Genomic DNA, 70,558 nt, shown 5'->3' with positions numbered 1-70,558 from the left:
GAGTGTTGGTGGTGCCATCTCATGTGTGGGGAGCCAGACGAAACAAAAAGAGAGAAGGAGAAAGCCACACGGACACCTACGTGCCCTTCTGTCTGCTTCCTGCTTTGCAGGTGTGTGAGGAAACAGCCTCCTACAGCCTCACATTCCTGCCTCCATGGAGCTTCCTGATGGGATCCTCCAAAACAAAAAGGCTTCAGTTGCCTCTGATGGGTATTCAGTCACAATGATGAGAAAAACAGCTAAAGCAGTTAAGTACTGAAGGATGCTATGAAGAGCAATTGCCAAACCACAGCAGCAACTGGAAAACAGGACAGAGTTTTAACTTGCTGATGGTGTTTACATCACTGTGAAGGCCAGATGGGCACTTCTCATGATTTTCCAGGTTCAGATACATATGGCTAATAAGAACAAAGAAAGACAGAGAGAGAGAGAGAGAGAGAGAGAGAGAAAGCCAGGTGCAGTGGCACACGCCTGAAATCCCAGAACTCTGGGAAGCAGAGACAGGCAGGTCTCTATGAGTTCAAGGCTATCCTGGTCTACAAAGTAGTCCAGGACAACCAAGGCTACACAGAGAAACCCTGTCTCAAAAAACAAAAAAACAAAATGAGAAAAAAAAGTATTTTTAAATGACTTTTGTAATTTTTTGTTGAGTTTCTTTGTGTAGTCTTGCTGTCCCGGACCTTGCTCTGTATGCCAGGCTGGCCTCACACTCAGAGATCCACCTGCCTCTGCCTCTGTTGAGATTAAAGCCGTGAACTACCCCGCCCAGCAACTTTTACACATTTAAATATGCCGCTACAACGTGATCATTTGCATCTTCGTCATCTGCAGATGATGAATGACACTGCAACACTAACTGTGGATTTTTAAATAGCACAACTTTTTAATTAAAAAAATAACACAATTGATGATAGAGATGATTATACAGAATTCATTCAGGGCTTATCCAACTCAGTTTCCTTAGGGATACACCATAATTTTTACATTTTACATTCCTGGATAGTCTTGGCATGTTTTTCTATAGATCTCTTCACGGAAGACAACGAACCAATGAGCAGATTTTACCTTTTTTTTTTTTTTTGGATCAAAGAGAAGTCACTTGGATTTTGTAGACTGAGATGAGATGTGAACTGGTGGAAATGCTTTGCCACATATGCAAATAATGGCAAATGTAAATGAGATTAACACTCCCATGTTCTGACTTGCTCCGTGGGAAAGCAACAAAAGACATTCCCTGATTTCTTCCAGTCTCCCAACCGTGGTTTTTCAATTGTGTTTTTCAATTGGACCATCCTTTCTAGTCTGAGTTGCCAGGAGGCTTGAGGAGTTTGTACATCTGGGAAAGGTTCAGAAATCACTAGGACGGACAACCTTGCATTCCTGGTTGGGAAATGAGACCCCAGGACAAGTCAGCTTCTGGCTAGCTGACTTTGGAATTGGGCTCTGCGAAGTTAGAACCTGGTGCTGGGGAAAACACTGGTGAGCACAGATACAGGTCTTTCTAGAGGTGTGTATGGTATCTGAATCCCATTGTATAGGTTTAAAAACATATAATTAAGGCCTGGGAATGGGGATTGAGATTTAGGAATCATGGCCAGAGTGACAGAATTGTGGGAATGCAGAACAGGATGCAAACAGCCCCAGGGCTTTGCTTTTCCATCAAATTGACCTGTGGCCCTTGGGGATAACTTCATGCCTGCCATCCCACACATCCTCCAATTATTATCAATAACAATGTTCGTCAAATGCCACTGAGGAAAGAAATCAAATAACATGTCTGCTGTTTAGGTAAGGACGTGTGGACGTTTTCCACTCTGTAAACTTGTTTTCCATCCAGCTAAATGTTAGGCCACCTGGTAATGGAGAAGTTGAAAGCCTGTCTGGGTCAGCCTGGAATGTTTGTTTTAGGTTGTCGACGACTAGAGCCAGGTGTCTGTAAGCAACTGAGGATGTGATCGCTTGGTACCGTGTCTTGTGAGCATAGTCAGCTGATGCCTATACTGTCTGCTATTCATGCATGATGAATGAAGTAGGCTAACTTTTTTTTTTAAGATTTATTTATTATGAATACAATGTTCTATCTGTATGTACACCTGCATGCCAGAAGAGGGCAGATCTCATTATAGATGGTTGTGAGCCACCATGTGGTTGCTGGGACTTGAACTCAGGACCTCTAGAAGAGCAGCCAGGGCTCTTAACCTCTGAGCCACCTCTCCAGCCCCTGAAATAGGCTTCTTAAATATGACCATAAGTTGACATCCAATAATCAGCGACAAATCGTTTATCAATGGACGTTTTCGTGTGTGTGTGTGGGGGGGTAGATATTCATGTTTGTGCTGGTATATATAAAAGCAAAACATTGACATTGGGTGTCTTCTTCAGTTATTCTTCACCTTACTTTCGAGCCATGTCGCGGCTTTCTCCTTGAACATGGAGCTCCTTTTGGTGAGGCTGGCTGGCCAGCCCAGCAAATTTCAAATATGTACAAATAAGAAAAACCGTGTCTCAAACAGGGCAGAAACTGAGGAGCGACAGCTAAGCCTATCCTATCATTATCTCCACATTTGCACCCCGTGGCCACACTCAAGCACATACACACAAGCCATCATAATACTAATGGAAAGAGGCTAAAGATAGAAAAATAAATAAATTTGAATGCAGAGGTTTCAAACATATTAACGACTAAAGTTAAGTATCAATAACAATCAGAAAGTCTTGATACGATGGTAAATATTTAATAACTTGTGTGCTCAAACCAAATGGTAATTAAGCCTTTATCACTAATCGCTACATGGAATCTGGGCAAAGTGTCACCCATTAGAACACCCAGGAGGCTGAAGCAGGAAGACTGCAAGGGGTTGAGCTAGCCTGGGCTACTTAATAAGACCCTATTGCAAAAAAACTATAATAATAATAATAATAATAATAATAATAATAATAATAATGATAATAATAATAACCACATAGAAGAAGATGGAAGTCAAAATAACCTCAATAACTGTACACTGGGGTAGGGGGTGCAGCTCAGTTGGTAAAATGCTTGTCTAGAATGCGTGAGACTGTGAATTTAATCCCTGGTGCCATGTGAACCCACGGGGTGGCAAGTGCTGGTCCAAACCAGGTGTGGTGTGGCATGCCTGTAATCCTAGCACTTAGAATGTGGAAACAGGAAGATGAGGAGTTCAAGGTCATCCTTGGCTTCACAGTAAGTCTCAGGCCTGCCTGGGACACAGGAGACTTTGCCTTGGTCTCTTTCCCTCCTCCAAAATTGCACATAACCTGATTTACGGCCCAGGCTGCATGTGCCTGGAGTATTTAGAAGCTGCCAAACTCTAAACCAATTAAACTTGAATCTTTGCAGACTGTTTCTGTCCTTAGTAATAAAAAAAGATTAATTTATTTTTTATAATTTATTTACTTTTATTTTACATACGTTGGTGTGTTGTCTGCTTGTATGTCTGTGTGAGACTGTCAGATCTTAGAGTTACAGACAGTTGTGAGCTGCCATGTGGGTGCTTAGAATTGAACCCAGGGCCTCCTGAAGAGTAGCCAGTGCTCTTAAGTGCTGTGCCATGTCTCCGGCCCCTTATCTTATTATTTTAATTACACAGATGGGGAGGGGAGTGGCCTACGTGCACCTGAATCCTAGTGTCAGCTAAGGCCAAAAACTCTGACTCCGCTGGAGCTGGACAGTTACAGGCTGCGGTGAGTCACTTGATGTGAGTGCTGGGATCCAAACTCTGGCCCTCTGGAAGAGCAGTGTGTGCTCTTAAGCAACGAGCTGTCGTCTTTCCCGGTCTAAGTATGTTTATGGATTTCCCAGAAGAATCTGAGTCTCTGTACATAGGGATATGGACCAGTAAGTATGTGAATCTTTTTTATTGTGTGGGAAGCAGGGGTGATGACAGCTCAGTAGTGAAAAGGGCTTATTGTCTAGCCCAGTCACCTGAGTTCAGTCTTTGGGACTCACATGGTAGGAAGAGAAAGAAAACAAATTCCACATGTGCCGAGGTGCAGCGAGCCACAGCTCCGGAGTATGGAGCCCCAAGGACAGCTTGCTGGAGTCTGTTCTCCTCATCTACCACATGGATCCCAGAAATCAAGGTCCAGGTACTAGGCTTGGTTGCAAGAGCCTTTATCCAAAGAACCATCTCACTTGCCCAAATGTGTGACTCTTAAGCCAAGATCCATCCCTTTGGGCGAAGGAGGATCCCATCTTCTTTTCAGACACTTGATTGCTTGATAATAAAACAGCTCTGGGAAGAATGGAGAGAGACAGCATCTTCCTGCTCCCCCGGCAGCCACAGAAGGCCAATTTCCATTTTGAAGTCACAGAGAGACAGAGCACAAAGGTTGGCCATTACAGACATGGATTCTTTCTAGTCAGAGCTATTCAGGGACTGAAGCAGGTTTGCCAAGATGACAGAGAGCCGAGGTCATGGATTCCGATGATGAAACAGGAAACTCATTCACAAGCTTTTGGCACACTGACCTCTGAGTTGATGGCTTGGCTAGAAATGGGTAACTGGGTTTTCCAAAAGTCTCTTTTTTGTTAACCTCCAGGAGAATGATTGAGTTTAAGAGCTAAAAAATGAGACCTCAGAGGAGATTTGCCTTTTCTTCCCACCAGTTGCTGCCGGTTTCAAGTTTAAAGAGTTTGGGACAGAGTGATTTAGCAATGACAGCATTATCACAAAAGTCTGTGGCAAAAGTCAGACCTTGCTAGCTCGTTTCCACATCCTTTGTCTGGTTGTTTTTTTCTGTCACCTATGGCTCCTTTGAAGGTTTCTTTGTGTTTATGGAGACCTAAACTGAGAACTGGTTCTCAGCAAAGTCCCCCACGACCAGGAATTAGCTTTAACCATCAGTTTTCTAAAGGGACACACGAGGGCAGCAAAGGTTTAGGAAAAAACATCTGGCTCCTCAGCCAACACAAGTGCAAGATGTTTGGGAGAGGATTATTGGGGGTTGGTCTTGGTTTGTTTATTTGATGGCCCTGTGATTGTTATTTGTATGCTTCAACAGGGATTGGGGCCTTCAGAAGAAGTATCTTTTGCCACGGTTCAATCTGTTTCTAAATGTGTATCTGCTAAGAAATGATGAAAAGCAACTCCTTAGAAATAGGAAGTATGGGGTGGCAGGACAGGGTGATTGCTACCAAGCCAGATGGCCTGAGTTCATTCCTTGGTAGAAGGAGAAAACAGGTTTCTGCAGGGTGTCCTCTGACCTTTACAAATGAGCACATGTACACAAATAAGTAAATAACTAAATTGTTAAATAAATAAGTAAGTAAATTGTTAAAATAGAAGCCAAAAGCCTGTCTGATTTTGAATACTAATTTTCAATCTCATCCTTACAGAAATTGTGAGGTTTGGTGTGGTGTGGAGATTAAGAATCATGAAAGTTGGTGAAGATTTCTTTTTTTGCTGCTAACCTAACACATTTTTATCGTATGGGTTTTCTCTCTCTCTTTTGGCAGATTTTTGTTAAGTTCTTGCTCATTTAATGATTTCATTGTTGTTTCTTATATATCCCTAACAAATCTCAATGAAATTGTAACGATTGAATTTTCAGCTATTTTTCTACCATGTCCTGTTGATTCCAATAGGCATAGCAATGGCATGTGTCTGTACCTCCAGTTACTCAGAAGGCTGAAACAGGAAGATTGCTTGCAAGAAAGAGAGTGGGAGTAGGGACCAGACAGCCTGGAAGGGCTAGCCCAGGACATACTGAGAATACTGAAAGTGAAATCCTTGTTCTGGGACTTTTCTGGCATAAACTGTTAGTTCTGTGTCTAGATTCCTTTAAAAAGTGTTTATTTTTATTCTTTGTGTTTATGAATCTTTTGCCTGGGTGTATGTCTCTGCCTGCACATACATCTGTGTACTCATGTGCGTGCCTGATGCCCTTGGAGGCCAGACCAGGGCATCTGATGCCCCAGAACTGGAGTTACAGGTGGTTGTGAGCTGACTTTTGAGTTCTGGGAATTGAACCTGGGTCCTCTGCAAGAGCATCAAGTGTTTCGCCTTTTTTCCTGGGGGAGGGGAGACAGGGTTTCTCTGTGTAGCCCTGACTGTCCTAGAACTCACTCTGTAGACCAGGCTGGCCTCAAGGTCATCTACCTCTGCCTTCTGAGTGTTGGGATTAAAGGGGTGCACCAGGACTCGTCAAGTGTTCTTAGCTTCTGAGACATTTCTCCAGTCCCACAGTGTCGACTCTTCAAGGTGCATTAAGATGTAGGCAGGCACAGGTCTGCGTTATCAGGTGACAATGGCATTCTGGTTTTCTTTTTAGTGTAGGTTGAGCTCATTGCTGGAAAAACACACAAACATGCATGTGCATGCACGCACGCGCGCACACACACACACACACACACACACAGAGGATCAACATTAGAGTGCAGAGCTTTTTCTCAACTCTGGAGTTCTGCACACTTCTCATACTATGGAGTGAGTGAGCAATAGATACATAGCATCAGGCCATTCCATCCTCTCAGCTTATAAACATTCATTAGTTTAAAAAAAAAATCACCCTGGGCAGTGGTGGCACATGCCTTTAATCCCAGCACTTAGGAGGCAGAGGCAGGTGGATCTCTGTGAGCCTAGTCTGCAGAGTGAGTTCCAGGTTAGCCAGGACTACACAGAGGAATCCTATCTGTCTCCAAAACCAAACAGAAAAAGCAAGCAAGCAAGCAAGCAAACAAACAAACATCTTATCGGGTCTTTAAGACACACATTGGGGCATTGACTCTTGGGAAATGTCTATGGAGAGGGCAGGTCTGGATATCTAGGTGTGACCACTTCTGCCACTAATAATCTCAGTAGCTCTGGGATCACTCTGCGTGGGTGAACTGGGACCAGCACATACATTTGTAGAGGGTTCGGTGTACACACACTTCAGGTTTTACAAGGGGCATTACGATAAATGTCCTAATGATCCTTAATTCCAGTGGCTTCTTCCTCAGGATAAAATGATGGAAAATGTACTGAATTCTGTCTCTTTGGGAGCCTTGAGCCAAGCCACTGTTTAACCTCAAACACCACAAGTCAAATTTTCCCTATTGCATGCTGGCATCTCAACACATGGGAAGTTGCCAAAGCCTTAGAATGCCCATTTGTTATCCCCTCTTTCTAGTAGCAAAGCTAAAAAGTATGCATATATGTTAAAATAATGCTGACATCATAGGGTTTTTTGTTGTTGTTGTTAAATATTTGAATAAAACAGAAATCCTTAAGCTGGGTACATATTTTTTTACAGCCTTGTATTTGTAAATAAAAGGAGACAGTTTTAAGTACATATGCTTTATTTAGTCCACATCCGAGTTTCATTCAAATTCAGTTTTTTTTTTTAAAAAAACAACCTAAAATAGAAGCTAAAAACAGCCAAATGTTGCCATAAAATCCTTGCTCAACTAAGTGTCGTACGCAACTTTGCCTTTAAAAGTTCCCAAGGCAAATGAAAACCAGTTTTTCATAATTAGAAATAAACTATTTAGGTTGAAGACCACAATTATCCTAGTATCCTATAATTTGCGTATTTTACATAGCAATTCTCAAAGTCAGAAAGTGTGTATAAATTGTCAGGTTTGTGTATTTGTTTTCAATCATTATGGGGTGGGGGAGGGGCAGCAGGCTTTTCCCTTCTTTTAAGCACCACTCTTCAAAGGAAAATGGTGAAATTCTCACATTCCCAGCCTCGTGGCTGAAATGATCTAATTAAAAAAGGTTACACAATTTACATTGGGAGCTTCAGAACCAGAGGGTTTAAGTTTGGGGACAGATGATGTCAGAGCGGTCTGTCAAAAATACCCCAGCCTCTCCCTCCCTAGTGGCATGTATTTGATCTGGCTTTGTTAAAGTGCCAGTTTAAAATCTGAATAAAACTTACCATGTTGAAGAGAAAAATACAACGCTATTTGAAGAAAGTCTCTTCAGGGTGCCGAAGCATTGTTAAATACTGTTTTATTGGGGGGTGGGGTGGAAGGACTTTTAAAAAATACACAAAATTAAAACTTCCCCAGACTCTGAAACCCAGAAAGATCTGGCTTGCTGTTTTGTGATTGTCCATACATAGTCTTACAAAGCCCCAGCAAACCTCCAGCACTGAAGCTCATCCTCTATGCCACACTTCGAAAATAAGCAAGGCTCTGATCGGGGGTGGGGGATGAATAGAAGAACCTGGAGGTGACAGCAGCTCCACAAGACCAGCGGAGCCAACTAACCAGGGTCCAGAGGGACTTGGGAGAGTGACGTGCCAACCAAGGGCCATGCATAGCCCGGGTCCCCTACGCAGATATAGTCCAAGGGCTGCTCAGGCTTCATGTGGGTTTCCTAGTAAGGGGAGCGGGTGGTGGTGGCGGCGGTGGTGCTGTATCTGACTTGGATTCAGTTGCTTTCTTTTGGATCACTCCCCACTGGCTATGCTGCCTCACCAGGCCACAGGCAAAGAGGATGTGCTCGGTTCTGATTTGACTTGAAGAGCTCGGGTGGGGGGGCTCCTGTGGGGAGAGGGCTGCCCTTTTCTGAGGAATAGGGGAGGAGGAAGAAGAGAAGAGGGAAGGAGGGTGGAACAGGGAGGAGAAGAGGGGGCAATGATTGGAATGTAAAGTGAATAAATAAATTCATAATTCATTAAAAAACAAATTACCCAGCAAGGTGTTGGGGCCCAGTTCTTAACCCCAGCACTTGGGAGGCAGAGGCAGGCAGATCTCTACAATTTGGAGACCAGCCTGTTCTACATATGGAGTTCCAGGACATCCAGAGCTACAGAGAGAGATCCTGCCTCCAAAAACAAAACAAAAGAAGAAGAGGAGGAGGAAGAGGAGGAGGAAAAATAGATAGATAGATAGATAGATAGATAGATAGATAGATAGATAGATAGCAATCCCAGCACTCAGGCAGAGGCAGGGCAGACTCTGAGTTTGAGGCCAGCCAGCCTGGTCTACAGAGCGAGTTTGGACAGCTGGGGCTACACAGAGAAATCCTATCTCAAAAAACAAAATACATACATACACACATACACACACACACACACACACACACACACACACACACACACACACACTGGTTTTGAGTCTGGGACTAAGGCAGGAGGACTGCAGGATTTAAGGCCAGCCTGGATGACATAGTGAGACTCTGTCTAGGAAAGAGAAAGAGAATACAACAGGAAGTGAGAAAGGAAGGAGGGGGAGGAAGGCAGCGGGAGGGAGGAAATCAGAGACTAAAATATAGAGCTTTGGTTTTAAGGGCACCTGAGGTTTGTGATGGGAGAACTGTGGGGTCCAGGTAACCCTGATCTAGAGCCACCCCCTGACCAGCAGCAGATGGACCCCTTAAGGAGACTAAGAGGCAAAGCAAGTGTCTTCACTTTTTAAAATAAAGCACTTTAAATAAAAACTTTAAAACTTTTTTTTGTTGTTGTTGTTGTTGTTGTTGGAGAAGCCAGCGTATTTCCAGAATAGAGTAACAACTTGAAAAGTCTCAGGCCACGCCTTGTAGCGCAGCCTGCCATCTCGCATCTAAGGTGAACTGAAAGCAAACGCAATCTTATCCTGGCTCATTCTGGACTCGGATTCCCCGCCACGTTCCCCGCCTCTGCGGGCCAGTGCGTGGAAGGACCTAGATCAAGGGACTCTGGACAGAGCGCTTGGCGACCGCTCCGGTTTTGCGTGGCAGAAAGTTTGGAGGCTTCCTTCCCAGACTTCCGGGAGACGCGCTTCAATTTAGGAGACTCTCTGTCTCCACCGTCCTCTAAATTCTGAATGGGAAGGAGCCAGGTCGGCTCCCCGCCCCGTGGCCCGGCAGGATTTGGCGCCGCAGCGCTCAGCGGGGACAGTCCATCCCGAGGGGGCGCCCTGTGCTCGGCGCCGCCTCCTCGGGGTGGCTTCCCCCGGGAGGATCAGAGTCCTTGGCACGGTGGGCGGGGAGGGGAGGGCTGGAACTACAGATGGCCAGAATCTCCCCCTCCCCCACCGGTGCCCTCTTCGCGACGCCCACCTGTTTGCTCAGGTATGGCCCAGTCCGGGCGAAGACACCGCAACCCGTGGCCAGACTGCACCAGAGGCTCGGCTGAGCCACCGGGGGCGCACGTCTTCCCGCAGATTAAGCTGCCTAAGGGACAATAGCCTCGGGCCACGGGCTGCGCTCAGAGCCCCCTTAGGCTGTTGCATGAAACGGCGCCTGCCGCGGAACCAGGCCCATGTTGTTGCAGGCAAAAAAAAAAAAAAAAAAAAAAGGGTCCGAGCGGCTGCGTCCAGGAGACCCAGACACCTTTATGTACAAGTATAGGAAAATTGTCCCAGGAGAGGGAGGATGGGGAAGAGGGTTCTGCGACAGAGCCTGTTAAGGTCAGCAAACAAACAGCCTACAGAGGTTTTTTTTTTTTTGTTTTTGTTTTTGTTTATACCATTGGGGGAGGGCGGCGTGGAGACAGGATGGAGCGGAGAGAGACAGTCCCCTCCACCCAGTTTTAGGGAGAAGATGAGTAGGTCCAGGTTTAAGAAGTCGACCTCCGTGGCCACTTTGGTTAGAGACACTTGTTGCTCTTCCGGAGAAGCCCGGATCAGGCGCGGGCAACCCCACTGAGCCGTCACCATACCCCTGAAGCTCTAGCACCAAGGGATCCTAAGGCCTCTCCTGGCTTCTGCAGACCTCTTCACGGGGCACACACTTTAAAAAGAATTAAAAAAAAAAAAAAAAAAAAAAAAAAAAAAAAACAATCTTCTTTAAAAATTGCTTCAAGGGTGTCTTCAGTCTGCAGTCTGAGGGGGCTGGACAAGCAAAGCAGCTGGGTACAACGTTGATTTCGCCAGTCCCAGTTCCCACGATTTTCGGCAGAGCTGTGAAAAGTGGCAGCTGAGGGTTTGCATAATCGAACAAATTCCCAGTTGATACTGACGGCGGGTACCTATTGCAGTTGTGCTTTTTCTTCCTCAGTACTGGGGGATCAAACCCAAGGCCTCCCGATGCTAGGCAAGTGTCACGGAGTTAAATCCTCTTAAAATGTTTTTGCTCCGTTCCCACTCGGAGGCATTCTTAGGTAATTGCACCAGAAGGCCTCTTGGGCTTCAAACCTGGACAACTCTGCAGGTGACCTTGCTGTACAGAAAGCTGGAAAGCCAAGGCTTTTTAGTCATCCATTGCTCCCTGGAAAGCTTTTGAGCTGGAGAAGGGACTGGGGTCACCTCACCTTGGGCTTTTAGAAGGTTCTGCTAATTCCCAAGTCCCTGAAAAGCACCCTGTCACTGTCACATCTGACAGAGCTCTGGCACCAGTGCTCCCGCAGAGCACCGAGTTGTGCAGGGTGACGGGTTTTCCCGGGTCTTCAACAAGGGCAAATGCGAATCCCACAGCGGACCTGAAGCAAAAGTAAAACTCCTTTTGTCACCCTGGGCTCCTGCTCATCTTTTAGGACCCAACCAGATCTCTTAGAGGCTAGTAGCCCCAGACTTTTCAGACTGTGGTGGAGACACCAAGGCTTTCCCATTCAGGATGGCCTGTATGCAGGACTTTCAAACACCCACACACGGACATACATGGATGCTGGCCCTCCCGTGAATCTTGGTGGGAGATAGAATGGCCAGGGGTGGGGAGTGGTGAGCTAGGACACAGTTCTGAATGCTCAGGTACAGATTCAAATGTTGCTGGTAGTAAGGTGTGACGAGTGATACGAAGACCCAAAGAACAGTCTAGAAGGAAGACTTCCTTGCTTTATTTGTTTTATTTTATTGTTTTAAAATGCAATGAAGAGGCAGGCAGAGGCACGGGGTGAATCCTGCCCCCCCCATCACCCCAGTATGTGAGCCTGGCTACACAACACTCCTCTCACCCTGCTTTAGACCTAGAAATTTTGGAATGAGACTCCATAGCTTGTGGTGAAGACAAGGATCTCTCATGGTGTCTCGGGACAGACTTTTCCAGTTTTGCCTTGACATTTAGTGGGTACCACCTGGCTTCACTCTTAATCCTTTGCCCTCCAGAACAGATTCGGGAGAATGACCTCAGGTGCAGGAGGCAAAATCCACTGGCACCAATCAGGAATTTCATGAGTACCCCTGCAGCCAAGGACACCCACAGTTTCCAAGAGTTCACTGACTACACACACACACACACACACACACACACACACACACACACACCCTTTCCTCAACTATTGGAAGGGCCTTAAGAGCTTCTGAAGACTTGAGAAAAGTTAGCATTGGAGTTAGGAGGCAACAGATGGGCTCACTCCAAAAAGCCCAGTCCTGGGTGCTGGCTGAGCCCTCCTGCCACACCCCTTCTCCAGAGCGCAGGGTACGCCGGTCTGTCTCCACCTGTCCGGACAAGACTCATGGTACCCGCTGTGGCCAAACGGTTTACTCTTCAAGGAAGTCAGAGCGGTCTCCATTTCTTCTGTCTCCTCTCGCGCCTCCCACCACACCACGCGCGCGCACCGTTCTGTAGTCTTGCTCCCGGGCAGATCACTTTATGACAGGGTGTGACAAGTGGTGATTTTGTTCCTCTTTTGATGGCAGGATTGCTTTGTAAACAGAAGCACAAACTCGTTCCGATAGTGGTTCCGCGCCAGTGCACCGGCCGCCCTGGCACAGCGGGCAGCCGAGGCAACCGCCGCACCTGTCGCCCAGGGCAGAGAGGGCCTGGAGGCCGGGCGTGAAAGGCCTGCACCCGGTGATGGCGTGCTCTTCCAGCCTCCGGGGCACATTCCCAGCCACTGGGCCTTCCTCCCCTCTGGTGCACACCTAGGGCCTTTTGCCCAGGATGGCTCTTTCTACTGGCACCTGGGAGAGTCAAGGCAGGAGCAGCCCCGATGCACTCCAAGGGCGCAGGGCCTCATTTCAGCGCCTTCTCCCTAGGCAGTTTTGCAAAGCGGTGCAGCTTTCTCCTTTGTGGTTTCCTGGTAAGCCTCTTCTTTTGCCTTAATCCTTCTGGAGAGTCCAGAGGGCTTTGGGAGCTCTGGAGACCTCTCTTGCAGGTACAGTGGGAAAATGCCACCCACCCCTCTTCCCCCGTTACACCACGCACTCTTTCTTTTCAGTCTCCCTTCCTGGCTTGGACCCTAAGAATTAGTTTACTACTCAAAGTTGAGTTGAGGTTTCTCTGGCCTAAGGACAGCCAGAAAGATAAGCCTCTGCTAGGAAAGAGGGCGTTGCCCAGGACCTGCTCATTGATTCCTGACCCCCCCAACCCCTCCCACTCCCAAGGGGAAAAGCAAAGCACACACAGGTCACCGCGCCAGTGGCTTCAGTTAACCCCACTGCTCAGTTTTGGATCCAGGTTTCTCAAATACTTTTAAGGAACTTCAGGGACCATGGCTGGAAGACCTGCAGCAGACGGCCAATGAGAAGCGAAGGGTGCCCCCCCGGGGGGAGGGGTGTGTGTGAATGAAAATGAGGTGCAAGAGAGGATTCCTAACGGAGTATTCCTCTGGCGGCTTGGGGGCTGGTGGCGCTAAGGGAGAGCCTCGGGAGAGGCTGTGTCTGAGATACTCCAGGCCCGGCAGAACCCCAACTCAGCTCTCCCTACAGCTGGAGTGCCATCTTCCCCCTCTGCCTTTCCCGGGGAGCGCATCCTGGAGGCGCACAGAAAGTTTGAGAGCTGGCGCTGGGCTGGGTCCGAAGGCCCTGTTGGCTGCGGAGCCTGCCTGCCCCCATCCTGGGCATCACGACCTCTCTAAGAAGGCTAACCTTAAGCCTGGTGCGGAAGGAATCCGAGAGGACAGAGGTGCACAGAAATGGAAAGGCTCTGTGTGAGGCAGGGCAGCCGAGGTCTGGGTGGGTGGACAGGGTGTTGAGGAGGAAGTCCCGGGAGGGGGTGCAAACAGACACTTCAGCCTCGGTGGGTCCGCCATGAGGAAAATGGGGCTGCGCTCATCTTGAGCTGAGCTGCTTCGGGGTGCTATGAATCCAAGGTGTGTTTGGAGAGGTAGGGCTGGACCTTCTACTGGTGGCCCCTGGAGCGCTCGGGTAGGGCTCTGACAGTCATGTGACTTGCTCAAGGGGTTTGCTCAGGTTCCCTTCCTGAATTCTCACCGACTGCCCCGTTCTCGAAATGAGGGAGCTGAGCTTCAGGTTAAGTTCAGAATCTCGCCCAAGACCAGAGACTGAAATGGGCGGAGCTGCTGTGGACCCCCAAGTCTCACCGGAAAACTTAGTTCCAGGTCTTTTTCTCTTTTCGATCATCTTCCCTCCACCCTCCCGGGCGTCTGACGAGGGATTCCCTTGAGAAGGAGAGTCTTGGGAATGGATTCTGATTTCCCTCCCAGCTCTGAGCAGCGGTTGCCTTTGCACCCGCCGCGGAGACTGACGGCCTTGCTTGCCTCTTCCTGCAGGCCTCGCCTCCCGGCCAACAAAAACCGCCCGGGGTGGAGGACAACACTCCTCACGCCCCACCCCAGCCCCGATAGGTGTCTGTTCTGGTTTTCAGGGCCCGCTCGGGCCCACTCAGGAACTGCGCGATGTTATGGGAGGGAAAGGCCGGGCCGACGGCATCTGTAGGCTCTGCTCGCTGCGAAGTGAGCACAGCGCCCCCGAGGGGGACCCCGGGGACCTGCAGACACTGCCTCCACGTGCAGCTGGGACTACATTAAAAATAGGTTTCACCACTCTTATTTCAACCGCCTGTTAAAAAAATAAAAATAAAACAAAAACCAAACCAAACAGGGAGGGTCCAGCGGAGACATTCATGAGTTCCAAACAGCATTTGACTAGCAATGGTCGCTAAGACAAAATAAAGGGGAAAGAACCCCCCCCCAAAACTCCACCCACAAATAAACTCCAAACTCGTTGAGCAAGCTTTGAAGACAGGCCCGAGAAAGTTTCCAATCAAGTAGAAAATCGGCCCTGAGATGAAAGGCCAGCAGATTAGTGGATGGTTAAGATGCAGAAGGGACTCCAGGGAGAGATGGCGACACTCCTCCTCCTCCTGACACTCCATCAAGGTGCCCCATCGAGACCAGCCTCCCGCCGCCCCCGCCAGCGCAGGGAGGAGGCGTCCTGGGTGGAGACGTCTCCTCCAGCTCGCAGTTCGCAGCTGACCTTTTACACGGATTTGCTGACAGGTCGTTGAAACGACTGGAGACCGGTTCTTTGTTCCTCGCCAGGTCCGTCCCGGGTGCTCCGGGCCTGAGCGAGATCTCCGGGTCCCCGGGAAAGGGGCTGCCGCTGTCACTGTGGGAGCGGGGCGCCCACCCCGCCCCCTCCGGGAGGGATCTCCTCGCTCGCTCCGTCCCCGGCCAGGTGTGATGGCCGACCGAGATGAGCAAGACGGGAGCCCCAAGTCCTGTGGCTTCTTTTAAACTCCCCTCTAATTAGAAGCAGCAGTGAAGTCACTTGAACGATTTTATCTGTCATGGGAACGCAAACCCCAACCCCAAACCTCAGCTGCCCGGACCAGAACCACCAACGCCCCAAGCTCGCTTCTTCTTCTTTTTTTTTTTTTTAAGTTTTTTTTTAATGAACAAGAAAAGAGCCCGGAAGGCATAGGGGCTTGGAGGAGGGGCGGAGAGTCACGAACCTGGGCTGGTGGGCTTTATACGTGAGTGTTAACTATTCCGACGTGAGAAAGCGTGTGTGTGTGTGTGTGTGTGTGTGTGTGTCTGTCTGTCTGTCTGTCTGTAGTCCTCACCACCCCCACCCCTCTGCCCGTGGGAGGGGACTGAAACGAGGCAGGATTGCGAACATCTTCACCTATTGGGCAACGTTTGATCTGGAATCCAGCGCGGAGGCCGCCCTGGGGGTGCCAGTCAGATCCGCTAAGGCAAGCAGCGCCTCGAAGCTCGTGGGCGGAGGAGGAGGGGTGGGGGAGTGGGGTGGGGACCCCCTCCCCACCGCGAGAGTCCAGGTGCGCCCAGACTCTCCGTCCCTGCCCTTCTCCAGGTCTGGCCCATCCCCCTCTCATCCCCTCCCCCACCCCTACCCAAAAGTTTCTCGGGGACCGGGAAAGGGCGGCACGAGCCCGCTAACGTACCCACTACACTCGTGCTCAAGCACACGCTCACGCCAGCGTGGGACTCGGCAACTTTCAGCAGTCAAGGCCCTGGCTCCGGTTCGCTGGCCAGGGACTGACCGGGAAAGCGGGTTAGGGCTGTTGGGAAAAAGCTGGAGCTGATGGTGAGATTGCCGTGGCTATAAATCCATCACTTCCCAGGTCAGCTCGGAGAGGTGCTGGGACTGGAGCTGGCGGAGTACATTCCTAGGCCAGCGCGCATGCGTCGGCAGGTAGCAACCCAGCTCTTTATGACCAGGTGAGATGTTAGTGAGCAGGTAAAAAAAAAAAAAAAAAAAAAAAAAAGGATTTGCCTAAGCGATTCCAGGGAGCGGGCCCGGCCGAGCCCTCCAGCCCATGCCCGGCGGGGACCTGTCGCCAGGAGCGCCGGCGAGCAGCGATGTCCATACTTGCCAAAATGGGGGACTGGCAGGTACGGGGGTTTGCCTTGGCTGGGGCCGAGGTGGGCGGGGGTGGAGCGGAGGAGGGGGCCGGGGGTGGGGAGGCGGAGATGAAGCACCGTGGCCCAGGGCAGGGGAGTCCTAGAAGACTGGACAGACCGGAGGAGGCCACAGCCTCGGCGCCCTCGGGGCCAGAGCCCGGGAGAAGTCCGGCGCTCGCGCGCGTTCCACAGGTGGCCCCTGGGGGTCACTTGTGGCTTCCTCTCCAGCCAGTTTCCCACACCCCTACCCCAACAGAAACTCAAGGCGGGTGACTAATTAAGAAGTGGGGCGGGTGGAGGTGCGGGTTCCCCTGGTGGCTGTGCCTTCAGCCTCGCCCCAGGACCCCCAGGGCTGCGCGTCCGGGTGGGCTGAGGGTGCACCTGTCCGGTTGGTGTCCCTGCATTTCGGGGTCCTTGGGGACGGAGGAAGTGAAAAGCGGTCCGGATGGATGGCCAGATATAGCCGGGAGCACTTTCTTATTTATTTATTTATTTTAGGGAACACACTTTTTAAAGTTTGCCCGAAGTTTGGCTAATCGGCTTCCGAGGGTAGGTTTTTCGGTTGTCGGAAAACTGCAGGAGTGGGGGGTGGGGGGGTGTAACGACAGCAGGTTTTCAGCACAGGGACCTGGCAGAGGTGAGCGACCCTGCTAGGCCGTAGACACCCCAAAGCGGAGTAGGCGCCAGGTCTGGCCTTTCCCTAGCCACAGACCCCGGCCCCCGCCCCCCTGGAATGTCCTTACAGGGAAACAAGGGCGGCTCTAGCCAGGTGGAAGCAGCCTGCCGCCTCTCACCGGTTGGAGATTTCATAATAGGAACCGCGGGGCCCTGTTTTTGTCCTAGCCAAACAAGGCCTGCTTAGAGCGAGACTCTGTAAGCCGTCAAACCAAGGGCTTCGACCTTCCCAAAGGAAGAGCAGAGCTGAAAGCTTTGCTTCACCCAGGGCAAGGCCCCGGGCTTTAGCCTTTTCTTCTGCTGCTTCTTCTTTTTGCCTGAGAGTTCAGCCATAAAGTTCTGAGAGGTGTCATGGTCATTATGCTCCCTGGAGCTGGAGAACCGAAAGGCGTTTTGCTGTTTGTTTTCCTCTTACGTTTGTTACTTTTACTTGCTGGGTGAATATTTTCCTGCTCCCTCTCTGGTGAAACCTACCCAATGATATTCCTTCCACAAACGTAGACTTAGTCCCATACTGAGCACAAATGCAAGAGCCCGTTTCCTTTTCTCCCCTTCCTGTGCGTGTTTAACTCTCTTTCTGGGTCCTGAAACTTGGGGTATCTGAAGAACTCTGTTGGAAGTGAAAGGTGCCCCCAGCCCAGAGCTGTGGTTGGAGCCAGGCCTTCAGGGAGTCAGTCAAGGCTTTAAAAGCCAGAGGTTACTAAGGGAAAGAGGCGCGGTGGAGGCCGGGGCCTGCTGCTGAGAGACTACAGTTTGGCAAGCGGCTGGAGCCCTGAATCTGGGGATGAGGGCCAGTGGCTTTGAGTCCCTGGGGAACAGATCCACCAGGCTTGGCCCCTTGAGCATCTCCTCTCGGCGGATGTTGACAGGACTTCTGGCCCCTGCCTGTCTTTGTTTCTCCCGGGCTTCCCCGTAGAGTTGACTCCCCCAGGTCAGGCCTCAGCTCTAACTCCAGGCTTTACCGCTGCTGGCCTAGGGAACCAGGGTCCCTGCCCAGCTGCAGCGAGACGAGCTGTGGTAATGAAGGCCACGCGAGCGTGAGCTTCGAGCTTCGCCTAGCTCAGGGGCTCTCCGACCGCTCCCCCCAGCCTTTCATCAGCGCCCACACTGCGGGCGGTGGCGGCAAGGCGCTGGCAGGCCCAATCTGCACCTCAATGGTGCCCTTGGCGGGAATACAACAACAGTTTAGTGGCCCGGAGCTGGTTTGGAGCCAGAGATCCGCGGGGCACTGAGCAGCAGGGAGAGGGGAGGGGGATGAGGGTCCGCTTAGAGAGCACAGGAGCCCTTAAGCGCCCTTTCCCAGGTCACAACTGAAGGAAAGGAAAGCGAAACTTAGTTCCCTCAAACACTCTGGAGAGTCCGCAGGATGGATGTAAAACCCCCTGCTTGAAGGCCTTGCAGCCGGCCTGCAGGTCACAGGGCACCTGGCTGTGGCTGCCTCTGGGAAAAGTGGAGGTGCCGGCCCCTCCCAGAGTCTGAGCCCCAGGTTTCAAGCCATTTTGCTGTAGCCTTGAGGGGAAAACCTTGCGGAGTCCTGCTTGGAAGTTGAGCATTTTCTGGGCCGAGCTTCTACACCCATCAACCAAAGAAAGGACTGCTTAAACGTGAAAAGTCATCTCTAGGGAGTACCCAGGGCCTTGGGTCTCTGAACTAGCTTGTCGCCTCTGGCCTTGTCTCTGGCTTTTCAGGGAGGAAGGTTCTAGTTTAGTCAGGTGAGTCTTGAGGAAGGGGAATTGCACTTCTCAGCTCTGAGTAGATTGGGGCTCTTCTCTTCTCCTGCCTTTCTTCCACCTGTCCGACGGTTAGATTTGCCTTGCATTTGTCTTCACCCTAGTGAGGGGTTCACTAAGGAAATCAGGGAGGCCTGGAGATTTTTGAAAAGAAAGAAAGATGAAATAAAGAAAAAAGAAAAGAAAAAGAACTCAGATCAACCAGAGGTCTCTGAGGAGACCTGCTGTCGTTGAGCAGTTTGCCACAATTAATAGGAGAAAGACAGGAGGGGGGAAAAGGTTTGTTTTTTTTCTTTCTTTTTCTTTCTTTTTTTTTTTTTTTTTAGACTGCTAGTTGGGAAACTCAGCCAGAGAAATCCCTTTATTTCACATTACAGTCTCTACTTTTTTTTTCCCCATTCACTTTAAAATAATTGCTGAAAGGGAGGAAAGGTCCCGGCGGAGGGAGTGAGCCCCTGGGTGGAGCTGGGAGCGGTCGACTCGGGTACGGGGGTGTCCCCGCCTTCAGGTTCTTCACCAGCTAGCCATTGCGTCTCCAACGCGCCGGCGTTAGCAACATCAAATCATGAAGGATCGCGTCCTTTTTTAATTAAAAAGGAGAATCTTGGGAAAAGCGGAGCCGATTAACACAGGAAGGGTTGGTTCCCAGTGATTTATTTGGATGCACGGCTGACACGGAACCGGAGGGTCGCGGGCGCTCACGGACCTGCGTGTTTTTGGCTCACTCCAGAAGGAGCTGTGCACCCCCACCCGCGCGCGCTCATGTCCACGCCGCACCTGGGAAACCTCACGGCCCAGACACCCCGGTGACTCGTCAGTCCGCCCCAGCTTCACGCCAGCGGGAGGGAAAGATCATTTAAACCCCCCCCCCCCGGAGCTGTCGAGTGAATCTCTTCAGGGTACAACTTTTATTTTACACGTAGCAATTAAAAGAGATCGCAAACCCCTACCGAGCCACCGGGGCCGGTTGGCAGAATCTCCAACCTGGAGGGCTAGGGGGTGGGGGTGGGGGGAAGCGCGAAGCTAATAAAAAACTCTCAGGGCGCTGCAACCCGGGGGAGGGCGGGGGGGACAGCCACGAGCGGAGGCGATCTTCAGTTGGGGAAAAAAAAAATCCTGGAGTGACTTTGCTGGTCCTGTTTTGGTGGATACGATTCATTGCGAAAGGGATAATGATTTCTAATAAAATCGGACGGGGACGAAAGGCAGAGAGTGGCGGTGGTAGCGGGGGGTGGGGGTGGCTGGAACGTGGTCCCCCAGGCGCCGCCCCTGCTACCCTGCGTCGTACAGAGCTTTACTCCGAGGTGTCTTCGGCTGACGGGATCCGGAAACTAGCGAACGGGGAAGGGGATGGAGTCGGGCCGGGATAGGGGCCGCTGGAGCCCCGGGCAGAGCGCTCCGGCGAGCAGGCTGGCGCTGGCCCGCGCTGTGGGAGCGGGTTCGCGGCCTGAGGAGGCCTTTATACCTGGATCGGAGCGGCCGGCGGCAGACCGTGGTCCTGGCTAGCAATTGGACTGTTGTTGATATGCTAATGAGGCGATTAGGCTGTTGGGGAAGAGCAGAGGAAAAAAAAAAAAAGGGAAAAGTTTCTACCATTAGAGGGAGATCTCCGAGCGCACACGGGAGCTCTCTAACCCTCCTCTCCTCCTCCTCCTCCCTCCTCGCCCTTCTGCTGGCCCTCCTCCTCCTCCTCCTCTCCCTCCTCCTCCTCCTCCTCCTTCCTACCCTTCTCCACCTCCTCGCCCTCTCCTCTCCTCCTCCTCCTCTCGCGCTCGCCGCCCGCAGCCCGCACTTTGCGCTAACCCAGAGAGTGGCTCCGCTGGGGTGCGAGGCGCAAACGGGGCGAATCCGATCACGCCGATCCATGAAAATGCTTTGGAAACTGACGGATAATATCAAATACGAGGACTGTGAGGTAAGCGGCGACGCCGGCTCAGCCCGTCCCCGCAGCCGCGGGCTCGGGGACCGACCCTCCCTCTCCTCCTCCTCCTGCTCCTCGGCACGCAGCAAGCTGCGAAATGCGGGTAGGACAAACTCCGGCCGGCGCAACGCCCGCCCCTCCGATTCGCCCGGGGAGCACCGGGGAGAAGCTGGAGAGGGCGGACACGCTCTTCTTTCGCTTTTGTCCTTCGATGCTCGTGTCCCACTCCCTCCACCCACCCTTTTTCTTCCCCCCTGCTTACTTTTGGATCTGCCTGAGAGCGGGATGGAGGGAGAGCTTGGGTAAAAGAAAAAAGAAAAAGAAAATACTGATAACCGCGCACGTGCCTGTGCGTCCCCGTGTCTCCTGGGCAGCATTCTGGGGGCGCCTGGGGTAGCAGGGAGGAAAAAGGAAAACAGGTTCCCCCTCTCCCCTCTGACACTAATGTTCCTCCTTCTTTCATTCATTCTTTCCTCTCGCGCACTGGGAGAAGGGCCGCACACACTGCCCTGACCTGTAAGCGGGTACAGTTTGGGAGCCCTCGTGTCAGCGCCGGCCTCCTTCCCAAGCTTCTCCGGTCCTTGAAGTTGGGAGCAGTTTCTCCCGCCGGGCTGTGGGGTGGACACACCCCGTGGTGGTGTTTGGGTGCGGGTGCGTTACCGGCCTCTCCGAGTCCCGGGGCAAAAAACTCGCTCTCACAGCCGCCGGCGCTCTGCTGCGGGACCCCGAGCATGCTGGCGTGAGTGCCCACCTCCCCGGCTGCCCAGAGTCCGGTGGGACCACTGAGCGCTCTCCTGGGGGCCCCCGGAGCGTGACTTTTGGGACAGCCAGGGAGGCACTGAAAAGAACCTTTCGTGAACCCTGCAGGAGGTGGCCTCAGCTTACGGAGAGGAGCTGATGAGTGCGTGGGGCGGTGGAGGGCCGGGAGACCCGGGTTTGTCCGAATAAACGTGCGGCAGCCTTGACTTTCGCTGTTCTTCTTCTGCTTTATTTCTTTTCCCCGTGGGCACTTGGAGCCGGGGGTTCCGGCCGAAGCGCCTGCGCGCGGGCGCAGAGGCAAGGATTCTGCCTCCGCTTGAAATCAGAAACTGGGTTTACGTGAAGGAAGTGTCACCCACTCCCCCCCCCTTCCTTTGTAAATACTATTTTACATCTTTCCCCATTCCGGCACCTCTGTTACCCCACCCCACTCCCAACCTGGAGGACGGGACACCGGGTGACACCCTCCCGACATCCATGCTTCTCCGAGGGCGCGCCGGGAGGGGCACAGGGAGCCCACTCAGGACCAGAGGCTTTGTTTTCGAGGCCAAGGGTGGCATTTGCGGGCAGCAGGCCTAGGTCCTTTTTAAGAGAATGGCTTTTTTTTTTTTTTTCTTTTCCCCTTAGGGGTCTGGGCTCCCTCCCCAGGCTGGCGCCTTTTCACTTTCTTGGAACCCAAAACTCAGTTCTGGGTGCAGGCGCTCTGAGTGGAAGGGCTGAGGACCTTGGCGTGGCTCTTCACACCCAAGCGATCCCGGGGATTGGGCGCGAGCTGAACTTGAACTCCCAGAGGGACTCTGGAGGTGCGTGAAAGCGGGGTGGGAGTGTGTGTGTGTGTGTGTGTGTGTGTGTGTGTGTGTGTGTGATGAGAATGGTGTGAGACAGGACGGGGAGGCGGAAAAAAAAAAGTCTGGGCAATTTGAACAAGTTTGGTGGCGGCCAGCCGGGCAGCGCCGGAGCAGGCATTCCGGGTTTCCGAGCGGGCCCGGAGCTGTGTGGTTGGGCCGAGGCTCTGCAGGGACACGCCAGAGGCGAGGTGCCGCTTGTTCCGACAGCCAGGCGGGCCGACGGGCAGCGGCGACGCGCGGGGAGAGCTAGCCCTGTCATCTAGGGGGGTGTTGGCGGGAGTGGCCCAGCCAGTCCGACGGGTTTGTGCCGGGAGCCGGGAGCCCTGGCTGGAGGCGCCCAGGCTGGGCCGCTCCGCGTCTCTGCGCGCCCCGGGGCCCGCGTCCCGGCTCCCGCTCCCGGAACCCGGGTCCCAGCGACCGGCCGAGATCCGAACGGCCCGCGGCGGAGGAGCTCGGGGCCCCCGAGGTCCCCGGGAAGGCGGCCCCGCGACCGGCGGGGGACCAGGGCTGCGGAGCCCGGCGCTCGGGCCGGTCCCGGGCGAGAACCGGGCCCATGGAGGAGCAGCGAGGCGGCGGGCGGCCGAGCCCCGACTCCCAGGCCCCGCCGCGCCACCGGGAAGCCCGCGGCCGGAGGGCGCCGGGAGCCAGCTCCCAGGCGCAGGACCCCGGGGGCAGCCGCCCGCGGGGCCCGGCAGCTCCGGGCCGCGCGTCGCGCCCCCCGCTCCATCCAGAGGTCTGCCCCAGTCTTTTTTAGGTCCCCGATTGTCCTCCCTCGCTTCCTCTCCCCTCCCCCCCCCACCTCCCGCGCGGACTCCCACCCCCACCCTCCCTCTCTCCGCAGCTCCGGCTCGGCCCCCTCCTCCCCCTCCTCCTCCCTCCACGATCCCCTCCCTCCCTCCCTCCTCCTCCTCCCCGGCGCTCCCCCTCCCCCCTCCCTCCCTCCCTCTCTCCACTCCTCTCTCCTCCCGTCGCCCACACTTTTCTTCCTCGCACACCGCACGCAGACGCAGCCTCGGGTCTCCGCGCGCTCCCAGCCCCTCGGCCCTCTCTCTCTCTCTCTCTCTCTCTCTCTCTCTCTCTCTCTCTCTCTCTCTCTTCCCCCCCCTCGTCCTCGCCTCCTTTCTCTTTCACTTCGGCAGGGCCCTGGCACCTCTTTTTGAAAATGTTGCCCCTCCACCGCGAGTCTCCGGCCGCCTCCTCCGCCGCGCCGCGGCCCCCCGCGCGCTCGGCCGCCCCCTCCGCCGCCCGCTTTTTGTCTCCCGCGCTCCCTCTCCCCACCTCCGAGCTGCTCGGCTGAGGCTCCCCCGTCCGCCAGCGCGCTGAGAGCCGGCTCCGGCGAGCCGCCGCCCCGCTTCACGCCCGATTGCCGGCCGTCCTCCCCCGATTAAGCAGTCGTGTGATATTAATAGTTATGAATATCTGCTGTTAGGAAGCTCCGGCCACGCTGCCCCGCGCTCTTCTCGGGAGCCGAAGTGGAGCCGCCGCTGAGAAAAAGAGGGGGAGACACGGATTAGGGGACAGCGGCGCGCGCGCGCACACACGGGCGCACACACCGCTCTCTCTTTTTGGTGTTTGTTTTGTTTTTTTTTTTTTTTTGGTGGTATTTTTTGGTTTTGTTATTTTTTTTATTTTTGTTTTTATTTTTATTTTATTTTTTTCCTCCTAAAGAACTTTGAATCCCCGACCGATCGCGGCGGGATTGAGAGAGAGAGATCGTGGCTTCCGACCGGCTGGAGGCGCCGCGCGACCCGGCGGTGCAAGTTCGGATGGACCCGCGCGGGGCCCCGGGGCTCGCGGGAGCGTCCGCGCGGTGACGGGCGTCCCGGGTGGCGCGGGGCTCTGGGCGCCTTTTGTGTGTGCGGCTCGCTCCGGCCGCCGAGCAGCCTTGTGCCCGGGGCGCGGTGCTGGGTTTTTTTGGGGGTTTTGTTTGTGTGTTTTATTTTCTTTTTTTCACCCTGACTGGTTACCCCAGACTCTTCGCAGATGTTAGTTCACAGTTTTTCAGCTATGGTGAGTCCCACCCCCACCCCCCCACCCCTGTTTTCCTTAGGAATTTCTGCTCCGGAATCCCGCAGCCAGCCGGGAAACTGCCGGGGATCCTGGGCTTCTTGGCCAGGGTTCCCGGTGGTCCCCGCCGTCCGTTTGCGTTACAATTCGCCTTTCCCCTTCTCTCTGGCTCTTTTCCTTTCCCCAAACCCAACGCGTCGCCGCTGCCCTGTCCCTGCCAGACCTCTCCGCGCGCAGATCTACCCCGCAGCTCTTTCCCCGGGCCCCTTTCTCGCCCGGTTGTCTTTCTTGGCGCCTTCGCTACTTCCAGAGACGCTCTCCACCTCTGAGGCTTAATCTGTCTGTGTGTTGGGGAAGTGGGGGGGGGGGGAAGGCGCACCCCGGTGTGTGCCCTAGCCCGGGGCCTGGCAGCTGAACCTCGGAGGGTCCCTGCCCTCTGGAACCCGCTCTAGGCTTGCTTTGCAAGCGGATTACAATAGAGAAACGTAAAGTCGGGGGTTTCTCTTGCCCTTTGGGGTTCGGGTGGAAGGGGCGGGGGCCTCAGCCCCGGGGTGCAACTTCGCTCTTTTTTTTTTTTTTTTTTTTAAGAACCGGGTTAGACCGAATCTTTCTATTTTAAACCCTGGCTTGGCATTCCCTCGCTCCCCATTCATATCATAAAACGACCCTGTCGTGTAAAAAAAGCCTCCTAACAGGGGAAGCGGAAAAGACAGGCGCCCCCCGCCCACCCCCACCCCCCAGCCATGCAGTTAAAATCTTGAAGCTGGTAATTTAAATGTGTGCTTTCTTACGGGCCCAGTGCAAAACATGTTTCTATTTAAATAGTCATGAAATGGTAATAGTCTTTGAAGGTTTATGATTTTTTCCCCCCTCTCAAGATTAATGGACAAGTAAACAGTAACGCAGACAGGTTCAAATCCGGGAAAGGCGAAGGCCGCTTCTCCTGTTTAATATTTAGTGGCTGTTTGAATTTTGCCTAAGGGAGGTTTGGTGCTGCGGCCGTTAAGGGTTCTAGGACACTCTGAGATCTCCTTCCCTCCTTCGAGAGGAATGTCCTGGAGAGTCTGTTGTGCCACTAGATTCACATATTCTGATTTTTTTTTATTTTTTTTTTTTTAAGGCCTGCTTCACTTCTTGTATTTCCCAACGTGGACAATGTAGCGTTGATACCCCTCTCCCGGCGGCCTGCGGAGGGCAACCGCTGATTCCCCCGACTCTGGCCTGGGGAGTGGATTTGGTGGAGGTAGCTGAAACTCTGCGCCTCATTCCTGTTCTTTCCCTCTTCCTCTTGCTCTCTTCTAGGACCGTCACGACGGCACCAGCAACGGGACGGCTCGGTTGCCCCAGCTGGGCACTGTAGGTCAATCTCCCTACACCAGCGCCCCGCCGCTGTCCCACACCCCCAATGCCGACTTCCAGCCTCCTTACTTCCCCCCGCCCTACCAGCCTATCTACCCCCAGTCGCAAGATCCTTACTCCCACGTCAACGACCCCTACAGCCTGAACCCCCTGCACGCCCAGCCGCAGCCTCAGCACCCGGGCTGGCCCGGCCAGAGGCAGAGCCAGGAGTCTGGGCTCTTGCACACGCACCGGGGGCTGCCCCACCAGCTGTCCGGCCTGGACCCTCGCAGAGACTACCGGAGACACGAGGACCTCCTGCACGGCCCACACGGGCTCGGCTCCGGGCTCGGGGACCTCCCGATCCACTCCTTACCTCATGCCATCGAGGACGTCCCGGTAAGAGGCGGTGCGGGCCGCCCGGAGGGAACGCAGCCCGGGGCTCACCTTCCCTCTGGGAAGGTTTATGGAGCCCGGGCCCGCGGGGCCTTGGGTTTTCCTCAATAATAGTTGGGGGTGGGTGTGAGAATCACTTAACCGAATTTAGAAATTAAAAAGTCATTGGGAACAATGCTTCCTGGAGCTCGCTCAACAATGCCCGGGTCACCACTCGCAACCGACGCAAATAAATCAGGCGATTGTCACCCCTCTAGTCGCTTCCCGCCGCCGCAGTAAACTGTGTGGATCGAGGGAGGATCTAATTCCACTGCACACCGTGTCGTGGGGATTGCTCGCTCTTCTAGGGAAGAGGTTAAATTTAGCCCAGAGGCGTCTGCGGAGTAAAGGAAAGTGTGGGAGACTTAAGGAAAGGTCCCCGAACCGGGTCTGATAGCATTAGTGAAACCTAGTTGTGCTTCCCCTGTCCTGGTCAAAGGAAAACAAGTAGCAAATCCAAGCACAGGGACATTAAAATGCAGCTTTCTTCTCTTCCTGGGGGTGCTAAGTGGTGACCTCATAAATCATTAGCTAGGTTCCCAACGCCTATCAGAATCTGCTACACTGCATATTCAATTAAATGTTTGGAGACTATTGGGCGCTGCGTTGAGTTCTAATTCAGTTATCAATACATGCAGTTTAAAATGATTTCTAAATAAGCAAGGCCTTAACACATGTAGTACTTACATCATAACTCGGGCTATTGATAATCTGAAAATAGTTTTTAAAATTAAATTTCAACCAGCATCTCAGGCTCAGCTCTATAAATTTATGGCTTTCTCACAATCTTCCTGAAATGGAATTAGAACAAGCACGTATGCATATGCGTTTATATGTGCATGCTGTAAAGGCTTCTGTTAAAGGTGCTTTTCTTGGGAAAGGAAATGTATCTGGATGTGATTTTTGCTAAAATGCTATTTCAAATTACTACATCAAATATAGCAGTGGTATGTCTGCTGACAGTTTAATGATTACTGAATTAGATTGTAAGGAAAACGGCCACATGAACTTACCTGATTGCCTGGCGGATTTAAAACATTTTTGAAGTTCTACAGGAAAATAGAAAATTTATTACCTCTCTCATTTAGCCCAGTTAATCACTGAAATTTGTTGGTTATGCTTAACAGCCTTGCAAGAAACACAGGAAAGCAGGCGCTTGCCCCAATGCAAGGCTTAGTAAACATTCTGTGTCTCTCTGTGTGTGTCCATATTTATAATGTTTTTAAGAAAATGATGCTTAGTGAATTTCAGGCAATATTTTCTAAAATTTTTTTTAATAGAACTAGAAGTTAAGATGATTTTAGGTTTCTTTTTCAGAGAGTGTCCGAATTCTTTTCTTTGCCTGTTTTTTGAAAGCATTCAGATAACAAAAAAAATGTCTTAAGCTTAGGGAACTACCGTGTATTCGGTATAGGTCTGCTCATGCAAAAGCGTCCTGTGGCTGGTGGGAATGCTCGATACCTGTGTGGTAACTCTTTGTGGTGAAATCGGTCAGTGGGAGAAATTAACCAAATGATCACATAAAAGCAAGAAACCCAGTGCTCTTCTCACCCTCCCCCACCTTTCAAGGGGGAAAAAAATCTTTCAAAGGAATTTGGGTCAGGAAAAGGGTTGTTTTCAATTTTCTTTTTGCTGCCACAGTTAACTTTTAATAAGAATGACTGCTAAATATTTAAGAAAATCAAGTCGATGGTGAAAATTATTTAATCATTAATATCTCAGTGGGGTTTTAAACTTAACAGTCTTCTCTGTATGGGCAAGGTCTAGCTTGAAATAACAGAAATAAAAGTATTATGCCACACTACATTTACTTTATGGGTTTAGGGTGCGTGCATAAAGGGATCATATTTCCCCATATAGTTAAAACACAAGAACTGCAGCAGTAGTCATTTCTGAACATTTCTCAATTTAATTATACTTAAATCCAGAAGCACTTTAGGCAAGTTACAAATGAGAGCATTGAGTATAATAAAACCTGTAATAAAGCAACTTAGTACCATCCACCCGGAATCATTGCGATCAGGCACAATTAACAGGAGCATAAATCCAAGACAGAATGGAAAATGTTCGAATCAGTATTATTGTTGGACAAAGACTAGAGAAGGAAGTAATAGTTTTTTAAATGGCAATGCCTGTGCTTGGTAACGATTGCGAAATCTTCTATCTCAGCAGCCCTGGTGCTAATTTGTAAACACAGCCAGACATTATATTGCCTGTCAGTTTCTGCATTAGAAAACATGATTTCATTTTACTTTCTAATCACGTTTTGATTCTAGCACACACGTATACCCATCCATCTGGAGAGAGAGAGAGAGAGAGAGAGAGAGAGAGAGAGAGAGAGAGAAGGGGGGAACCCCACAGTGGTGCTGGACAGCAGAAAAGCTGCCTCAGAGGGTTTTTGTTCCTGGTATTTCCACATTTCTGCCATCTCTCCTGCAAGCAGCAGTCTTTTAAAAATTATTTCTAGTTTTCCTTAAGTAAAGGTGTGTTTGTGTTTGCGATTTGCTGCATTACCTACAGGGTTTCCCATAGTTTGCTGTTACTCCCTGCCACCTCTATTGTGTTTCCTTGGCTTTGGCTGTCTCCGCACTGGGATCCCTCAAGTCCCAAGCTGCTGAGGCACACGAAAGCTAGGTGCATGTCTAAAGGTTGAACTGACTGTGAAAAAGATTAGGAACTCCAAAACTCCCTTTAATTTTCAAAGAAAGTTTTATTCCCCATCCCATCCTCTTCAGTGTGGATTATCTGCTAGGAGAGGTAGAAATGGGACTTGGGTGTATAGTGAAACCTCTTGAGTTTTAAAGCTCCAAATTCAGTAAGCCAAGATGAGATGTTTATATAGAAGTGCCATTATGGAGGGGGAGGGGAGTGCCCCTCCCCCACTCCACCCTCCCCCAACCTTGCAGGGAATATTCATTTCCTTTTGTTTTGATTATACACTTACATTCATGTGTATCCTTTTGTTGCAGCATGTAGAAGACCCGGGTATTAACATCCCAGATCAAACTGTAATTAAGAAAGGTAAGCCATTTCCTTCTGCATTCCAAGCATGTCCTTACAAGCAGAGTGCTATTTAAAAGAACTTGCAGGACTGTATTTATTTTTTTTTTCAAATAGGATTTCCTAAAGGCTCAGAATTAGCAAATAGATAGGCATAGAAGAACAGTGCTTAAATAACCAGCTTTCAGGATCTTGGTAATGGCAACAGGCTAGCTTTGTTCTGATGGTGACTTCAGCATTGAATTTAGTTTAATGATATTTGGACAAAGTCAAATGCGCAATAGTTGACCTGATTTGGAAGTGGCATTTCAATTTGGAAATAGTTTCATAGTTAATTCATTGTGTGGAGTTAAAGGCCATGAGGGTTAAAACATGTATCAAGCTGAAATAATAACAAAAAATTTAATATTAATGAAAAGACACATGAGAAAAAGCGCTCTATGAGGGGAAGAGGCATTCTGATTTAATTTCTAGTCTCTTGATTGAGTTTAAGTATTTAAAACTTGGTGAATTAGGTTAGTAAATATTTAGCTTTTGGTTAAGATTAGCATCTTGAAGATGCCGCTATTGACCTATGTATTTAGAAAAGAAATCATTGAAAAGATGTTACTTAATTTGAATGGCTTTATCATCTGCATTGTGGCTAGAAATAAAGTTTCTTGTGCTAATGCAGTACAAGCATTTTTTGTTGTTGTTGTTGTTGTTATGGTGGCAGTCATTTCAGGATCTTAGGCACCACCAGAAGACAATGCTATATAAAACTGTTCTCATTTCTAACCCCAATCAGTATATCGTCAGCTAGTTTAAAGTTTCATTTTTGCATCTGTGAAGTCATTGTCACGTCAAATTAGACGTGCAAGGGATAAATCTTAAGAGGTGCTCTTTCCAAGTCGACATGATAATTGGCTCTTTTATTAGTAATCTCTCAAGAGTTCGTTTAACTCCTATTGTCTCTATTAGCCTCGCCAGAGCTATTAATGTCAAAAGTGATCTATCCAAAACCTAGAGCCCCTCTCCTCCCCACATCCCCATTTAAAAAACCGTGAGGAGGGCCGTGATGAGACTGCACACATTACCATTATATGTCTCCATGTGGATTTTGAAGATACAAATGCATTGGACTTAATGGTTGTGGGTGCATCTGAATTACACTGGTGTTAAGAAATGGACGCCTAGTTTTACTGGTCTTGAATTTGTTTTCTAACAATGGTTCATCCAACAATGAAGAGCTTTTGGGTTTAACTGATTGCATGTCCTAGCCCCCACCCCTTTGAAGGGGCTTAGGCAGACAGGGTTCATTTAGTATTTGCTCAACAAAAGGATGCATTCCTAGTGTTCAACTGTAGGCCTATTCTTGAGTCCCATTCATGGGCTTGAAATGAGCTCCAAAACCCGAGCGTCTTTCAAAATGGAACATAAGGGTCTTATCGATGAAAGGACGGGCGGGTAGTGTGTGACAGCAGAGTCCGCCACTGCCAGCCAACTGAAATGTTCATTTACTGGCTGCCGAAGCCCTCGAAACTGATTTTAACAGCAATTTCTTTCCGCACTGTGCCTTTCGTCGGCCAAACCCCCGCGACACCAACCCTGCCCCGGGTTTGCACGTGAAACCCACCCGCTGTCTCCCTAAACCCGAGCTCCTGCACCTAAGCCGGCAGAGCCCGGGGGTGGGGTGGGGGTCGCCATCTCTAGACAGCTTGCAGCGGGGGTGAGAGAGGGCAGGAAGCCGCCGCGGGGTTCCAGAGCTGAGCGGCGCGCGGCCGGCCCGCCCCCAACTCGAGCCCACGCCTGTCCCCGCAGGCCCTGTGTCCCTGTCCAAGTCCAACAGCAACGCCGTCTCCGCCATCCCCATCAACAAGGACAACCTCTTCGGTGGCGTGGTGAACCCCAACGAAGTCTTCTGTTCAGTTCCGGGTCGCCTGTCGCTCCTCAGCTCCACCTCGAAGTACAAGGTCACGGTGGCGGAAGTACAGCGGCGCCTCTCACCGCCCGAGTGTCTCAACGCTTCGCTCCTGGGCGGGGTGCTACGGAGGTGAGGCTCGGCCCCGCCCCGCCCCGCCCCGCGGACGCAACCCCAGTGCGCCTGCGCCCGGGCCGTAGCGGTCCCTCCGGCAGGCAGGGAAAGGGGCGGGGGAGGAGAGGAAGAGGGAGAGTGGAGTCTGGTGGGCGGGGCGAGGCGGCGCGCCTGCGCACTCGAGGGGCAGGGTGGACTCCGTCTTTCTGCAGCACGCACGCGCAGCTCTCTCCATCCAGGGCTCAGTCCCAGCCTTGGCAGCCGTGGGGCGCCGTGCCGCTGCCTTTTCCCCGGTTGCGCACAGGTTACAAGCTCAGAAAAGCTTCTGGCCTTTTTGCTTTGCCTTACCACCCTGTAGGGTCTCTGATGGGGACGGATTTTCACGTAAAGGGAGGGAGTGACTTCTGCTTGCTTGCACGCTTCCTCAACGCTGGTTGCTGGCACCTCCAGCCAGAAGGCACCCCTACCCTGACGCCCACCCCCACCCCAGAAGCGCTGACTTTTGACGGTCTGATTTACTGTGATGTGTGACAGGCAGTGTGTAGGGCACGTTTATTTCCAGTTTCCGTTCATTATATGAAGTTGCTTTCAGGAACTGCATCCTGTTAACCCAGGATTCTCACTTCTCTAGAGTGAGTCAGAGACGAGATTTCACAAGGGCCAGGGAGGTAGAGACTCTAAAGAGGAAAGCTACAGAGCCAGCTGTGTGTGTGTGTGTGTCCTTCCCCCCTTCTTAGGGTTCTACCCAAAGGTGTGAGTTGTAGGCCTCGTGCTAAGTTTGGCCAAAAATACTGTCTCTTACTTCCCGCGCCGCATAAGACCCGTAATTCATTGTCTAACTTTGTTCCTGTATCTTAAGAAACCTCCGTTGGGCCTTGGCGGCTACAGCCCACCTACAAACTCTTAAGAGTGTTCCTCAGGGTTAATACTAGCGACTTTCAGTCACTTGGCTTTTCCTTAGTTATCTTTTACTGCCACAGATCTTTTCTCTGCCCCTGCTTTTTCCTCCCCTTCCCCCATCCCCAGTATCGTAGACTGCTTACCTATGGGAGTATAATCTAATCCGCACAATTAAAGAAGCACTTGAGTAGGGAATAAAATCTGAAATTAATTAATTTGCTGTTTTATTTAAACAATTTATCTTAACCACTTTCTGACGATGGGAGTCTATTTAGACATCTATTTAGAAGTCCCTCCATTGTCTCTGAAATCAGGGACGTTTTTGAAGGCTGATATCAGCCGTCATCCTTTTGGCATTTCCAGTCACACTCCTGACACGACTCGAAAACAGTTGGTGGGATGCGTTTCCCAGTGGGGCCAAAGCCGGAACATGAAATGTGAGCGTGATGATAACTTTGGTTACTAGGAATAACCTCACTCACAGCAGAACTTGTGAAGACAAATTTAAACAGCCTGCTGGGGTTTGCTGTGATTGTAGCAACACAATTTGTAGCAACACATTGTAGCAACAGCCTTCTGGGGTTTGCTGTGATTGTAGCTGACCTCAAGAATACCCCCAACTCTAGCAATCAGAACTGTGTGGGTGTGTGCGTGTGCGCCTGTCTTCTTCAGATACTTGAAAATGGAAAGCTCCCAATCTGCCACAACAGTTGCAATAATTACTGAACAGAGTAGGAGTTTTACATTTTAACATGCCTTTATCTTCTATGATCTTTCTGTGAAGTTCTTTCTTGGGCTTTCTTCCCCTTGGGGCCATGCTCCTCAGTGTTTAAGAATACGTCTTAGAAAGTGTTCAAAACTGACTTTAATGTAACACAGAACAGGTCAAGATTTTCTAAATCCCCCATCTCTATGTGTTTATGAAACAGAGCAAAGTCTAAGAATGGAGGGAGATCTTTAAGAGAAAAACTGGACAAAATAGGATTAAATCTGCCAGCAGGGAGACGTAAAGCTGCCAATGTCACCCTCCTGACATCACTCGTGGAAGGTAAGCGAATCTGCTTGCTAACTAGAAGAGAGCTGTCATCTAGGGACTCTGTGTCTTCTGGGTGGTTTCACCTTTCCATGGAATATAGCTATAACTGGAAGTGAGCAGAATTCTGGGATGCCAGGGAAAAACAAGAAACAAAACAAAAAATTCCAAAGCCTATTTATGTACACTCATGCATATATGTTCTTCTTCTCCTCTATCACAAAACTTAATTTCCCCTCGGCGCAAATCTGACCTAAACAATGCCCAAAGTTAAGAGCCACACATTCTCCAAGTTCCTGTCTCCTCTAAAGAACTCAGCAGTAAATCACTTAAGTTATTCTGACATCTGCATTTGAGAAATGCGTGACCATTACTTCCTGAATTAATTTGGGAATCTTTGACCTGCATCCTGATTTAAGACCGTCCTGAAAGCTCGGGTTAAAAGCCCTTGTAGGCTGTCGTTTTCCCAAATATACTTTCCTATGTCTTGTTTCCATTGTGCTTCTTTCGCTCCAGGAGGGGAAGAAAGTGAGAAATTTTAGAATTTGGATTTTTTTGCTACAGAAGAGGAAAACAACAAAGCAGAGCAAAGCAAAACAAACCCAAACTTACGTTGTAAAAGGGTTTCTTTTGTCAGTTTTTTGGCACACACACTCTTCCAAAGCCCTCAAGATGAAAAACCATCCCTGTCCAGCTATACAAAAGCTATCCCTAGACTTGGTTCATATTCCTGCTGTCTAGAGTCCTAACTTCTGATATTCAGTTGGCTGAAGGCTGGGAATAAGGGTTGGGATGGTTCATAGCTTTCCTGTGCTTTTCTTTGTATTTTGTTATGTCTCATGCTAACAGAAAAATAGAAAGACGGTGATTTGCTTCCAGGCAGGTTTAAAAGTAGCGTTCATATTTTAATGAGGCATATTTTCTTATTTGCATAGCGCATTGGGGAAGATAATTGACATTGAATCCAAGTTCTTTGAAAGTTTGTAGAAAACATCTGAAACAATGTTTTTGAGGAGAAATTCTATGATTTCCATGTGTTAAATGGTGTTAAAGGTGGTGATAATGTAACTTAAAAATAAAGCCATTGTTCAGGGCCAGAAATTCAAATACAGCAACATTATATTATAATGGTTGTATGTGGAGAACTCATTCTTCATATTCTTCTCCCCAAATTCTATGCCATGAAAATGGTAGTGGAAGCTGAGGGTGGAGCGTGAGAGTTGCTCTGGGTCTGGGGGCTGAGAGATGCAGTGGGGAGGCAGTTTCTGCAGAACTGTTATTGTTTGTGATCCGCTCCATTTTATGGAAACAAGCTCTGCCGAGAGGGCTTTGATGCTCTAATTGGCGCATGCGTTCTTCCGGAGCTGGAGCTAATGGCAGGAAGCCCTGCAGTAAAAACCAACTGGTTCAGGAAATTAAAACCAAAGATTCGAAAATCAACAACACAGACAGACTCAGTGGAGTGACCCTCAAATCCTCTTGGTTAATCGGCTTGGATGAACAGATAATTATATGCGATCAAGTTAAAATGTAAACTCTCAGTTGTTCCCTCGCTGAAAAGCCCAAGGAGTAATTATGAAACCTCATTGATGAATGTGTTGATAGGTGTGAGGTTGGAACAGCAGAGCCATTTTCGAACAGAAGTTGGGGAAACATCAGTCGGGGATGGGTAGGGGGTGATGGGTGGGGTTGACATTTTCAAACCCTCTTGGCCTTGTAAGCCAACCCAGCACTTTTACTGAGGAGTACGTTCTCTGGATCTCACAGAGAAAGAGAAATGTCTAAAGTAAGAAAGCAAGGAGTTTCTGCTTCTTCCAACTTTTGGTGAAGAAAGTTAAGGGAGTGTGTTGTGGAGAGGAAACTTTGATCCCAACTTCCTGGTTCTCTGGCCCTCACTTCCCTCCTCCGCCTCTTGCCAGGAGAAGCCGTCCACCTAGCCAGGGACTTCGGGTACGTGTGTGAAACTGAATTTCCTGCCAAAGCAGTAGCGGAATTTCTCAACCGACAACATTCCGATCCCAATGAGCAAGTGACAAGAAAAAACATGCTTCTGGCTACAAAGTAAGGCATTTACCTCTGCGGGGTCTCGTCTGTTCACTGTCAAAAGAAACAACAACAACAAAAATTATCTCGTGCTTGCTTCTCTTTTCCTTTCTTATTGATCAGCTCTGTTGTGAATACTGCAATCGGGGCACAAACTTATATAAGTCAGTACAGTCTGTATCAAAGAGGAAGAGCGAGCGGGCTTGCCAGTGTGCTTCCTGTGTCCCCCTCGGGTCTATCTCTTTTTGCGTGTTAACTTTTAAATTAATGGGGATGTGTGTGGTACGCAGCAGGGCCTTCACTGAAAGAGCATGGATCTACGACACTGTCGTTTTATTAAAAACCAGAATCAAATCCTCAAAGGCTTACCAACCAGGCTTGCTAGGTCCATATTTTTTGCCTCTTAACATTGTGTTCTCAAAGGCAAAGATTAAGCAGGGGCCTGCAAAATGTGCCATCCAGAAACTGCCCTACTTTCACCTCTAATCCCAGACTCCAAATCTTCCATTCTATTCTAGCCTCAAATCTCTCTCTGTGTGACACACACACACACACACACACTCAGAGACAGAGCCACAGAGTCATAACAAGTTTTAGCCTATGGGCAAGCTGTCATGGCCCAAGTTAGGCTCCTATAGGTGCCTGGGCTGAATAGACTTGTCTAGTTTGAAAAGAAAATGACTGTTTTGGTATGTTTTCTGGAAACTGAAAGGCTTGTTTAGAAGTCCTTAATTATCAAAAGCTGGTGTCACTGGAGGGCCCTGCAGCAGAGTTGAGAGGCTGAGGCCTTGGTTGGGACAGTTTCTGGCCTGGTGACACTGCTTCCTTGCTCTCACCCCTCCCCCTCAGCTGTAGCCACCTCAGGAAGGCCTCTGCTAGTGCTGGCTTCCAGGACCACACAGACTTCTGGGTTACTTTCTCTATGGCTCTCCACAGTTTGTCACTAACCCCAGAGCTCACCTTTTGGGCTAAAGTGTCTGCCCAGCAAACCATTGGGATCCCCCTGTCTCTCTCATCCAGCAGTGGGGTTGAAGAAACAAGCCTCCAAGCTGGGCTTTTTACTCCAAGCTGAGTTCTGGGGATCCAAACCCTGGTCCTTATTCTTGTGGTCCTTCATCCAATGAACTCTCTCCCCAGTCCTGCTGTTGTTTTTAAGAAGCAAAGTTTGCCTTTCTGCTTAAATTCAAACCTCATTTGGTTCGAAGGTGAATGAGGGAAGACTCCATTCCACCGACTGTTACTGTGGTTCCTTTAGAGGTGTGGGGGAGACAGCTCTGATGTGTTGAAGAGCAAGCCTGGTGGTTCTGGACTACTGAAGAGGGATTCTGTGTTTTCACCTCCCAGTGTAACTTTTCTTTGTCCTCATCCAGCGTGTAAAATGCCTTCCTGTTTTCAGGGTGTTTGCTGTGAGTGAGAGAAGTGTAGGCAGAAGTTTGTCCTGCGTGAGGGCTGGGGGTGGGAAACGAAGGGGAGGTCTTTCTGAGGTAGGAAGAGTATTCCTTAAGGGAGGAGAGATGGTTCAGTAGTGAGGTGCTTGTGAGTGGCAGGCCTTGAGGCCTGAAGGGTGTAGGGAGACTGAGTTGGCAGAGGTGGCTGCAAGGCAGAGATTTTTGTTTTGTCTTCTTTTTTTTTTTGCTTCCCCCGCCCCCCCCCCCCCCCCCCCCCGCATCCCCTTACCCCACAGGCCTGATGGGAGCTTCACCTCTTTCTCTGTTCCACTGCAGACAGATCTGCAAAGAGTTCACTGACCTGCTGGCTCAGGACCGATCTCCCCTGGGGAACTCCCGGCCTAACCCTATCCTGGAGCCTGGCATCCAGAGTTGCTTGACTCACTTCAACCTCATCTCCCATGGCTTCGGCAGCCCGGCGGTGTGTGCGGCGGTCACCGCCCTGCAGAACTATCTCACCGAGGCCCTCAAGGCCATGGACAAAATGTACCTCAGCAACAACCCCAACAGCCACACGGACAACAGCGCCAAAAGCAGTGACAAAGAAGAGAAGCACAGAAAGTGAGACTGTCCTCCCGCCCCGCCCCCGCCCGCCTCACCGGCCCGCGCCCCCACGCGCCCCTCCCCCGCCCGGCAGGTGACAGCTCCGGGACCAGCCACTCCTACTGCTGCTGCTACTGCGCCGCCGCCGCGCCGCCCTTCGTCCCCGGGATCCTCCGGACTGTTCTCCCTCGACTGCCCACGAGGCAGAGGCAGCCGCGGCCTCCTCAGCGCCCTGCCTCAACCTTCCCCATCAGCACCAACACACCCCTTTACCCTCATGTGGAGCCTAAGAGAACAGAACAGGTCGCGAAGCCAGCAAAAGAAAAGTTCTGTCGCGTTTGTGAACCTTTTTTTTTTTTTTAAATCAAATCAACAACAAACATTAAAACTTTTTTTTTTTCTAAAAAAAAGAACGTTAAAAAAATTTAAAAAGTATATGAGCTTCATGGGACTAACTCATCGCCTTCCCTTGCATACTTCAGATTGTAGCCATACTTAAAAAAAAAAAAGGCAAAGAGGATAATGACGTTTTTATCAGTATTGTGAATAAACTTGAACACAAATACAGAAGTTCTATGTCCTGTCTTCAGTTGTAGAAGTTTTCTCTGCAAGGTACAGCCACCCACCTGAACTTCCTCTGATGACACAACCCACACTTCTATAAGGGAATCAGTGTTCACGTCTCTGTATATATTTATTTATGTGTAATTTAATGGGATTTGTAAATATGGTGAGTCTGTTTTAAACCTTTTTTTTTTTTTTAATTTATCTGGTGATCTCGTTTACCTCCTGTTTAGTGGGTTTTGGATTCTCCCTATTAGTTCTTCATGTGGTTTTTACCTACTTAGAAAACCAAGGTATGGGTGATACCCCTCCCCCACTTCTGGAATTCATGAATTTAGCCCCGTGGTAGCATGTTAATGATGATAATGAAACAGCTGAACAACAAAAAAAAAATTTTTAAGGTAAAATAAAATTTTATATATAATTAGTATTACATTTAGCTTTTCATTGACCTGAAAGGAAAAACCGGAGTGATATTGGGACACTGGAAAGATTTTTTTTTTTTTAAACTGGAGTGATTTGATAACTCTTCTATGGTATCGTGGGGAGAAAAATAAAGTTTATTTGAGTTCACTGTCCTCCCTTCAAAGCGTCCTCTGAGCAATAAATGAATATTGTCTTTAAACCAAGGGTTAGGGATTTCTCTGCACTCCCTCTCTCTTCCTCTCTCTCTTTTTGTTCAACTTGGAGCATTTGGGACCACCTGGTATTCTGTGTCTTCACTGGCCACGGGGAAAGCAGTTCTCCATGTACTGTGTTGAGTTTCGCTGGCAGTAGTTCCCATGCCTGTCAATGTATCATAGTCCTTTGTTGCCCAGATAAATAAATATTTGATACGCTTTATGTCGATTTTTTTTATTCAGTGGCTGTCTTTACCCAGGCGTATTTTTGTTCTTGGCAGTATTTTTTATTCAGTATGGTTACAGTAATTGAGTTTAACTCTCCCTTGGCAATTGCTCTTTGCAATAAGCAGCTGAACCCATTGTTTCCCTCAAGTATAATAAAAACTTACTTTCAACTTGGAGTTCAGAGCAGGGTATCATTTAGATATTCCACTGAGTCTGTATTCAGACAAATGACACAATAAAACCCAATGTATTCTTTTGGATAAAAGATTGTTTGTACTGCTAAAGGAATGACATGCTATTGCTTCCTGACCGGGGGCATTAACTTTACTATTAAAAATAAAGTTTTATTTTTATTTATGTTGATCCTTTAGGTTTTCATTTGCATTTTGGAAGCCAAAATATTAAATCCCTCAGAACGAAGTGTTAGAAAAGACCAAGCCGGTGGTGAGTGGAAGAGCAGAGTGCATCCGAGAATCTGTCCGGGGAAGACAACTGAAATTCAAATGATTAGTTCATTAGTGCAGGGAAGGTGGCCATTTCAGCCTTCCACGTGTTTGCTTAGGCTTTTATGGCTTAAACTAACTCCGTTTTCGGGGAGGGGAGAAGGGATGGAACACAGAAAGAGACGCCAAACGCCCTCGTTTGCTTTAATATTTCATCTAGAGATGAATTCACTACTGGAGCCAGGAGAGGGGAGTGGCAGAGTAGGTGGCTCCCCAGCGTCCTTGGCACCCCCATCCGCACCTCAAATACCGCCACACCCTTCTCTTTCTATCTCCGCTCGCTCCTCTTTGGACCTTTTAGAAAGACAAAAACGTCTCAGAAGTGGGGCAAAGAGGGTGGGGGAGGGCCGCCCCTGCAAACCCTTCCTCTCCCGTCTTCTACAATAACAGGACTGTGTGCCTGCTCTGGGGGAAGGAAGAACCTTCCTGCACAGGAAGATGGCAAATTCAGGGCTTTTGTAAATGGGATTTGTAATTCTTTGCTTTGGAAGTGAGGTAGCTGTGTCTTTAACGCGTGGCGTTTTTATTATTTTAAATTTTTTTTTAAACAAAGAAATGGAGGGTGGCTAGCTGGAAGGCTTAAAAGAAGGCTGTGTGGGTGGGCATGCTGAGAAGGGCTTGACTCTAGGTCCTGGGCTTTGGCAGGCAGAAGACTAAGGCAAAGCATCCGAGTGTCCATTTTGCAGCCCTTTCCCCTTCTAATCTCCTTACGGAAGGCAGTGTAAAAATCAATCTCCACAAACCAATGAGGGTTGGTGGAGTCTAAATTCTATTTTCCAAAGCCAGAGAATTCATAACAATGGTGGGTTAAAAAAAATTCAAATGGAAAGTGTATTCTCAGAACGCAACGCGGCAATTGTTTTTTAAAGCGGTTATTTATTATTTCCTAGAGAGACTGGTTAACTGTAACGTAGATGTAACAAAATAATGAGGCGAATGAACCCTAACTGTACATACTGTTGACAGAAATGAAATGCACACAGCGTCGTAGCAGGTGAAGTGAAGCATTGTCTATCAGGGCTGTTTTTCTTGGCTGCATCTCAGATTGTGTGGGGGATCCTAACCTCAGGCACAATAGCATTCATAAACAACCATACATTGCTGCTCTTTCTCCAATGACACATAAATACTCATTTTAAAACGAAAACAATCTTATTAAATACCATTCATTCATATCTGGATTTACAGATGCTTGTTATGTGGGAAAACCTGAACCCAATATAATCTTTGCATCCCAAGAAAGATAGAAAGGAAAATAGTGGCTGGAACAGGATGAGGTAAAAAAATAAACAATGGTTTTCAAATGCAGAGAACCAGTGGTTTTTATTTTGTAGTTGGGCTCATGATATTGCCACTGTTTTAAACAATAAAACTAAAAGGAGTTATGTGCATTTTAGGGGAGTGGGATACTTCCCTAAAATAGTGATTATTTTAAAAGGTGATTATTAAAAAAAATTTAATTGAGCTGAGCAAGGCTCTGTGAATTTTGGCTTTTTCTGTTGGAACTGATGCATGTTCTCCCACACATGTGCAGATCACTTGACAGGTTGGGTGTTTATGTGCTAACAACAAAGATTCTCTTTGGATTAAACCAGACCAGGATACATAGTTGAATTATAAAGATGCTCGCCAGGGCTATGCTAATTACCACACCCAAGTTTTATGGAAACACAATGCTCTTTTTAGGTAGCTAGCCAGTCACCCCCTCTGTACTTCAACACCCTTTAAAACTCACAATTCAACCCACTCCTCCCCAAAATCGAATATTAATACAATTTGTGTTCTTGATGAAACTACCATCAGGACCACAATGCCCTGCAGCTGAAATAATATTTAAAATAGAAGGGATTTGACATTTGAGAAGTCAGTGGCTTGAAATACCCAGTTGTACTTAGCTAATTCAGTCCTTAACCTCTGGTTTCAAATAAATCAATTACAGTCGATTCCACTTCAGTTCAGAAGTGCACAGGGTTTTAGTTAATTGAATACATTTTATTCACTTGTTAGGAATATTCATTTGTCAAACTTCCAAGTTTAATGTACATTTCTTTACAACTCAGGTAATGTTAGACTATACAATAAAATCCAGTTTACCTGGATTTCCCCAAATCCTGCTTAACACTCAAATTTTATCTACTCTGAAAAACAATGCCTCCCCGGTTCTTTCCACCAAAAGTGTTTTCACAATAATTCTGTGTCAGGCAGGAGAGTTCCCTCGTAAAGAAAAAAGTCACATGGTCACTAGCCTTGTTCTAAGTTTAAATAGGTTAAAAACAAAGCTGGATTGATTCTTTTTAAAACTAAAACATTAAAAAAAAAAGACTGTGATTACCTGCTTGGTTTCTATTAGAGCTTTCTTCACTTTGCTGGACAGGTACACAGCATTTTGTGGTCTTAAAGCCACAGGCTGCTTCTTAAGTCTAGCTCTTCCTTTGCCTCCCACCCCAGGGCTTTCTGAGAAGGGCGTGAATAAATAGGGACTGTTAAGCAAAGCAGCACAGTTGCATGTGCCCAAAAGAAGTTGTGCTTTAAACAGATATTGATGTATGCAGTGTTTTATATTTATTGTTTGCGGCATCCTGCTGGCAGCCGTTTACTCTTTGGAAAGGAAAGGGGTTAATTAGCGTCATTATCAATCACTAATGCTTGCCTAACGTGTCCAAAGAATAATCAAGTTAGAGGAGGGCACGAAGCCAACAGCTGCTTCAGCCCAGTTACAGATCTTTTAAGCCACTCGGTGATGGGGTGGAGGGGAGGCTGAGTGGGGAGGAATCTTCATAGCCTGGGTAAAAAGGCTATAAAAATCAGGTCAACTCGCTAGAGATCTGAGAGGCAGAACTAACAGCATAAATAACCAACATTTTTATCCCTTGAGTTACAGGTGCAGAGATTGCTGTGACTAAGACAAGAGAAGTGAAATTTGTTCTTATTTATTTGATTATCCAAAGAGGAGACTTGAAGAAACAGATCCAAATTTTCCTGTTGTTAACTGCTGGAGGTTTGGGTGGCGGGCCAGGGCGGGAGGGGGGTTATAAGAAACGAAGGAGGGAGACAGAAAAGATAATCCACGAACACAAACCAACTTGAACTGTCAGTCCACCCTAGATGAAGAAAATCACGGAGCTAGTGACAGCATCCATCACACCTCTGCATCTCTTCTTAGGATGTGTTGAAATATCTGTGCGTGTAACTTTCAAAGAATCATTTTCCCATTTTTTTTCCTATGCTAAACTGGGCCTAATATCTAAACCATACAAATGTGTCATCTCAGCTTCTCAACAGTCCTAACTACTGTCCTCCCTAGGACTAGAAACTGAAGGAATTCCCCTCTTGAGTATTCCTTTTGGAGAAGATCATCTTTAATAACACCTAGAATCAAGTTAACCATGAGCCAGAACTAAAAGTACTATTAATTATTTGAATTGAGCTAATTGCCACTCTGATGGTAAGGAGGGACTAAGCCAAGACAGACAGCTTCTGAACAAGTGGGCCGTGCAACTGAATGACACATTGATGTGTGGACATAGATCATACATATTCCCAACCAAATCATCCTACCTCCAAAGAAATAACTGTCCGTTTTCTGTGATGGGTTGTCTGTAAAGTGGGGAGAAAGGGCTCTGCTGGGCTGGAAAACCGTGTCATTTGGGTGTGTGAAAAGTTCCCAGGTCCAAAACAGGTCTGCTGAGTATAAAAAGAGGAGAGAAGTGGGGGGTCATAGGATGAGGCTGGGGGGCTCAAAACCAAAACTGTATCTGTTATTCCTATGGGAGGCTGTGCTTTTATTTTGTCTTTCATGGCACGAAGGGAACAGAGGCAACTTAGTTTTCACAGAGCAGGTTTCTTTTCCGAACAAAACAGCAATGCTTATGTTATGTTGCTGGAATGACCTGGAGACCGGCAGAAAGCTGAAGGTGATGAGGGGTCCACACTTGCCACAGACTCCTGCTCCCTCGTCCTTCTTCAAAAGAGTAGGGGTAAGTAAGATGATCCTGAGCTTTGTAGACTGACTGGGATACTGAGATATTTTTTAATTGCAAGGAAAGATTGTTTGTTGTTTGTTTTTTCCTTTTTCTCTTCTTTTTCTAAAGTGGCTCAGACATGCTGCGGTTTATCTCCGTTGAAATAAAGGTTCCATTTGGTAGCTGCTGGGCTGGTTCAGTGGTGGAGCACTTGGCTAGGGCTTGGCTCCTTCTGTAGCCCCTCAAAACCCAACCCAAAGACAACCTCTTATCTTTTGAGTTCCAGTAAGAATCTTAAACCCAAACAGTCCACATGAGATCAGCCTAGCCTCTGGGTGATCCCATCCATTGGGGCTGAAGTTCCTAGTCCATCCAGATTACCAGCTTCTACCAGTCAGAAACCTGGGCCACTGTTTTTGTCTCGGAACAGACCTCTGGGTACTCTCTAGATAATCACTCTTTAAAAATCCAACGTATCCTGGGGATATGGAATACACACACACACACACACACACACACACACACACACACACACACATGGTCAAACTAAATTTAGCTAATACAGCTTAAAATAATTTTTTTTTTCCTGAGGCACTGAGTTAATGCTAGGATCAAATTTCCGTTTGCTTTGTCAGCTACCAAATCCTATTTCAGGATGCCCCTTGTCTTTTTTGGAGCCCCAAGACTGGGCTGCGCTTTTGTCTCCAGCAGGGGATCGGCCTGGGAGGCGGTGATGGTGTCGGCCTGGCGCCTTTTGCATCCCCTGACGGGTTTTATCCAGCTTTCCCCTGACCGGCCTACTGAAAAGTCATTTCTTCTGCTGAAGTCACCTTCACCCCCCTCCCACACTCTGCTTAGAGGCCCTGGTATTGGGAACAATTCACAGCTCGATTTTGTTTAGTTGAGTCCAACCAGAAGTGGGGTGCCTATGAGCTAGGGTTGGATTAGGTGGGGGCTCTGAGAGGGGAGTTAGAATTAAGGGCGTTCTTCTGGGCGGTAGCCACTGCCACCTGTGTCCAGGTCAGTTCGATTCAATTAAACTGAAGCACGGGTCTGAGAAACAGCATTGAAGCCCATTGGAGCCCGTCTGGGACTCCTCTAACTCCACTCTTTCTCTATGGACCCAGCGAGAGCTGGAAGGCATGGGGTTAGGGTTTTAAGGGCCCCTTTCACCGGTTCGACTTTTAAACGAACGACTGCGGGCAGGATTTGGGGAACTTTTTGGTTCCACCAGACCCAGAACATCACAAAGTTCCCACATCCCAAGCCCAGGGCAGTCAACAGGAAGACTCTCCGCGTGGCACCCTTTCACTCCCACTGCCTTCCGGGAGCTGTCCATCCTCAGCCCATCGCTACCCCAGCCTTTCTTCTCCAACACCCAGAGCTCTGTTTCGGCTCCCCTTGTCCATTGGCCATTGCAGTCACCATCAAGATCTCTTGCTTTATTGTAACACTTTTTTTTTAAAGATTTATTTATTTACTATGTATACAGTGTTCTGACTACATGTATGCCTGCACACTAGAAGTGGGCACTAGATCTCATTATAGATGGTTGTGAGCCACCATATGGTTGCTGGGAATTGAACTCAGGACCTTTGGAAGAGCAGACAGTGCTCTTAACCTCTGAGCCATCTCCCGAGCACCTTATTGTAACACTTTAAGTCACCTTCCAACACAGGTTTAAGAGAACATCCCAGCCTAAACTAGTTAATAGTGTGGAAATGCCTTTCACCTGTCTTGGTCTGAGTCTCCACACTCAAGCCCGAGTGTCTCAGTAGGGGGACCCCGGAAGAAAAGTGGTTCCCCTAAGCAGAATCTGGCCCATCTGCACCTCTGAGATACCTCCCCCCTCCATCTTTCCCTCTATCCTCTTCTCCCTCCCTCCTCCATGTCTCCCCTATTTCTTTCCTCTTTCTCTGTTCTTTGAAAAAAAAAAAAAAAAAAAAAAAAGCCCACTCTGACTTTTCGGGGACGGGGGCGGGGGACAAGCTGGGCTGTGCGGGCGAGGGGGGGCTTCGCAGATAGTTGATATTCCGGGTCCAGCCGCTCTCCGCGTTCCCATTCTCTAAGCTCAGCCGGGGGGAAGTGTCGCCCCGGGCCAAACATATGCTTCTTTCCAGCGCGCTAATCCACCTTCAGCGTGGAGGCGTAATTGCTCGAGTGTCCATGGATTCTCTGCGCTTTGTCCCTCGCTGGCTCCCATCAGCCCTGGCACACGCCATTTCAATCAAATCTTTTCAGAAAACTGTCTCCTTTTATCAAGTCGCAGCCCGTGCGAACGACGGGAGCATTTAACAAAACACCCTGCGTGATCTGCCGGCCTCCCTCGGCCCTGAGCAGGGAGCTGCGATCACAGCCACAACTTTCCGCAGAGTTCTGTGGTGGGAACGGAGGGATGGAGAGGGGAGAAAGGGAGGGAGAGGTGAGGGAGGGAGGGAGGGAGACAGAGAGAGAGAGAGAGAGAGAGAGAGAGAGAGAGAGACAAACACACAGAGACACACACACACACAGGAGAGAGAGGGAGGGAAGGAGAAGTGAGGGAGAGAGGGAGAAGTGAGGGAGGGAGGGAGAGAGACAGAGAGAAGAAAGGAGGAGGTGAGGGAGGGAGACAGAGACAAACGCGCGCGCGCGCGCGCACACACACACAGAGAGAGAGAGAGAGAGACAGATAGAGAGCTAGAGAGAGAGAGAGAGAGAGAGAGAGAGAGAGAGAGAGAATGAATCAGAATCAGCAGGCCGGAACCAAAGCCAGTCTCTTCTAAGGCCCTGCTAGGTGTTCTGGAAAAAAAAAAAAAAAAAAAAGGTCAAAAGCCACATTCAGAGATTCAGAGCCGAAAACACGTTTCATCTCAGTTATATTTGTTAATTTTTTTCCCTTGAAATCTAAGAAATGAATTGCTTCTGCGGACTGTTTGGCTAGCCCGGTGGCGGTGAAAAGGCTGGTAGAGGCTAGCTCAGCAAAGTCTGCCAAGGGTAAGAAGAGGCTGGGATTAAAGGACATCGCGGTGGACTCTGCCTCTGAAAGTTGAGACAAAAAAAATTCCCCTAAGCTGATTTCTACGTGGACATCACATCTCTTCTGTTGTCAGTGACGGATGCCAGTGAAAGCTGTATGTGGCCTTTTCAACCTGCCGTCACCACCCATTCCCTAGTCTATGTTTTAACTGTATTCTGAGTTTCTGGAGAAAAAGGGAGGCAATGACAGAGTGAAAAGAACCCTAGAAAAGACCCGAGAAACAGATTAAAATTATTATTATTTTTTTTTTTACGCTACAGGGGGAAAAATGAAAGCAAATGTTTAAAAGGAAGCATGAGGTTTGATTTTGTGTAGCAATTATTATGCAAATACACACAGGCCTGTTTATAAAATGAAAGCAAAGGGGTAAAGAACAGATCTCAAATCCCAAATCACCCCACATTGAGACTGATTTTCACTACTTGGTGGTCCCCCCAATAGTTTATTTCTGATTACCAAGAGGAAGAAGACGCTGTTCTTCCTCTCGTCCTGCACACACCCCTCATCCTACAGGTTTAGAATTCAGCAAGTCTGTAAGTCACGAAGCTGTACAGAGCTGGGGGCGGCTCTTGCCTTGAAGTTCTTGATTGGCAAGGTCTTTATAGCTGTGTGGCTCTTCAGTGTCAACCCCACTGGTCTGTTTCCTAAGTCCAACAAAGCTGCTCAGGGCACCTGAGTCGACCACACAGTTGAGTCAAGGCAGTATCTAATGTGTAGGTAAGTATTTTAAGCCAATTTCCATAATCACATTTTAGTGTGTGTTTGGAAACATGCTTCATTGAGCCTCTAAAACGGTCAGGCTTTGGGGTGCAAAGTGAAGCAAGGGTGGGAGGGATGGGTGTTGGGTGGATTCCTCTAGGATCTGGAAAATGGGACATATTCTTTGCTAGGCAGGATCAACTTTTTCAGTGGTTTTAAGTACGGAAAGGATGGTTCCTCTGGACAACCCAACCAGGAGAATTATCTGGAGAATAATTTTAAAACTTGTTCATTTGCTTAGACTACTACCTGTCTTTTGTCTCTGCACCTATATAGTCAGAGGAGTGAATTCAGAAAAAAACCCACTAAGTATCTTGGGAAGAAGCTCAGTATGAACACCAGGATAACAGGAGCTGAGCATGTGGGGTGAGGATGGGGGGGAAGACCATACTTAATAAAATAAACATATTGCTTATTCTTTTTTCTCATTCACCTTCCATAGACAACTGAATGAAAAGATTCAAGACAATGCTTCCCAAAAAAGGGAGGGGAGGAAGCTTCCTTGAGGTATCAGGTAGCTCGGAAATAACAGGCTCTGAAGCTAAAGCTGTTTCTTCAAAGCTAAAACAGACTTGAAGGTTCAGATGCTTGTGGGATGGAAACTGAGTAGGTTTTTCTTTTTTCATTATTGGGGTGAGGTCCCACACACCCCGGGATGGCTCCCTCTGTGGCTCAAGATGCCCTTGAAAGTTTGCTCCTCATGTCCCCCTGTGCATGCTGGGATCACAGGCCTTTGCTACCAGGCCTGGTTTGAGTTTCTACTCTCTTTTCATCATGACATATGATCAGGTAGGTTCAACTTCTTGGATCAACTGGAATGAGGTGGACTTGGGGGAGTCCCATAATTAGGAAACGATGCATTTGGGGGAGTTTCCAACCAGCTCTTTGGACCACACCTGTGAATGCTTTAAGAACAAGAGACTAGAGGAAAATTTAGGTCAGGGAAACCTGAAATGAAACCAGCTCCTCAATAACAAGATCATTTTAAGGGGAGTTTTACCTTCTTAAATGCTCAAAGGTCAAGACCTCAACCACCCCCACCCACAATACTGCTTTCTGGCTGTCTGGTTTAAGGCAAGCAATGTCCTGCTGGGCTTAGGGGGACCAGACACAGAGATTCCAGGAGCAGCACTCTTTTAAAATATCCAGGACTCCTCTGGCCCCTCCTTCTCAGTGACTGGTTTAAAAAGCTGGAAAAGCCACCTGCTTGCTATTCCGGATTCCTATCGCTCCTAACCAAAGGTATCATGCAGGAGCTGACTGGGCTAAAGGTACCACTGGGAATGCCGGTGCCTTAAAAATCATAACCCTTCTATACCCTCTAGCTCAGGTCCCAGCCCTTAGCTCTGAGTGTCACAGGGAGTGACAATCCAGTCAGTGAATAATTGTGAGGTGTTGCTTAGGGGGAAGAAAAAAAAAAAGGAATTAGAATGTTAGAGAGTGTTCTGAGGGGAGGAATGTGGGAGGAAACAAATTCAGATAATTCTCCTGAACTGCCCCCTTCTCTTTTCCCCCTTCTCTCTTCCCCCTTCCCACGGAGCATTTTGGCTGAACTTAAGGTTTCTTTGTATTGCTGAGGAAACCTTAAGAACCTTCCATAGGCTTAGGTTTAACCACAACCTTGACTGAATCTGGTTTATGAAAACCAGACTTCTCCAAGAGCCTGGTCTTCTGGCAGCAATTAGTCTGACTTTTCTTTAACAAAATTCTTTGTAATGCCATTCAGAAAACCAGTTGGTAGGAGTTTGTGGTACAGTGTGTGTGTGTGTGTGGTGGGGGGGTGAATATGGAAGGGGTAGATGGAGTGGGGGATGGCATGAGAGAAGGCCAATTTGTACGATTTGGTGGAAAAAATTCTCAGTGTTAGCACATTAAGTTGGGGGAGCTGTGAAATATTTAATTAGGTCCTGGCTGGAATCCTATTAAAGCGGCCCTTATTTTAAAAAGCCTGCTTGTCTCTTTCCTATGAGCAACGTAAGGGACACCATTGTCCTCCTGCCTTGCCACCAAATGATTTCAAACAATTTGCCAAGGCGGTCTGAGATCTGGGCTCCATGAAGAGAGTCAACGGAAGGGCCTGTTGGTGAACCTATGGGAGGATTCTGCCGGCCTGTGGGTGGAATGGCACCCAGCATCTTGGGGTAGGAGATGGCTCGTTTCTCTTCAGCTCATCACCAGCGTCTCTGTTCTTGATGGGTGGGAAGGCCACAGCCCCGGGGACCCTTCCCCCTACACGCTTTTCAAAACTCAACCTCACAACACATACTGACAACAAACAAGAGATCCATTCATCGGCTCCACCACCTTCTCCGGTTGGTTATGCAAATACTAAATTGAATCAACTGGCTAGAGCGTTCAGCCGGTTGGTGAAATACGATAGAAAAAAGAAGTTGAGTATTCGAAGGAAATTGATTCCAACAGTTCATTTTCGGTCTTCCAGTCGGTGTGGATGTCTGCCTGTCTGAAGGTGGAGAGACACAAACACATCTTGTTGGAGTTGAGGCTGCCGTTCTGCAAAGCTGCAGGCACTTTTGGAGATCCAGACCCTTCCCCTTTGCTCCTGGGGAGATAAGCATTGGAGCCCTTTCTCAGGCCACGCGCTGAACTCTGGGCGGCTCATCCCTAGGGCAGAGAGGACTTCGCTCTGAACCCTTTCCCTGGTCCGGCTTTCGCAGACAGCAGGGCAGGAGGTCTGTCAGGCCAATTTAATTTGAGAGTCCACCTCAGGAGTGAATGCAGCTAGCTCCCGCCTCTAATCCTGCCCCAAGGAATAAAGGGTGGCGGAGACGGACCTCGAGCCCGCTGAGAGCAAACATCCTCTCTCTTTCCCTTCACAGCTCAGGCACAGGGACTGACTGCCTTTAGGTGAGAGGGAGCAGAGCCTTGTTGCAGAAAAATCAGAATATCCTTTCTCTTTTCTAGGCCCCCAGAGCATTCGACTTGGCAAACTTATGCCTCAGTTTCCCTATTTGAGAGATCAAAGAGAAAAGTTTCTCGGGGGAGTGGGACAGAGGGGATGCTCCTCTCTCAGCCCACTGCGGTGCAGGCTGGAGGGAGGAGAGATGCACCAGCCTGGGCGAGAAAGTCCAAGCCTTTTTGCCCAGCTAGGAACACCCCCCACCCCAAACGTCACCCAAATGCCACCCAGAACCACCGGGGAGAGCCGCAACGCTGGCGGCTTACCACCACCGACGCCTCATCCCAAGTATGGGGGGGGGAAATCCAATCTTTCTGCAACCCAATACATCATTCCAATAAGAATGACTTCACTTTAATAAAGATTTAATACGCTAAATCTGTCTTTGTCGCTGATTGATGTTTCTTTGTCCTGAAGCCGATTTGGGTTTTCCTGATCAGGAATTCGGAGATCGAAGCTGGAATTCAGACCCGGGGGTTGTTGTTACTTTGGATAACGCCCTCGAGGAGAGGAGAACGTCTCCGTTTGCGCCCAGCCACGCACACGCGCTCGCAGACCCGCCGCCTTGTTCTCTTCTGGGTTCGGGGTGGGGGTGTGTGTGTCTCCGCATCCAGAAAGCTCTCTCGCTAACTGCCCGGGCCGTGGGGGGAAGGGAGCTGGAGCAAGGGAAGGGGATGGGTGGGGAGGAGAGGGGAAGGGAGGGGTTGGGCCACGGAACGCCGCCGCGTCTGTCGGAGAACCATTTGCTCTGAATCACAAATTTTCACGGCTTAGGAAGAAAAGGTAGAGCTAATGTCTGGCTCAATTAATAAACATGGTAATTTCACACCCGGAGAAGGACATAATTTCATCCGAGCGCTATCGGCGCCATCACAAAGGGTCAGGGCGCAGCTGCGGCGAACCCGGGTCATTACGGAGTCGCCGAGCAGCTCCCGCGCCCCGGCCCTGCGCGCGCCTCCGGGCGACGGATGGCTGCGGGCGAGGCCGGGGCTTCCCCCGATAAAGGACTTACCCACCGTGCGGGGAATGGAGCGGCTTTCAGGACACCGGTAATCAGCTCGCAGACCTGGAGCCCCTACGGGGCCCCTCCCCTCCTTTTTTTTTTCCAATAAAAGGTGCCTCGAGCTAGCACCCTCCCCCCCCAAAGCATCTCTGTCTCTCCTGCGTCCTTTCCTCTGAAAACCACGACCACCACAATGGACGGACGCTCACTCAGCCCGTTTTTATTTTTGGAGAGGGCCTCTCTAATGCGTTGGCCACAGAAACCTATTGCATTTGGAAATTTTCAGACAGTTGCGGTTGATAAATTTCTGATGTCAAGATTTGAGTCCAGAAGCCGGGAGACAAGATATTAGTTAGCCTCAACCTCGTAATCTTTTAATCACATTACTTTAAGTGAGCACAAGTGATTTCACCCGTCAGTGATTTATTTAGGCATTTGGGGGTGGGGGTGGGGGGACAATTCCTTGCGTCCTGTGCGAACGCCAACTGGAACATGGTTGGTTAAAAAGAGAAACCCTGAGCTTGGGGTAGCCGAACCATCTTCGTGAGGTGCCCAACCTCAGCATCAAAATTCACGCCTAAGGCCCGGCTCCTCAAAGCAGTACGTCCCAAAGGCAAATCGACTCCAACCGCAGGGGAGGTGACGCTCCCCCCTTTCTGGATTTAGGTTTTTTAAAGCAGATCTTCAAAGCTAAGATAAACGCCCATTAAATAGCCTCATGCAAATGGGATGGAGTCGGGTAGCCAAACACACACAAAGCTCGTCTCAAATAAAACAGTAGCACGATGGACGACAACCCGGACGCCGGGGTGTTTGGGGGAAAAAAATTATAGTTGTGCAGTCTCCCAGGTGTCTGAATTATTGAAGAGCGATGCGCATATTTCAACGAGGGAAGGTGGCGGGAGAAGGTGGCCGAGGTTAGGGACCCGTGGTTGGCTTCGGGAAAGCTGTGCTTGGTGTGTGTGTTGGGGGGGGGGGCTCCCCAGCGAAGACTTTTTTAACACATTCTCCCCTGAGCCGCCAAGGAGACAGCCTCACCCTGACAGCTGTGGGACAAATGGGTAGAGAAAATGGATGGGTTTCAGCAGCCGGGGACCTCCCGTTTCCGGCCGGGGTCGGAGGGTCCTTTCTCTGGGCTGACCGCTAAGGTCAAAGCGGCCAGGCACGGATGGGCCGGGGTAGGGGGTTGGGGGTGATGGGGGGGGGGCAGCGCAGAGCCGGGCGAGCACGCGGGGATAGCGGTGCTCAACCTGAGCGCTGAACTTCCTCCTGCGGCCTTGTTGGGGACCTGGGCATCTCCCAGTGTGGCCCCACGGTGAGGGTTTCCTGGGGGTGGGGTGGGGTGGGCGGACAAGCTCCCGGGCGTCTGTTCTTTGTCCGTGACTTTTCCTGACCACTTGCGAGGCCAGGAGGTGTCGCCTCCACGGGTGGCCAAAACGAGGCTGGCGTGGCGGGGCGGGGGGGGGGGCGGGGGAGAGCGGGTGCTGAAGCAGCACCATCTCTAGGCATTGACTAGGCAGGGCGTGTTAAAGAAAGCGGAAACAGGAGTTGCCGGGGTCTAAGCCAGAACATCTCGGCCTCCTCTCCTCCCTTTCCTTGTCCTTCCTATCCACCACCTTGTTTCTTCTCAACTCTCTGGAGGTATTTCGAAAAAAGTAAAGAGACTCCTCATGTACCCAGGGAGAATGCACGGAACGTGTGCAGGGAGCCGTGAGTTCGGATCCCAGAGCCACATAAACTAAATTTGGTGGTGTATGCCAGTAAACCTAGCCCTCCAAAGATGGGGATGGGGGATTGCCAGTTCAAAGTAGTCATAGGCTGCACACAGAGTTTCAGTCTGTGAGACACGGGGTTCTGTCTCAAAATTAGAAGAGAAGAAAGAAAGAAAAGAAGGAAAGAAAGACCTACAGGAATTTCACAATCATATTGCATTTGGAGACAGGGAATGTGGGCTACGGGATCCGGTTTGATGGCCTCTAATCAGTGAGGTGGCCCCAGACTCTCCCCTTTTTGGTGAGCTGGGGGTGCTGCCTGGGCCCAAGGTTGCAGAGAAGCCCCAAACTTGATTCCATCTTGCTGTTCCAGTCAAGCTCGGTGGATTCGTAATAGCGACGACAAAGAGTAATTACATATTAGAAAACAAAACAATCATTACACCACCCAGTCCACACACAAGTCAGCGGAGCACAGTCGCCCGGCTGGAAACATCTAAGCCCCAGGCTCCCCGGGGCTGAGTCAGCAAATCGCAAGAGCCTGGAGTGGGGGTCTGTGCTGACCTCTTCCCAGTAAGGATAACAGATGCCTTGGGGTCTGTTCTGGTCACCTGCAGGCTTAATATCATGTGATTTCAGAGCTGTCTGTCTGAACTGCATGCTTTCTTTCTTTCTTTCTTTCTTTCTTTCTTTCTCTCTCTCTCTCTTTTTTTCTCTCTTTCTTTCTTTCTTTCTTTCTTCCTCTTTCTCTCTCTCCCTTTCTTCCTTCCTTTTTTTTTTGGGGGGGATAGCTTTTATTTTCTTGTCAATAAGAAACAAGAGGTGGGTAACACAGATTTTTTGGGTCTGAACTACTGTTCTACATTTACACTAGAGACCACGGGTCTTTGCATGTTAATTTCTCCCAGCACCTGTCACCCGGTTCCTTGGTGACTTTACTGTGCCCTCAGGCACTGGCATCTTGGGGTTCCGGTGATGAGAGGCGCATTTACTTCCTCCTGGGGGCTTGGAGGCGGACCTACTTAGAGGAGAGAGTGTCTCCCCAAAACTCACACTCCAGGCCACGCCCCCAATTTCCTTGAGCCAGCAGCGGGGGTAAAAAACCCCTCACTTTCCAGCCCCCCTGTGAAAACCGAGCTTTATAGGGGGCTCCGCCCTCGAAGTGGATGCGGCATTTGAGAGACTGCCATAGTGGAGGTGTCACCCACACCCCAGTCAGAGACCGCCCGTCTCCATTTGGAGTATTTTGTGTGCACACATCACAATGGCGTCAAATAACTCGGTACTGAAACGACAGAGCCAGGGCCTCTCCTTCAGCTATGGGAAGCCTGGCTTCCTGGGGGGCGGGGCGAGGTGGGGTATGCGTGGAGGAGTGGAGTAGGTGTGTGTGTGTAGGGGGGTTGTTGGAGCACATCTCCAAGGTCGGGTGACTTGAACCCTTTTAGACCGGGGATGCCCTTGTAGTCAGCTGCGGATCGTGACTGCATGCTGTCATAACACCAGAGTCCCTTTTGACCAAAGAAGGAAAGGGCGCGGAGCTGGCCTCTAGGGAGTGTTAAAAGCCCACAGCTTGTGTGGGAAACCTGTCCTCTCACTGGCATACCTCTATAGGACCCCAGAGGCCAAGTTGTACGTAGACAGCTCTCCCTTCACGTCCTGTCTCCACCCTCCCCTCCCCCACCAACTCCTCCAGGGCTAAGGAGAGGACAAAGGACCTACAAAAAGGAAAAAAAAATTAAAACAACAAAATATCAGCTTGACCTCCCCCCCCCACCAAAGAACACTGTTTAATGAGGTGGAAAATTCTTCCACACAAATTGCTTTTTCTACTACTTTATGAGAGTTCATAAATGTTAATGAAATCCAGTTACCAAAAAGTAACTATACATCATTGCCTCTGAAGGGGAGGCAGAGGAAGGAAGGTGACGCTTAACAGGCGCACTCGTAATTAAAGCAGCAGCTGCAGCAAATGGCGTTGCCTCTGACCAGGTGGCTGAGGCCCAGGGCACCGCTGCTCTGCTCAGCCCATCAAAGTTGGCCACTGGTGTCTTCTCCACCGGAGAAGACCTGGCGCAGCCTAATTGGCAGGTGCAACAACAATAAACATCATCACCATCACCGTCATCACCGTCAGCAACAAAATGGAGAGGTGCAGGAGACGGCAGGTCAGAACGAAAACACATATGAACACTTCTGAAATGCTCCTTGCTTCTTGACCTTTTGGTGAAGAAACCTTGCTATTGACCCAAGAGTCATCAGGTCCCGTGTGCAGAAAAAAGCCCTCCTGCCTAGAGGAAAAGGACGGCCAAGCTCACTGTCCAGAAAATCAGAATGTGTGCTCCAGAGCAAGTGAATTCCCTCTCTCCCTCTTACCCTCCTCTTTACTTCCATCCTCCTTGCTTTCATCCTCCCTTCCTCCCTCCTCTCTGCCTCTTTCTTCACTGCCTCCTTCCTCAGTCTCACCCTCCTCCCAACCTCCCTCCTCCCTCTCACTCTGCCTCCCTCTTCCTCCTCACCTTCTTCTCTACCTGGAATTGAATCCATGGCCTATTGGAAGCAAAGCACCATCTCTAGGACTGATCTACATGTAGACTTTATTCGGGTGTTTTATACCTGCCTTGTGTGTGTTGAGAGAGTGAGGGATAGAGAGGATCTATGGCAGGAGGTTAAATAAATCAGAGGACAATATGCTTGATAACATTCAAAAGTGAGGCTGTGACTCTCAAGCACTCATTCTGTTCAGTAGTCAGCTAATGTGTGTGATCAGAAGGTTAGAGTAAACAAATCAAACATTAACTCTCTGTCCATCTGCCTCTGTGACATGGTCTCATGTCACACAGTCTCCCCTCAAGCTTGATATGCAGGTGAGACTGGCCTTGAACTCCTGATTCTCTTAACTCCACTTCCTAAGTGCTGAGATTACAGGTATGTACCACCACATCCAGCTCTCTTTTCTCTCTGAGAGATGCGAAAATCAAGTCATTTTGGATTTGTACACAGTAATGTTCCATGTAATCCAGATTCAAGTACTAATACTAATAATTGTTAGTTTATTATTATTATTATTATTCTTTTTGTATTTGTTTTTGTTTTCAAGGGTCTGACTGTGTATCTCTAGCTGGCCTACAACTCACTCTGTAGACCAGGGTGGCCTGGGACTCACCGATACCTCCTGCCCAGGCACTTAAATTTTCATTTATTTTAAAAGTCAGCTTATAGAGTAATGGGTTTCACTACAGATTTTTGTTGTCGTCGTCGTTTTGTTTTGTTTGGTTTGTTGCTTGTTTTGAGAAAGTGTTTTATTATGTGACCCCATGTGATAATGAACTTGCTGTGTAGATTACATTAGCCTGGAACTCACAGAGATTTCGCTTGCCTCTGTCTCTTGAGTGCAGGCTAAATACCTGCATCACTACATCAGGTATATGTAGCATTTACACCCCCCCCACAATTATACTTTGGTTTTCTTCCCTCCCCTCTTTTACTTCCTCCTCCTACTAGTCCCTTCTCCCAGTTTGCTCTTTCTTTTCCTCCTCACAAATGGCCTTCCCTTCCACTTTCATGTCACACATATTTGTATTACATTCGTCCCTCTTGACTTTCCCTCCTTTTCTGTCATATAGATCATCTTTTGTCAGCTACTGTAATCTGGGCCACAAGAGCAAAAACTCTGGCCATCTTTGAAGAGAATGTTCCACTGTCTCTCTGCCCCTCTGTTGCTACACCAGCTCTGGCACACAGCAACAGCCCAGGCACTTTTTTAAACGGGAGAACAAAAGTTGAGAGAAGGCAAGTCCAGTGTCTTAGGCACCCGTGTAGGTGACTGTCAATGTCCCCTCTGGAGCTCAAGTCTCTGTAAGTCACTTCTGGAAAAGTTCATTGTCATCCATAGCTTAGCTTTCCTAGCTGTAGTATTCACAGTTTGGTGAAGAAGAAAAAATTAAAAAAAAAAAATCACATCCACTAATGAAATGCTAGCTCCTCTGTGAATATGTGGAACTTCACACATTCGTCCTTGCAAGCTCTTTCTTCTCTACGTTACTTGGAATTCTCAAAACCCACTCTGCAGTAGCCACAGATGAAACTGACCGAACTTCCAGTGAGCGTTGCTTTGGGGTACAGAAGGTAAAGGACCAGATGAGAACGAAGTATCACGATGCTGCTGGCTAAATTCGAAAATGTTTGTTAGGAGAAGGTGAAGTTTTCCTGCATCTTGTGGGGTCTTAGGGTTTGGCAGGAGTGGCTGAGCCCACTGCCCACCTCCACAATCTTTCTTGAGGGTTAGCCTCCCTTTTAATTGCAGGGTGCTCTGTTCTACCTTGCCCAGGCCATTAGCCCTGCTGTTGCCTGTGCCCTTGGTGGAGGCAATACAGTGAGAAAGGTTAAGTGTTCATTTTTGTGCGGAAATTTGCAATGGTGCTTCGAGACGACATAATTACTACTTCCCACAAGGTATTGTGTCTAGTAGAGGAATGACCACAAAGACATCAAACAAACACTGGGTCTCTGCCTCCTGCACCTGTCATCCTTCAAAAAGTGGGCAGAACCTGTGGGTTTTGAGACTCTTTACTGTCTCTGCATTCTAGTTACTTGTCTGGGGCAACACCTGGAGGGGCCTTTAATGTTTGAAATTCTCGTTAGTCAAGGAATAAAGGGGCAGGTCTTCCAAGGCCCTCTGGTTTCTTAGGGTGACAATGACCAGTTTTCATACTTGACATTTTCACTCGTTCATTTATTCAAACTTGAATTCCATTGTTAGGAATTAAAAAAACAAACAAACAAAAAAAAACCAAAAACAAACAAACAAACAAACAAAAAAAAACAACTTACTGAGAAGTTTCTAGGCTGGTGTGTGTGTGTGTGTGTGTGTGTGTGTGTTACAACAAAAGCACAAAAAGAACAGTAGCAGGGGAAGCTCCCATAATGTTTTATACATCAAGTGGGACTTTAATCACTTTGATATATGAAATTAGGCTAGGAAATGTGTTCCCAGTTGGGCTGATGTTGCCCTCAAAGGGGCAAAAATTGTCTCCTGGGGACAACATAACCTCAGTGAGTACAATGATTCTTGAGGTCCTCTGTCCAACCCTATCCAACAATATCCTATTCCTTCTGATTTAATTTCTCTTGTTAGATTTTAAATTGAATTTATTTTCTTCTCCTTGGAGGAGGTGATAATGAAATAAAGAGCTGATAAGCCATTGGGCCAGCTGGAAAGACTTGACTCATGGATTCTGTGTTTTTCCTTTTAAGGCTATCACAACTGTGAGTCAGGCACAGTCAGGTGGACTGCTTTGGTGAGGCAAAGGTTCAATCCCAGCACCAGTGGAAAAAAAGAGACTTGAGCAGTTTGTTTAAAAACAAACAAACAAACAAACAGCCGGCAAATGGGGCTGGAGAGCTGTCTCAGCAGTTAAGAACACAGGCTACTCTTCCAGAGGACCCAGCTTCAATTCCCAGCAGCCACACGGCAGCTCACAACTATTTGTAACTCCAGTTCCAAGGGGTCTCACGTCCTCTCATGACCAGCTCAGGCTCTGGGCATGCATTCAGCACATACACATACATGTAGGTGAAACATTCATACCTATAGCATAAAATGAAGGAGTGGTGCTGTGTCTGGAGAGATGACTCAGTGATTAAGAGCTTTTGCTGCTCTTGTAGAGTCCCTGGGTACAATTCCCAGCACCCACGGGTGGCTTGCTACCACCCACAACTACAGTTTCAAAGGCTCCTATGCCATCTTCTGACCTTCTTAGGCATTAGTGCGCATATCTAGTACATAGAATACCCTTGTACAAATAACTTTAATTTTAAAATTAAAAAATAATGGTAATCCAGAAATGGCGGGGCACTCTTTCAATCTTAGCACTCAGGCAGCGGCAGAGGCAGGCAGTTCCATGTGAGTTCTGGGCCTGGCTGATGTCTCCAAAAATTTGTCATTACTTTACAGATAAAACAAACACTCTATTCTGGGTGTGGTGGTGCATGCCTCTAATTCCAGCACTCAGGAGACAGAGGCAGGGGGATCTCTGAGTTCAAGGCCAGCCTGCTCTATAGAGTGAGTTTCAGGACAGCCAGGGTATAGAGACACCTTCTCTCCCCCCCCCCCCAAAAAAAAACAACCAACCAAACCAAACTCAACCAAATTCAAAAGGAAGGAGGGAGAGGAAGAAGAAGAAAAGAGCCCCGGCTGGAGACGGGTTGCTGTAGTTCCATGGGAGAACACATGCTTAGCACATGGGAGGTTTAATTTTTGGCACTTCCTCAAAATATCGAAGATCCATATCTTGGCACAGACACTCCCACCTTGATATCTCATAAAATAACCAAATGAAATTCTCAAGTATTCCTGTAGCTTCCTCTGAAACAGGTTAAAACTCTTGGGGAAGCATGGAAGCTGTCCTTTAGCCTTAGTTTCACCACTGAAAAACCAAGCTGCTAAATAAGGCATCGGTACCTGGAGATGCTCCGGACTTTGCGCAAATGAATTATCATGTTACCACTTACAAACAGAGGGCTGTTGAACTGGCAAGCAAGCTCCCCTCCGTTCACACAGAGGTTAAAGGATCAGATTTTAATATACGGAGAAAACAATAAGCCTCCTTCCAAGACTGTCCGTAATTTATTCTTTTGGTTTGGAATTCTTATTCTTTGGGCTAGCTGTAATTACCTCTCCTACATCTTGCCCAAAGCTTAACCTAAGAAATTGCTGAGCCCAAGATTTGGAAGTTTTAGAGACAGCTTGGAAGGAATTTTTCACTGTATAAAGACTTAAGTGGTGGAACTTAAGACAAATTTGGAAAGTGTACTAAAAGCTGGACTTCCACAATCAAGAAAGCAGAAATAATGATAATTACTGAGTAATGGGAGAAACGTAGCCTGAGGCAGAGGGGGGCAAAAATGGCCTTAGAAATCACTTTACCCGAAGTGGCCCCATTTACGAAGAATAGTAACAACTCCTGTTTCCCCTTCACTAAAGTTTAAAAAGTAAAAAGCCCTGCCACCCACAAAGACGGCCTGAGTAGTTCTAAGAAGTGTCTGAAAGAGGCCATGAACCTGGTAGGCTGTGTGAGCAGAAAACCTGCCAACCGAGTGAGTACAAAGTGGAGCCAGCTGGAGTTAGTGACTTCCCAAACCAAGGCCACGGGGATGAAAAAAAAAAATCCAGCCCACAGTGCCTCTCTCTGGAATAGCGTTTCAGTCCACATAGGTCAGAAGGCTGCATCGGGGGCCATGGGAGACATAAACGGTTATGTAGAAACCCTTCTTGAGAGACTGCTTGTGCAGTTCCGTACTGTAGTCAAACAGTCAGGGACACAAAAGCCATTTGTTACTGCTGTAGACAAGGCATGAGAAGGCTGACAGGCATTCCTCAGCCAATGTAACAAACAGTTCTTCCCATTCGCACCATATTAGTACTGACTGTTTTATTGTAGCCATGTTATTGTGGCTGTTACTCCTTTAAAGACACCATTTCAAAAGTTGGAAACTTGGCTGCTAACATTTGCTTCTCTCTAGATCTCAGTGCTGTTGCCAGGAGGAGAGAGAGAGAGAGAGACAGAGACAGAGACAGAGAGACAGAGAGAAAGAGACAGAGACAGAGAGACAGAGAAAGAAAGGGAGGGGAGACACTGGATTAAAAATGATGTATTTACTTTTATTTTCTGTGTATGAGTGTTTTGTTTGCATGCGTGCATGTGCGCCATCTGCATGCTTGGAGCCTTAAGAGGGTGCCTGGTCCCCTGGAACCCCTGGAAATTATAGGCAATTGTCACCTCAACCTCCGACCCCTCTCCGTATCCTGCAAGAACAGCAAGTGCTCTGAACCGCTGAGCCAGGGCACTGGATTTGAAATTTCCAAATATTTCAAATGTTTTTAGCTACAACACAAGCTGCTTTTGAGTAAACATTTCCTGGTGCGAAGTATAGATGGATCAGCTAGAAGTTGGCTGAGGTCTAGGGGAAAGACGTGTGATTTGAAAGCTGACAGGCAGGCAGTGCCCAGCTGTTGGCAAGCCACTTACTTTGGGTGTGCCTCTATTGTTCTCATCTGTGACACGGGCAAAATGATATATGGAGTGGGTCTCCTAGACAGCTCAGCTGAATGACAGGAAACAGTCTATGGTAAAACTACAGAGTACCTTGATAATTCAAGGTGGTTGTATAGTCTTCTTGGGGATGACCTAACACAGCAATGTCCTTCCTGATAGTCCCGTATCTAGTTTTCCCCCTGCCTCAGTCTACACCGGGTTTAATTGGAGCATTTCATATAGTGTACAGTGATATCTCTGAGCATAAGTTCAATCAAACCAACTGCTTTTCTGCCAGCCTCCAGAGCTCCCCTTTCCTCACACATCTCTAAGGTTGGCTTGTGAGAGCATCTTTGACTTCCCCTGGTCTGCTTTTCTGTATTTTTCACTCCAGAGGCCACAGGCAGAAAAGCCCCAGTCTCCTAGCATGTCTTTGATGCATCAGGAACTTACAAGGATCCTGCCTGGCTTTGCTTAGTCTAGAAACTCAGTCTTCTCATCAAAGACGGGTTTTTGAGATAAGGTTTCTCTGTATAGCCCTCACTGTGCTAGAACTCACTGTGTAGACCAGGCTGGCCTCAAACTCAGAGATTCACCTTGCCTCTGCCTCCTGAGTGCTAGGATTAAAAGCATGTGCCGCCCCCACCCCCACCCAGCTTCAAAATATATTCTTATTTATTGAATTCATGTCCTGTAGCATCTTTGTTTTGCAAAGCTGGGGATGTGACTTGGCCCTCTACACATGCAAGGGAAGACTTCTACCACTATGCCACATCCCAGCCCTCGTAAGTATTCTTCAGAGCCTCCTGTATCAGCTGCATTTATCTCCCCTGTGCGTTATTGCATATGTCTTGTGACTTTATCCAGTATAGTTTTAATTTTGTTTAAAGCCTCCTGCCATGAATGTCATCCGCCTCTACCTTTATCATAAAGTTAGTCAACACGTCACCATGTGTGCTGTGTGCTGGCACAGTGCCACCCTGGTTAACTCTTCCGCAAACATTAACCGTTAATGTCCGTTTCCTTTACCTGATGATAGGTTTATGGAGGGCAGAGATGCATTTTTCTCTGTCTCTGCTCTTCCTGGTGATTGGAAGAACTTAGGACATCCTAACAACAAAAATCTGGTGTGGTGGCGCACCTCTTTAATCTAACACTTGACAGGCAGAGCACATGGATCTCTGTAAGTTCCAGGCCACCCTGGTTTAAATAGGGAGCTCCAGGCTATCTAGGGCTACATAATGAGACCCTGCATGTGTGTGTGTGTGTGTGTGTGTATCCATGTATGACCACACATACATGTGGTCAACCAGATTTTTTTTTCTTTTGCAGTGCTGGAGCTGAATAGGCCTAGTTCATGCTCTGTCGCTGAGCTACACATGCTGCGAGCAGTACAGTGAGTGAAAGTTTTTCTATTTTATGGTGAAAAGCCTTAAACAGAAGTCATCAGATGAGATTTAGCAGTGGGTACATTTAGGGATGACATTTTCAAGCATGGGTGGACAGACAGATGAATGGATGGACAGACGGATCAATGGATGACTAAACTTATGTGTCAAATTGGCTCTGATTTTTCCGTTGCATATCTTTTTGTGTTTTATTTATTTATTTATTTATTTATTTATTTATTTATTTATTTATGTATTTATTAATTTTAGAGAGAGAGGGATTTACCTAGGAGCTCAGACTGGCCTCAGACTCATGAAGGTCCTCTTGCATCAGCCTCCTGAGTTCCGGGATTACAGGCATGCTCCACCCCACACTCAATAGGTCTTTTCAATGTTGAGTTTTTTTCAACTGGGAGCGGACTTTCGGTGTTCGTTTCTGCATAAAAGAAAGATTCTTATGTTTGCCTTCCTTTATGTCAGCCTTCCTTCAAAGCTTAAACTGTTGCTAGCACACAACTAAACTGCTTTTTTTTTCTTCAGTGTAACAAAGAAATTCCTCCAGGACCTTGGAGCTGAAACTCACAGCTGAGTTTCCCTGTTAGATTCTCTGTAAGAGGAAGATTCTTATGTCAGCCTTCCTCCAAAGCTTAAATTATTGCTAGCACACTACTGAACTGCTCTTTTTCAATGTAACAAACAAATTCCTCCAGGACATTACAGCATCAGCTGCTGTGTGGATGGTTGCCTTTTTGCCACCGAAATTTTCCATGGCTTTCTAGGTGAATGAGTGTCATCAGAATTAATGATAGAGCAATTAGGTTTTATTGGGTAATTAATAAATGCTGAGGAGGATGATACTTCTATGCCCCTTTCCTGTATTTGTAAGAGAAGAACACAAACCCGAAATAAGTGATGCTTTGTGTCAATCATGTTACTAGGTCTCTGGGAGGGAGGGAAGTGGGGGTTTCCCTATGACTGCCTCAAAGTAATAAAAAGCTCAGATCTACTGAAGGCTTCTGTAAGCACGCTGGCACTTCCCTTGTGTGGAAACATATGGATGTGTGTGTACATATTTTAAGCTTGTATTTTAGTACTCTGGGAAAGAAGTACAAATATGCCCCACCTCAGCAAAAGCAACTCTGAATTAAGCAAGTACAGATTGAATTCTCCACCTTCCACCTCCTGCTTTATTGAAAATAGATTTTTTTCTCATACAATATATCCTGATTACAGTTTCCTCTCTGTATGGGCTAGTTTTATGTCAACTTGACACAAGCTAGAGTCATCAGCGAGAAGGGAGCCACAATGAGGAAATGCCTCTACAGCCATTTTCTTAATTAGTGATTGATGGAGGAGGCCCCAGCCCATTGTGGGTGGTGCCATCCTTGAGCTGGTGGTCCTGGTTTCTATAAGAAGCCTCCAGTTCCTGCAACGCTTGAGTTCCTGTCCTGGCTTCCTCCGATATTGAACTATGGTGTTCAAGAGTAAGGCAAATAAACCCTTGCTCCCCAAGTGGCTTTGTTTGTGGTGTTTCTTCACAGCAGTAGAAATCCTAATTAACAACAGACACCCTCTCTTTACTCCTTTCATACACTCCCCAGCTGCCCTCCTGGCTGGATCCACTCTCTTTCCACATAGAATTCTTATACAGCAACTTTGTAGAATTTAACCAGAATGGAGAACAACTACTTCCAGCCATGTACTAATTTGTTTGTGTTTAAAGTCTATTTAGCTTTTAGCTTTTAAATGACCTGTGTTTCTTTTGGTAAATATGTGTGTGTGTGTGTGTGTGTGCGCACACACGATATAAATATATATGGTATCACATACATTTACATGTATATTGTATCATATATATTCAGTGGCTGATTTTGTGTGTCAACTTCACACAAGCTAGAGTTATCAGAGAGGAAGGAGCCTCAGTTGAGGAAATGCCTCCATAAGAGCTACCTGTAAAGCATTTTCTCAATTAGTGATCAATGGGGGGAGGTTCAGCCCATTGTTGGTGGGGCCGTGCCTGGACTGGTAGTCCTGGGTTTTATAAGAAAGCAGGCTGAGCAAACCATGTAAAGCATGCCAGTAAGCAGCACTCTTCCATGGCCTCTGCATCAGGTCCTGCCTCCAGTTTCCATCCCTGCTTGAGTTCCTGTCCTGACTTTTTCCAGGGATGGGCTATGATCTGGAACTGCTAGCCACATAAACCCTTTCCTCCCCAACTTGCTTTTTTGGTCATGGTGTTTTCTTCGAAGCCATGGAAGCCCTGACTAAGACGATATATAACTATATGGAAGAAAACTCTGTAAAATGTACCCCCACCCTGTTTGCGATGAGTTATGTGGTGTGTAGGCATTTAAGGGCAAAATGCAATGAAGTCCTAAGTACTCCATCTGCTGTGGAAAGTGGGTTGTTGAAGATCTGTTTTTTATTTGAGGCCATACTGAAGAGAAGAGGCTTTAAAGCAACAGAAGTCTTCACAAAAAGGAATTTGGACACAGAAAGACAGCGGAAATGTCACACAAGGGCAGGGACAGAGAATAAAGTAATAGAGTTCAGGGAAGGCTGGCCACAAGTCACGAAGTTTTAACAGGATCAGCTCACTGCTAATGTCTTGATTTGGATTTGTAGATACTTGATCTATAAGAGGTCACACTATTGTTCTCTTAAGTGACCCATTTGTGGTACTAGATTATCATCTTTCCACCTTTGAGCTCTGTCTTGAAGAAATCAATGTCCATATTTACGACAGTAATACTTTTTTAATTTAAAAATCAATGTGCTTGACTTTTGTTTCCTGTTTTAATTATTTTATTACATTTATCTATCTATCTATCTATCTATCTATCTATCTATCTATTTATTTATTGTGTGTGTGTGTCTGTCTGTGGGCAAACATACGTGGCCCACACGTGAAGGTCAGAGAACAACTTTTGGGAGCCAGTTCTCTCCTAACGCCACGTGGATCTCAGGGATGAAACCCAGGTTGTGAGGCTTGATGGCGGCGCCCTTTGCCTGCTGAGTCATCTTGCTGGTTCATGCTTGACTTATGAATACATAACAGCTACAGAGCAATATGCAGCAGAGAATCTCTCTGCCCATTCATTTCCCATCTGTTTTAGCTATTCTTCTATTGTTGTAATAAAACAACATGGCCAAGGCAACTTATAGGAGAAAGTGTTTATTTTGGGCTTATCATTCTAGAAGAATGAGTCCATCACTGTCACTGTCACAGCAGGGAAGAGAGGCAGTAGGAAGGCGTGGCGGCTGGAACAGTAAGCTGAGAGCTCGCTTCTTTTTTTTTAAATTGTCTTTCTGTTTCCTTCACTCACTCTATCTATGTATCTATGTATGTATGTATGTATGTATGTATGTATGTATCTATCTATCTATCTATCTATCTATCTATCTATCTATCTATCTATCTATCTGAGACAGGATTTCTCTACATAGCCCTGGCTCTCCAAGAGCTCACTATGAAGATCAGACTGGCCTGGAACTCTAGGTTCCATAGTGAGCTCACCTCTGCCTCCCGAGCTCCCACTACACCCAGCAAGAGCTCTTAAATCACAAGCATGAAACAGGGAGAATGAACTCCAAATGGGATGAGCCTTTAAACTCTCAAAACCTCCAGTGACATACCTCCTTCAACAAGGCCATGCTTCCTAAACCTTCTCAGCAGCAGCACCATGATACTGGGGACCAATTATTCAAATACCAAATGCCACAGAGGATATCTCCTTCAAACCACCATATGATCTTATCTAATCTTGTCTTTTCACTGTGGTCATTGATGTAATTAGTTAACTTATATGTGTTACAATTTTTTATCCTTTTCACACATAACTCTTCATTTTATCTTCCTATTTTCCCCTCTTATGAAGAGTGTTTCTGCCTCATTGTTAAGAAGAGAGGAAGCATGTGGCTTCTTTAAGGCCACCCTCTATCTATCCCAGAGTTAGAATGCTGTACTTCTCAGTATGAAGATGTAGGAGAAATATGCCAGCCGAGGTTGGGAATGTCATAGCTTTCCACCTTGCAAATTATGCATCCAGAAAAATTGGGGTAGCCTGAGGTGGCCAAACTTCTGAGCCCCAAGGTGTCCTCTTAGGCTGGTAGTGAAAGGGCGTGTGAGCAGGATGACCTTCTGTGTCTCTGCCATCTCCCTGATGCTGCACCTCCGGGTGTGATGCTCAGAGTGAAAGGTGTCCAGATCCCAGACAGCCAGCTCAATCTGGTGGGCTATGTGCTTCCACACATTCAGTACAGCATGGGGTTAATTGAAAGTGTGGCTTTCAGAGTCGTGGGCGTGATGTGAATTCTTGTTATCAGCTGGAGGTTTGGCCTACATAGTAAACCTCTCTGCAGTTCAAATTCATTGTTTGAAGAGAAAGAATGGTCTTGAGGACCACAGGTGATTATTAGTTGTTGTTGAATGCTCTGATTGGTAGCCTAATATTAAGATGGTGTTGGGAGGGCTGGGGACGGGGCTCAGTGGTAGAGGGACTGCTCAGAATGCACAGGTCCTGGTTTGGGTTCCCATCCTGGATAAAGAGAGAGAGTAGAGGGAAGATGGCAAAATGAATGTGAGATGCTAGACTGGGAGACTTAGAAACATAGGAAGATGAAAATTTGGGCTTAGACTGGACTGAGGAGAGTATTAACTTTGTTTTAGTGCCTTAGGAATGCTAAGCACACACTCTATTGCTACGCCACACTCAACTCTCTTTCACCCCTTCTGTGAGTGGGTTAGTGTGACCTCCTTCAACAGAGGCTGGAGGGGACTGGAGGATACATACAAGAAAAGACATGAGCCAAGGGGAATTTAATGTTCATTTTGCCCTCAATTAACTTACAAAACACATACGAAATTATATGCAAATAAGCACCAGTTATTTTCCATCAGGATCTTGTGTCGCTTTTGTCATTTTGACATCTGAATTTTGCTAGGTCCCTTGTCCTTTGACGTTCTGCATTGAACCATCACCCTTGTGCATTTCCTAGCACCAGTCTGCACTGCCAGCTGAAAGCTAAGATCCTCCTATTTATTCCTCGGTCAGACCCTCACTGCCCTTGTACACTTGCTCATGCTCTAGAACAGATAAAAACAGCACTTCATAAATTAGTAAATATGTTGCCTTTTAATACCACACCAGCAACAGAACCAGGAGTTGCAGAATTTACAATGTGCATTCTTGATTTCAAGTTTCCAGGTTTTCAAGCACAGCTCCCCACCACCTCCGTTAAAGCTGTCTATAACGGGAGTCTACCCTTCAGAAAACTATATATTGAAGCTTTCTGCAGGCTAATTTTAAGGCAAGTATCCTTTTAATTTAATATTAAGAAAAGTCAACTATGACAAAAAACTACAATGGTGTAAAACTACAATGAACTCACTGAGTTCAGCTAAGTATGTCCCAGGTTTCTTGAGAATGATAGCTGTGCTTGGGAAGAGGTATTGACATTTCTGATAGATGTAATATCTAGGGAATGTATTATTAAAATAAGAATGCTATTCTAAATCAGCACTTCACATTAGCAAGGTCACATTCTTCTATCCAATTGTAGGGTCACAGTTAACATCTTTTATCCTTAGGCTTATGGTAATAGAGGCATTTTGATGTTAAGTTTGTGTCACAAGTGAGAGCACCAATGAATAGGTAGCAGAAAGGATAGGTACGGAAGTTGAGTCAAGAAGCCTCCTCCTGCGTAGGAATTCAAAAGGCCCAGTGAAATGGTGCATGCTTGTAATCCTAGCATGCGGGAGGTTGCGGCAGGAAGATTAGGACTTTAAAGGCAGCCTGGTTTACAAATTCAGACTATGTCTGTAAAATCAAAATGAAACAGAAAGGAATGAAGGAAGAAAAAGAACATTGACTCTCCTATGGACAGTAATGAGGGTGGCATTGTTTACATGAAATTTAAAAAACGTTTTATATGTTAATTGAGGTAAAATAAACATTAAATTCCCCCTGGCCTATGCACTGTCATTACATACATCTTCAGTTCACTCTGGCTTATGTTAACGAAGATCACATAAACACATTCAGAAAAGTTAAAGAGGGAGCTGGGGTACAGCTCAGCAGTAGAATGTAAGTTTAGCATTGGTAGTTTAATCTCCGGTATCAAAAATACATATTGTAAACTTGGGGGTGTGGCTTAGTGGTGGAGCATGCTTTTAACACACACACACACACACACACACACACACACACACACACACACACACACATCCAGGCTGCTCAGCCAGTATTTTGGGTGAAGAGTCTTCATTTACATCAAAGGACTATCTACCCAGAGGAAGTGAATATTTTTGAGTAAACTGTTAGCTTGAGTTCAGCTTACCTAGAACTGGATTCTAATCCTGCTTCTATTTCTTCATCAATACCTCAAAAGAGTAAAAGCAATTAGATCAAAACCTTTTATAGCCAAGCTACTGATGCTGAAAACAGTCTTTGGCTTTGGGAATCTTAATTCTCTCTTGAATGTTTCCAGTGAATCCTTACTGACCTGGGTAATTTCTTCTCTTCTATACATATAAGAGACAGAGTTTCTCTGTGTATCCTTGGCAGTCCTGGACTTGCTTTTGTAGGCCAGGCTGGCCTCAAACTCGGAGATTTGTCTGCCTCTGCCTCCTGTGTGCTGGTATTACAGGCGTGTGACACTTCGCCTGGCTACTATTTTAATATATATTTTTTATGCTACTTTTTTATTCTCCATCACAAATACTCTCTTGGACAGAGTATGAAAAAGAAAGGTTTACTTTATTCTACAGGTTTGGAGGTTTTATCTCATGTTTGTCCTTGAGCATGTGGCAGTACGGCATTTCGGGAATGCAACAAGTCCTCCTCCCCACCCCCGCCCCGCCCCAGCTATGGCCAGAAAGTGAAAGAGGAAGAAGAAAGAGCTAGAGTCTCACTGTCCCTTCAAGGGTGTGTCCCAGTGACCTAACAACCTTCCATTAGGCTCCATCATTTAAGAGCCACTTAGGGTGGGCGGTGGTGGCACAGGTCTAGGACAGACAGGGCTACATAGATAAAGTCTGTCCTGAAAAAAACAAAACAAAAAAACCCCAAGCCAACAAAACATCATCATCATCAAGAACAACAAAAAAGGAAGAACCACTGCGGTGAGACTTACCGCCTACACGATAGCTGCCATCTTTCCCCTCCGACTCACTATTGTAGCCCAGGCTGCCCTCAACTTCATCATTTTTGGTCTTCTGAAGCTGGTGTTACCTGCATGCATCCCCGTATCCAGCTTAGCTTCATAAATCTCCAAACTACATCGTGATAGCTCTTCAGAGGCACATCTGAGTCCCTTGAAAGCCACTGCTTCTGGGACGGTGGCACCTTGTTATCATTTTCTTGCAGTTGACGACCATGTTGTTCATGGGGAACAAAACTAAACGAAGCGAAACGCCCACATATCTCCTTAGCATTTCCTTATAAAAACAGTTCTGAGAGTAAATGCCACTCATTATGGTATGACTGTACTAGCTATTTCAGAAGACAACCAGATCGGGAGGTTTCAGGATCTACCAATGTATCACCTTTTTAGGGCCGATAATCTCAGCACAAAAATCTCTGAAAAAAGAAAAAAATGGGGTCAAGAGACCACTAAATCAAAATAGATTCATTTAGGGTGACAATGAGCTATGGAAACAACAGGGATTTTCTGGCATTGTTGCCTTCTGTCCTAGAAGTTGTCAAGTCTTAATACGGAGGGAGGTAAAACAGAACACAGATACAATAAGCCAAAGCAAAGCATGGATGTCAAGGAAGACTTTATGTTCTGCCCTTGATCCTCACATTCTCTAGTAGGCTCTGAAGAATAATGCCTTTCAGGAGTGTTGCTATGTGACTAAACACCACAGGAGAAATGGGAACGGCACGCATCATGCTCCTGTGAATCAGAAATGAGGTGAATCACACCTCCTAAGACCTGTTGGAGGAGTTTGGGATCCTTGGGAAACAGAGCTGAGAAGACCCACTTCCCTCTCTCAGGCTGAGAGCACTCAGGTTGCCCCTACACCCACTGGCTGCTGGGAAGTGTCTCCTTTGTCTATCCCGTCTCCTGCCAGATGCTTGAGCTAACCTAAGGTATCTTCAGCTGCCAGGTAACACCTGGGGCTTTGGCTGAACCTTACCGATGTTAAGTCCCTTCCGGAAGTACTTTGGTTTGACCTGCTCTTTTCTTTTCTTTCTGCCTGTGCACACTGGACTCATCTTTGAAGAGTTCCCTATAGCATAATCTTCCTACAGCTTGATCTCTATGACTAGTTGTAAAGGCACTTCCTTTGCTCTTTTTTCTTGTCTTATAGCTTTGTCTTCTGCAGCCCCGGGAAGGTTTCTAGTGCTAGAGACACAATTTACATTTGTGTTGCTTGTTTATTTTTCCTTTTCTAGGACATGAACGGATTAGGACATGTCTCATATATGCTTGACTTTTCTAATCTACGCTTGGAATTCAAGCTCTCTTTTCTTCATCTTGTAATGCTGGGGCTAGCTAGAACCCAGGGTCTTCTACATGCTAGTCAAGAACTCTACCACTGAGCTACTTCCCCAGCTAGAAATACCGGTCCTTGATGATCTGAGGTAGACAGTCCCCACTCTCTCTCCCCTGAACACTTCTTAGCCCAAGACTCTCAATTTTTAAGAAAAGATTTTATTTTCATTTTTATTAACATGTATGTGTGTATTTATGTGAATGTATGCAAAGTGAGTGTAAGTGTCTGCAGAGG

General features: G+C 48.1%; 1 protein-coding gene and 1 long non-coding RNA gene across 4 annotated transcripts; one reads left to right on the top strand and one right to left on the bottom strand.

Annotated features, from left to right (window-relative positions):
- Window positions 1-19,312: 19,312 nt before the first annotated feature.
- LOC132649164 (uncharacterized) lies at window positions 19,313-22,037 on the bottom strand. Its single transcript, XR_009587601.1, has 3 exons — window positions 21,263-22,037; window positions 20,631-20,709; window positions 19,313-20,372 (listed from the first exon to the last, which is right to left on the bottom strand). It is a non-coding gene; the product is annotated as an uncharacterized LOC132649164 (long non-coding RNA).
- Window positions 20,576-38,524, top strand: Tfap2a (transcription factor AP-2 alpha). 3 transcript variants are annotated; one of them, XM_060372362.1, is made up of 7 exons: window positions 20,576-20,742; window positions 25,665-26,099; window positions 29,105-29,156; window positions 30,936-31,167; window positions 32,979-33,097; window positions 35,002-35,143; window positions 36,850-38,524. In XM_060372362.1, the coding sequence occupies exons 1-7, from the start codon at window positions 20,692-20,694 to the stop codon at window positions 37,136-37,138; spliced, it is 1,320 nt and encodes a 439-aa protein (XP_060228345.1). In that variant the 5' UTR covers window positions 20,576-20,691; the 3' UTR covers window positions 37,139-38,524. The 3 variants fall into 3 exon arrangements, with proteins under 3 accessions (XP_060228345.1, XP_060228344.1, XP_021509800.1); XM_060372361.1 differs by lacking the exon at window positions 20,576-20,742 and adding an exon at window positions 22,802-23,088; XM_021654125.2 differs by lacking the exon at window positions 20,576-20,742 and adding an exon at window positions 23,348-24,365.
- Window positions 38,525-70,558: the final 32,034 nt, after the last annotated feature.

The sequence above is a fragment of the Meriones unguiculatus genome, chromosome 19, assembly GCF_030254825.1.
Source record: "Meriones unguiculatus strain TT.TT164.6M chromosome 19, Bangor_MerUng_6.1, whole genome shotgun sequence".
Classification (NCBI taxonomy): Eukaryota; Metazoa; Chordata; class Mammalia; order Rodentia; family Muridae; genus Meriones; species Meriones unguiculatus.
The sequence above is the reverse complement of the archived record's forward strand: the minus strand, read 5'-3'. Positions and strand labels throughout refer to the sequence as shown.

What these genes read in the sequence shown, in the direction of transcription:
- Tfap2a (XM_060372361.1), top strand. Translation starts at nt 22,909, where the DNA reads ATGGAGGAGCAGCGAGGCGGCGGGCGGCCGAGCCCCGACTCCCAGGCC. An exon ending in ATGCCATCGAGGACGTCCCG is followed by an intron (nt 26,100 to 29,104) that starts GTAAGAGGCGGT and finishes CTTTTGTTGCAG; the next exon opens with CATGTAGAAGACCCGGGTAT. An exon ending in CTGGGCGGGGTGCTACGGAG is followed by an intron (nt 31,168 to 32,978) that starts GTGAGGCTCGGC and finishes TTTATGAAACAG; the next exon opens with AGCAAAGTCTAAGAATGGAG.